This window comes from Rhinoderma darwinii, unplaced genomic scaffold, assembly GCF_050947455.1.
Source record: "Rhinoderma darwinii isolate aRhiDar2 unplaced genomic scaffold, aRhiDar2.hap1 Scaffold_1584, whole genome shotgun sequence".
Taxonomy (NCBI): domain Eukaryota; kingdom Metazoa; phylum Chordata; class Amphibia; order Anura; family Rhinodermatidae; genus Rhinoderma; species Rhinoderma darwinii.
In genome coordinates this window covers 193,697-265,785 of record NW_027461987.1, presented here as the reverse complement: position 1 = coordinate 265,785, position 72,089 = coordinate 193,697, and the positions used below count along the sequence as shown (strand labels likewise).

The 72,089-nt window shown below is 53.6% G+C and overlaps 1 protein-coding gene across 3 annotated transcripts; it reads right to left on the bottom strand.

The window, feature by feature from the left end:
* Positions 1-31,064: 31,064 nt before the first annotated feature.
* Positions 31,065-70,259, bottom strand: E2F4 (E2F transcription factor 4). 3 transcript variants are annotated; one of them, XM_075848040.1, is made up of 10 exons: positions 70,043-70,259; positions 68,908-69,017; positions 55,452-55,613; positions 54,934-54,977; positions 54,792-54,853; positions 54,481-54,706; positions 50,547-50,690; positions 31,858-31,905; positions 31,736-31,780; positions 31,065-31,462 (listed from the first exon to the last, which is right to left on the bottom strand). In XM_075848040.1, the coding sequence occupies exons 1-10, from the start codon at positions 70,163-70,165 to the stop codon at positions 31,350-31,352; spliced, it is 1,077 nt and encodes a 358-aa protein (XP_075704155.1). In that variant the 5' UTR covers positions 70,166-70,259; the 3' UTR covers positions 31,065-31,349. The 3 variants fall into 3 exon arrangements, with proteins under 3 accessions (XP_075704155.1, XP_075704154.1, XP_075704156.1); XM_075848039.1 differs by having other exon boundaries at positions 54,481-54,721; positions 70,043-70,258; XM_075848041.1 differs by lacking the exon at positions 50,547-50,690 and having other exon boundaries at positions 54,481-54,721.
* Positions 70,260-72,089: the final 1,830 nt, after the last annotated feature.

Genomic DNA, 72,089 nt, shown 5'->3' with positions numbered 1-72,089 from the left:
CATATGATGCTGTAGATTATTACCCCTAGTATAGCTCCTCTAGGACATATGATGCTGCAGATTATTACCCCCAGTGTAGCTCCTCTAGGAAATGTGATGCTGCAGATTATTACCCCCAATGTAGCTCCCCCTAGGACATATGATGCTGCAGATTATTACTCCCAGTGTAGCTCCTCTATGACATGATTCTGCAGATTATTACTCCCAGTGTAGCTCCTCTAGGACATATGATGCTGCAGATTATTACCCCCAGTGTAGCTCCTCTAGGACATATGATGCTGCAGATTATTACTCCCATTGTAGCTCCTCCTAGGATATATGATGCCTGCAGATTATTACCCCCAGTGTAGCTCCTCTAGGACATATGATGCTGCAGATTATTACTCCCAGTGTAGCGCCCTCTAGGACATATGATGCTGCTGATTAATACTCCCAGTGTAGGTCCCCCTAGGACATATGATGCCTGCAGATTATTACTCCCAGTGTAGCTCCTCTAGGACATATGATGCTTCAGATTTTTACTCCCAGTATAGCTCCCCCTAGGACATATGATGCTGCAGATTATTACTCCCAGTGTAGCTCCTCTAGGACATATGATGCTGCAGATTATTACCCCCAGTGTAGCTCCTCTAGGACATATGATGCTGCAGACTATTACTCCCAGTGTAGCTCCTCTAGGACATGTGATGCTGCAGATTATTACCCCCAGTGTAGCTCCTCTAGGACATATGATGCTGCAGATTATTATTCCCATTGTAGCTCCTCCTAGGACATATGATGCCTGCAGATTATTACCCCCAGTGTAGCTCCTCTAGGACATATGATGCTGCAGATTATTACTCCCAGTGTAGCGCCCTCTAGGACATATGATGCTTCAGATTATTACTCCCAGTGTAGCTCCCCCTAGGACATATGATGCTGTAGATTATTACCCCCAGTGTAGCTCCTCTAGGACATATGATCCTGCAAATTATTACTACCAGTGTAGCTCCCCCTAGGACATATGATGCTGCAGATTATTACCCCCAGTGTAGCTCCCCCTAGGACATATGATGCTGCAGATTATTACTCCCAGTGTAGCTCCCCCTAGGACATATGATGCTGCAGATTATTACCCCCAGTGTAGCTCCTCTAGGACATATGATGCTGCAGATTATTACTCCCAGTGTAGCTCCCCCTAGGAGATGTGATGCTGCAGATTATTACTCCGTGTAGCTCCTCCTAGGACATATGATGCTGCAGATTATTACCCCTAGTATAGCTCCTCTAGGACATATGATGCTGCAGATTATTACCCCCAGTGTAGCTCCTCTAGGACATGTGATGCTGCAGATTATTACCCCCAATGTAGCTCCCCCTAGGACATATGATGCTGCAGATTACTCCCAGTGTAGCTCCTCTATGACATGATTCTGCAGATTATTACTCCCAGTGTAGCTCCTCTAGGACATATGATGCTGCAGATTATTACCCCCAGTGTAGCTCCTCTAGGACATATGATGCTGCAGATTATTACTCCCATTGTAGCTCCTCATAGGATATATGATGCCTGCAGATTATTACCCCGTGTAGCTCCTCTAGGACATATGATGCTGCAGATTATTACTCCCAGTGTAGCGCCCTCTAGGACATATGATGCTGCAGATTATTACTCCCAGTGTAGGTCCCCCTAGGACATATGATGCCTGCAGATTATTACTCCCAGTGTAGCTCCTCTAGGACATATGATGCTGCAGATTATTACTCCCAGTGTAGCTCCCCCTAGGACATATGATGCTGCAGATGATTACCCCCAGTGTAGCTCCTCTAGGACATATGATTCTGCAGATTATTACTCCTGGTGTAGCTCCCCCTAGGACATATGATTCTGCAGATTATTACTCCCAGTGTATCTCCCCCTAGGACATATGATGCTGCAGATTATTACCCCCAGTGTAGCTCCTCTAGGACACATGATGCTGCAGATTATTACCCCCAGTGTAGCTCCCCCTAGGACATATGATGCTGCAGATTATTACCACCAGTGTATCTCCCCCTAGGACATATGATGCTGCAGATTATTACCACCAGTGTAGCTCCCCCTAGGACATATGATTCTGCAGATTATTACTCCCAGTGTATCTCCTCCTAGGACATATGATGCTGCAGATTATTACCCCCAGTGTAGCTCCTCTAGGACACATGATGCTGCAGATTATTACCCCCAGTGTAGCTCCCCCTAGGACATGTGATGCTGCAGATTAATACTCCCAGTGTAGCTCCCCCTATGATTTATGATGCTGCAGATGATTACTCCCAGTGTAGCTCCTCTAGGACATATGATGCTGCAGATTATTACCCCCAGTGTAGCTCCTCTAGGACATATGATGCTGCAGATTATTACTCCCAGTGTAGCTCCTCCTAGGACACATGATGCTGCAGACTATTACCCCCAGAGTAGCTCCTCCTAGGACATATGATGCTGCAGATTATTACTCCCAGTGTAGCTCCTCTAGGACATATGATGCTGCAGACTATTACCCCCAGAGTAGCTCCTCCTAGGACATATGATGCTGCAGAGTATTACTCCCAGTGTAGCTCCTCTTGGACATGTGATGCTGCAGATTATTACTCCCAGTGTAGCTCCCACTAGGACATATAATGCTGCAGATTATTACCCCCAGTGTAGCTCCTCTAGGACATATGATCCTGCAGATTATTACTCCCAGTGTAGCTCCTCTAGGATTTATGATGCTGCAGATTATTACTCCCAGTGTAGCTCCCCCTAGGACATATGATGCTGCAGATTATTACTCCCAGTGTAGCTCCTCCTAGGACATATGATGCTGCAGATTATTACCCCCAGTGAAGCTCCTCTATGACATATGATGCTGCAGATTATTACCCCCAGTGTAGCTCCCCCTAGGACATGTGATGCCGCAGATTATTACTCCCAGTGTAGCTCCTCCTAGGACATATGATGCTGCAGATTATTACCCCCAGTGTAGCTCCTCTATGACATATGATGCTGCAGATTATTACCCCCAGTGTAGCTCCCCCTAGGACATTATGCTGCAGATTAATACTCCAAGTGTAGCTCCTCTAGGACATATGATGCTGCAGATTATTACTCCCAGTGTAGCTCCCCCTAGGACATATGATGCCTGCAGATTATTACTCCCAGTGTAGCTCCTCTAGGACATATGATGCTGCAAATTATTACTCCTAGTGTAGCTCCTATAGGACATATGATGCTGCAGATTATTACTCCCAGTGTAGCTCCTCTAGGACATGTGATGCTGCAGATTATTATTCCCATTGTAGCTCCTCCTAGGACATATGATGCCTGCAGATTATTACCCCCAGTGTAGCTCCTCTAGGACATATGATGCTGCAGATTATTACTCCCAGTGTAGCGCCCTCTAGGACATATGATGCTTCAGATTATTACTCCCAGTGTAGCTCCCCCTAGGACATATGATGCTGCAGATTATTACCCCCAGTGTAGCTCCCCCTAGGAGATGTGATGCTGCAGATTATTACTCCGTGTAGCTCCTCCTAGGACATATGATGCTGCAGATTATTACCCCTAGTATAGCTCCTCTAGGACATATGATGCTGCAGATTATTACCCCCAGTGTAGCTCCTCTAGGACATGTGATGCTGCAGATTATTACCCCCAATGTAGCTCCCCCTAGGACATATGATGCTGCAGATTACTCCCAGTGTAGCTCCTCTATGACATGATTCTGCAGATTATTACTCCCAGTGTAGCTCCTCTAGGACATATGATGCTGCAGATTATTACCCCCAGTGTAGCTCCTCTAGGACATATGATGCTGCAGATTATTACTCCCATTGTAGCTCCTCCTAGGATATATGATGCCTGCAGATTATTACCCCGTGTAGCTCCTCTAGGACATATGATGCTGCAGATTATTACTCCCAGTGTAGCGCCCTCTAGGACATATGATGCTGCAGATTATTACTCCCAGTGTAGGTCCCCCTAGGACATATGATGCCTGCAGATTATTACTCCCAGTGTAGCTCCTCTAGGACATATGATGCTGCAGATTATTACTCCCAGTGTAGCTCCCCCTAGTACATATGATGCTGCAGATGATTACCCCCAGTGTAGCTCCTCTAGGACATATGATTCTGCAGATTATTACTCCTGGTGTAGCTCCCCCTAGGACATATGATTCTGCAGATTATTACTCCCAGTGTATCTCCCCCTAGGACATATGATGCTGCAGATTATTACCCCCAGTGTAGCTCCTCTAGGACACATGATGCTGCAGATTATTACCCCCAGTGTAGCTCCCCCTAGGACATATGATGCTGCAGATTATTACCACCAGTGTATCTCCCCCTAGGACATATGATTCTGCAGATTATTACTCCCAGTGTATCTCCTCCTAGGACATATGATGCTGCAGATTATTACCCCCAGTGTAGCTCCTCTAGGACACATGATGCTGCAGATTATTACCCCCAGTGTAGCTCCCCCTAGGACATGTGATGCTGCAGATTAATACTCCCAGTGTAGCTCCCCCTATGATTTATGATGCTGCAGATGATTACTCCCAGTGTAGCTCCCCCTAGGACACATGATGCTGCAGACTATTACCCCAAGTGTAGCTCCTCTAGGACATATGATGCTGCAGATTATTACTCACATTGTAGCTCCTCCTAGGACATATTATGCCTGCAGATTATTACCCCCAGTGTAGCTCCTCTAGGACATATGATGCTGCAGATTATTACTCCCAGTGTAGCTCCTCCTAGGACATATGATGCTGTAGATTATTACCCCCAGTGTAGCTCCTCTAGGACATATGATGCTGCAGATTATTACTCCCAGTGTAGCTCCCCCTAGGACTTATGATGCTGCAGATTATTACCCCAAGTGTAGCTCCTCTAGGACATATGATGCTGCAGATTATTACTCCCAGTGTAGCTCCTCTAGGACATATGATGCTGCAGACTATTACCCCCAGAGTAGCTCCTCCTAGGACATATGATGCTGCAGATTATTACTCCCAGTGTAGCTCCTCTAGGACATATGATGCTGCAGACTATTACCCCCAGAGTAGCTCCTCCTAGGACATATGATGCTGCAGATTATTACTCCCAGTGTAGCTCCTCTAGGACATGTGATGCTGCAGATTATTACTCCCAGTGTAGCTCCCACTAGGACATATAATGCTGCAGATTATTACCCCCAGTGTAGCTCCTCTAGGACATATGATCCTGCAGATTATTACTCCCAGTGTAGCTCCTCTAGGATTTATGATGCTGCAGATTATTACTCCCAGTGTAGCTCCCCCTAGGACATATGATGCTGCAGATTATTACTCCCAGTGTAGCTCCTCCTAGGACATATGATGCTGCAGACTATTACTCCCAGTGTAGCTCCTCTAGGACATGTGATGCTGCAGATTATTACCCCCAGTGTAGCTCCTCTAGGACATATGATGCTGCAGATTATTACCTCCAGTGTAGCTCCCCCTAGGACATATGATGCTGCAGATTATTTCTCCCAGTGTAGCTCCTCTAGGACATATGATGCTGCAGATTATTACTCCCAGTGTAGCTCCTCTAGGACATGTGATGCTGCAGATTATTATTCCCATTGTAGCTCCTCCTAGGACATATGATGCCTGCAGATTATTACCCCCAGTGTAGCTCCTCTAGGACATATGATGCTGCAGATTATTACTCCCAGTGTAGCGCCCTCTAGGACATATGATGCTGCAGATTATTACTCCCAGTGTAGCGCCCTCTAGGACATATGATGCTGCAGATTATTACCCCCAGTGTAGCTCCTCTAGGACATATGATGCTGCAGATTATTACTCCCAGTGTAGCTCCTCTAGGACATATGATGCTGCAGATTATTACCCCCAGTGTAGCTCCTCTAGGACATATGATGCTGCAGACTATTACTCCCAGTGTAGCGCCCTCTAGGACATATGATGCTGCAGATTATTACTCCCAGTGTAGGTCCCCCTAGGACATATGATGCCTGCAGATTATTACTCCCAGTGTAGCTCCTCTAGGACATATGATGCTTCAGATTATTACTCCCAGTGTAGCTCCCCCTAGGACATATGATGCTGCAGATTATCACCAATTTTAGCTCCTCTAGGACATATGATTCTGCAGATTATTACTCCCAGTGTAGCTCCCCCTAGGACATATGATTCTGCAGATTATTACTCCCAGTGTAGCTCCCCCTAGGACACATGATGCTGCAGATTATTACCCCCAGTGTAGCTCCTCTAGGACATATGATCCTGCAGATTATTACTCCCAGTCTAGCTCCCCATAGGATTTATGATGCTGCAGATTATTACTCCCAGTGTAGCTCCTCTAGGACATATGATGCTGCAGATTATTACCCCCAGTGTAGCTCCTCTAGGACATATGATGCTGCAGACTATTACTCCCAGTGTAGCTCCTCTAGGACATGTGATGCTGCAGATTATTACCCCCAGTGTAGCTCCTCTAGGACATATGATGCTGCAGATTATTACCTCCAGTGTAGCTCCCCCTAGGACATATGATGCTGCAGATTATTTCTCCCAGTGTAGCTCCTCTAGGACATATGATGCTGCAGATTATTACTCCCAGTGTAGCTCCTCTAGGACATGTGATGCTGCAGATTATTATTCCCATTGTAGCTCCTCCTAGGACATATGATGCCTGCAGATTATTACCCCCAGTGTAGCTCCTCTAGGACATATGATGCTGCAGATTATTACTCCCAGTGTAGCGCCCTCTAGGACATATTATGCTTCAGATTATTACTCCCAGTGTAGCTCCCCCTAGGACATATGATTCTGCAGATTATTACTCCCAGTGTAGCTCCCCCTAGGACATATGATGCTGCAGATTATTACTCCCAGTGTAGCTCCTCTAGGACATATGATGCTGTAGATTATTACTCCCAGTGTAGCTCCTCTAGGACATGTGATGCTGCAGATTATTACCCCCAGTGTAGCTCCTCTAGGACATATGATGCTGCAGATTATTACCACCAGTGTAGCTCCCCCTAGGACATATGATGCTGCAGATTATTACTCCCAGTGTAGCTCCTCTAGGACATATGATGCTGCAGATTATTACTCCCAGTGTAGCTCCTCTAGGACATGTGATGCTGCAGATTATTATTCCCATTGTAGCTCCTCCTAGGACATATGATGCCTGCAGATTATTACCCCCAGTGTAGCTCCTCTAGGACATATGATGCTGCAGATTATTACTCCAGGTGTAGCGCCCTCTAGGACATATGATGCTGCAGATTATTACTCCCAGTGTAGGTCCCCCTAGGACATATGATGCCTGCAGATTATTACTCCCAGTGTAGCTCCTCTAGGACATATGATGCTTCAGATTTTTACTCCCAGTATAGCTCCCCCTAGGACATATGATGCTGCAGATTATTACTCCCAGTGTAGCTCCTCTAGGACATATGATGCTGCAGATTATTACCCCCAGTGTAGCTCCTCTAGGACATATGATGCTGCAGACTATTACTCCCAGTGTAGCTCCTCTAGGACATGTGATGCTGCAGATTATTACCCCCAGTGTAGCTCCTCTAGGACATATGATGCTGCAGATTATTACCACCAGTGTAGCTCCCCCTAGGACATATGATGCTGCAGATTATTACTCCCAGTGTAGCTCCTCTAGGACATATGATGCTGCAGATTATTACTCCCAGTGTAGCTCCTCTAGGACATATGATGCTGCAGATTATTACTCCCAGTGTAGCTCCTCTAGGACATGTGATGCTGCAGATTATTATTCCCATTGTATCTCCTCCTAGGACATATGATGCCTGCAGATTATTACCCCCAGTGTAGCTCCTCTAGGACATATGATGCTGCAGATTATTACTCCCAGTGTAGCGCCCTCTAGGACATATGATGCTTCAGATTATTACTCCCAGTGTAGCTCCCCCTAGGACATATGATGCTGCAAATTATTACTACCAGTGTAGCTCCCCCTAGGACATATGATGCTGCAGATTATTACCCCCAGTGTAGCTCCCCCTAGGACATATGATGCTGCAGATTATTACTACCAGTGTAGCTCCCCCTAGGACATATGATGCTGCAGATTATTACCCCCAGTGTAGCTCCCCCTAGGACATATGATGCTGCAGATTATTACTCCCAGTGTAGCTCCCCCTAGGACATATGATGCTGCAGATTATTACCCCCAGTGTAGCTCCTCTATGACATATGATGCTGCAGATTATTACCCCCAGTGTAGCTCCCCCTAGGACATATGATGCTGCAGATTATTACTCCCAGTGTAGCTCCCCCTAGGACATATGATGCTGCAGATTATTACCCCCAGTGTAGCTCCTCTATGACATATGATGGTGCAGATTATTACCCCCAGTGTAGCTCCCCCTAGGACATGTGATGCCGCAGATTATTACTCCCAGTGTAGCTCCTCCTAGGACATATGATGCTGCAGATTATTACCCCCAGTGTAGCTCCTCTATGACATATGATGCTGCAGATTATTACCCCCAGTGTAGCTCCCCCTAGGACATGATGCTGCAGATTAATACTCCAAGTGTAGCTCCTCTAGGACATATGATGCTGCAGATTATTACCCCCAGTGTAGCTCCTCTAGGACATATGATGCTGCAGATTATTACTCCCAGTGTAGCTCCTCCTAGGACATATGATGCTGTAGATTATTACCCCCAGTGTAGCTCCTCTAGGACATATGATGCTGCAGATTATTACTCCCAGTGTAGCTCCCCCTAGGACATATGATGCTGCAGATTATTACCCCAAGTGTAGCTCCTCTAGGACATATGATGCTGCAGATTATTACTCCCAGTGTAGCTCCTCTAGGACATATGATGCTGCAGACTATTACCCACAGAGTAGCTCCTCCTAGGACATATGATGCTGCAGATTATTACTCCCAGTGTAGCTCCTCTAGGACATATGATGCTGCAGACTATTACCCCCAGAGTAGCTCCTCCTAGGACATATGATGCTGCAGATTATTACTCCCAGTGTAGCTCCTCTAGGACATGTGATGCTGCAGATTATTACTCCCAGTGTAGCTCCCACTAGGACATATAATGCTGCAGATTATTACCCCCAGTGTAGCTCCTCTAGGACATATGATCCTGCAGATTATTACTCCCAGTGTAGCTCCTCTAGGATTTATGATGCTGCAGATTATTACTCCCAGTGTAGCTCCCCTTAGGACATATGATGCTGCAGATTATTACTCCCAGTGTAGCTCCTCCTAGGACATATGATGCTGCAGACTATTACTCCCAGTGTAGCTCCTCTAGGACATGTGATGCTGCAGATTATTACCCCCAGTGTAGCTCCTCTAGGACATATGATGCTGCAGATTATTACCTCCAGTGTAGCTCCCCCTAGGACATATGATGCTGCAGATTATTTCTCCCAGTGTAGCTCCTCTAGGACATATGATGCTGCAGATTATTACTCCCAGTGTAGCTCCTCTAGGACATGTGATGCTGCAGATTATTATTCCCATTGTAGCTCCTCCTAGGACATATGATGCCTGCAGATTATTACCCCCAGTGTAGCTCCTCTAGGACATATGATGCTGCAGATTATTACTCCCAGTGTAGCGCCCTCTAGGACATATGATGCTGCAGATTATTACTCCCAGTGTAGCGCCCTCTAGGACATATGATGCTGCAGATTATTACCCCCAGTGTAGCTCCTCTAGGACATATGATGCTGCAGATTATTACTCCCAGTGTAGCTCCTCTAGGACATATGATGCTGCAGATTATTACCCCCAGTGTAGCTCCTCTAGGACATATGATGCTGCAGACTATTACTCCCAGTGTAGCGCCCTCTAGGACATATGATGCTGCAGATTATTACTCCCAGTGTAGGTCCCCCTAGGACATATGATGCCTGCAGATTATTACTCCCAGTGTAGCTCCTCTAGGACATATGATGCTTCAGATTATTACTCCCAGTGTAGCTCCCCCTAGGACATATGATGCTGCAGATTATCACCCATTTTAGCTCCTCTAGGACATATGATTCTGCAGATTATTACTCCCAGTGTAGCTCCCCCTAGGACATATGATTCTGCAGATTATTACTCCCAGTGTAGCTCCCCCTAGGACACATGATGCTGCAGATTATTACCCCCAGTGTAGCTCCTCTAGGACATATGATCCTGCAGATTATTACTCCCAGTCTAGCTCCCCATAGGATTTATGATGCTGCAGATTATTACTCCCAGTGTAGCTCCTCTAGGACATATGATGCTGCAGATTATTACCCCCAGTGTAGCTCCTCTAGGACATATGATGCTGCAGACTATTACTCCCAGTGTAGCTCCTCTAGGACATGTGATGCTGCAGATTATTACCCCCAGTGTAGCTCCTCTAGGACATATGATGCTGCAGATTATTACCTCCAGTGTAGCTCCCCCTAGGACATATGATGCTGCAGATTATTTCTCCCAGTGTAGCTCCTCTAGGACATATGATGCTGCAGATTATTACTCCCAGTGTAGCTCCTCTAGGACATGTGATGCTGCAGATTATTATTCCCATTGTAGCTCCTCCTAGGACATATGATGCCTGCAGATTATTACCCCCAGTGTAGCTCCTCTAGGACATATGATGCTGCAGATTATTACTCCCAGTGTAGCGCCCTCTAGGACATATTATGCTTCAGATTATTACTCCCAGTGTAGCTCCCCCTAGGACATATGATTCTGCAGATTATTACTCCCAGTGTAGCTCCCCCTAGGACATATGATGCTGCAGATTATTACTCCCAGTGTAGCTCCTCTAGGACATATGATGCTGTAGATTATTACTCCCAGTGTAGCTCCTCTAGGACATGTGATGCTGCAGATTATTACCCCCAGTGTAGCTCCTCTAGGACATATGATGCTGCAGATTATTACCACCAGTGTAGCTCCCCCTAGGACATATGATGCTGCAGATTATTACTCCCAGTGTAGCTCCTCTAGGACATATGATGCTGCAGATTATTACTCCCAGTGTAGCTCCTCTAGGACATGTGATGCTGCAGATTATTATTCCCATTGTAGCTCCTCCTAGGACATATGATGCCTGCAGATTATTACCCCCAGTGTAGCTCCTCTAGGACATATGATGCTGCAGATTATTACTCCCAGTGTAGCGCCCTCTAGGACATATGATGCTGCAGATTATTACTCCCAGTGTAGGTCCCCCTAGGACATATGATGCCTGCAGATTATTACTCCCAGTGTAGCTCCTCTAGGACATATGATGCTTCAGATTTTTACTCCCAGTATAGCTCCCCCTAGGACATATGATGCTGCAGATTATTACTCCCAGTGTAGCTCCTCTAGGACATATGATGCTGCAGATTATTACCCCCAGTGTAGCTCCTCTAGGACATATGATGCTGTAGATTATTACTCCCAGTGTAGCTCCTCTAGGACATGTGATGCTGCAGATTATTACTCCCAGTGTAGCTCCTCTAGGACATATGATGCTGCAGATTATTACTCCCAGTGTAGCTCCTCTAGGACATGTGATGCTGCAGATTATTATTCCCATTGTAGCTCCTCCTAGGACATATGATGCCTGCAGATTATTACCCCCAGTGTAGCTCCTCTAGGACATATGATGCTGCAGATTATTACTCCCAGTGTAGCGCCCTCTAGGACATATGATGCTGCAGATTATTACTCCCAGTGTAGGTCCCCCTAGGACATATGATGCCTGCAGATTATTACTCCCAGTGTAGCTCCTCTAGGACATATGATGCTTCAGATTTTTACTCCCAGTATAGCTCCCCCTAGGACATATGATGCTGCAGATTATTACTCCCAGTGTAGCTCCTCTAGGACATATGATGCTGCAGATTATTACCCCCAGTGTAGCTCCTCTAGGACATATGATGCTGCAGACTATTACTCCCAGTGTAGCTCCTCTAGGACATGTGATGCTGCAGATTATTACCCCCAGTGTAGCTCCTCTAGGACATATGATGCTGCAGATTATTACCACCAGTGTAGCTCCCCCTAGGACATATGATGCTGCAGATTATTACTCCCAGTGTAGCTCCTCTAGGACATATGATGCTGCAGATTATTACTCCCAGTGTAGCTCCTCTAGGACATATGATGCTGCAGATTATTACTCCCAGTGTAGCTCCTCTAGGACATGTGATGCTGCAGATTATTATTCCCATTGTATCTCCTCCTAGGACATATGATGCCTGCAGATTATTACCCCCAGTGTAGCTCCTCTAGGACATATGATGCTGCAGATTATTACTCCCAGTGTAGCGCCCTCTAGGACATATGATGCTTCAGATTATTACTCCCAGTGTAGCTCCCCCTAGGACATATGATGCTGCAGATTATTATTCCCATTGTATCTCCTCCTAGGACATATGATGCCTGCAGATTATTACCCCCAGTGTAGCTCCTCTAGGACATATGATGCTGCAGATTATTACTCCCAGTGTAGCGCCCTCTAGGACATATGATGCTTCAGATTATTACTCCCAGTGTAGCTCCTCTAGGACATGTGATGCTGCAGATTATTATTCCCATTGTATCTCCTCCTAGGACATATGATGCCTGCAGATTATTACCCCCAGTGTAGCTCCTCTAGGACATATGATGCTGCAGATTATTACTCCCAGTGTAGCGCCCTCTAGGACATATGATGCTTCAGATTATTACTCCCAGTGTAGCTCCCCCTAGGACATATGATGCTGCAAATTATTACTACCAGTGTAGCTCCCCCTAGGACATATGATGCTGCAGATTATTACCCCCAGTGTAGCTCCCCCTAGGACATATGATGCTGCAGATTATTACTACCAGTGTAGCTCCCCCTAGGACATATGATGCTGCAGATTATTACCCCCAGTGTAGCTCCCCCTAGGACATATGATGCTGCAGATTATTACTCCCAGTGTAGCTCCCCCTAGGACATATGATGCTGCAGATTATTACCCCCAGTGTAGCTCCTCTATGACATATGATGCTGCAGATTATTACCCCCAGTGTAGCTCCCCCTAGGACATATGATGCTGCAGATTATTACTCCCAGTGTAGCTCCCCCTAGGACATATGATGCTGCAGATTATTACCCCCAGTGTAGCTCCTCTATGACATATGATGCTGCAGATTATTACCCCCAGTGTAGCTCCCCCTAGGACATGTGATGCCGCAGATTATTACTCCCAGTGTAGCTCCTCCTAGGACATATGATGCTGCAGATTATTACCCCCAGTGTAGCTCCTCTATGACATATGATGCTGCAGATTATTACCCCCAGTGTAGCTCCCCCTAGGACATGATGCTGCAGATTAATACTCCAAGTGTAGCTCCTCTAGGACATATGATGCTGCAGATTATTACTCCCAGTGTAGCTCCCCCTAGGACATATGATGCCTGCAGATTATTACTCCCAGTGTAGCTCCTCTAGGACATATGATGCTGCAGATTATTACTCCCAGTGTAGCTCCTCTAGGACATATGATGCTGCAGATTATTACTCCCATTGTAGCTCCTCCTAGGACATATGATGCTGCAGATTATTACTCCCAGTGTAGCTCCTCTAGGACATATGATCTGCAGATTATTACCCCCAGTGTAGCTCCTCTAGGACATATGATGCTGCAGATTATTACCCCCAGTGTAGCTCCTCTTGGACATATGATGCTGCAGATTATTACTCCCAGTGTAGCGCCCTCTTGGACATATGATGCTGCAGATTATTACCCCCAGTGTAGCTCCTCTAGGACATATGATGCTGCAGATTATTACTCCCAGTGTAGCTCCTCTAGGACATATGATGCTGCAGATTATTACTCCCAGTGTAGCTCCTCCTAGGACATATGATGCTGCAGATTATTACTCCCAGTGTAGCGCCCTCTAGGACATATGATGCTGCAGATTATTACTCATAGTGTAGGTCCCCCTAGGACATATGATGCCTGCAGATTATTACTCCCAGTGTAGCTCCTCTAGGACATATGATGCTTCAGATTATTACTCCCAGTGTAGCTCCCCCTAGGACATATGATGATGCAGATTATCACCCATTTTAGCTCCTCTAGGACATATGATTCTGCAGATTATTACTCCCAGTGTAGCTCCCCCTAGGACATATGATTCTGCAGATTATTACTCCCAGTGTAGCTCCCCCTAGGACACATGATCCTGCAGATTATTACTCCCAGTCTAGCTCCCCATAGGATTTATGATGCTGCAGATTATTACTCCCAGTGTAGCTCCTCTAGGACATATGATGCTGCAGATTATTACCCCCAGTGTAGCTCCTCTAGGACATATGATGCTGCAGACTATTACTCCCAGTGTAGCTCCTCTAGGACATGTGATGCTTCAGATTATTACCCCCAGTGTAGCTCCTCTAGGACATATGATGCTGCAGATTATTACCTCCAGTGTAGCTCCCCCTAGGACACATGATCCTGCAGATTATTACTCCCAGTCTAGCTCCCCATAGGATTTATGATGCTGCAGATTATTACTCCCAGTGTAGCTCCTCTAGGACATATGATGCTGCAGATTATTACTCCCAGTGTAGCTCCTCTAGGACATATGATGCTGCAGATTATTACTCCCAGTGTAGCTCCTCTAGGACATGTGATGCTGCAGATTATTATTCCCATTGTAGCTCCTCCTAGGACATATGATGCCTGCAGATTATTACCCCCAGTGTAGCTCCTCTAGGACATATGATGCTGCAGATTATTACTCCCAGTGTAGCGCCCTCTAGGACATATGATGCTTCAGATTATTACTCCCAGTGTAGCTCCCCCTAGGACATATGATTCTGCAGATTATTACTCCCAGTGTAGCTCCCCCTAGGACATATGATGCTGCAGATTATTACCCCCAGTGTAGCTCCCCCTAGGACATATGATGCTGCAGATTATTACTCCCAGTGTAGCTCCCCCTAGGACATATGATGCTGCAGATTATTACCCCCAGTGTAGCTCCTCTAGGACATATGATGCTGCAGATTATTACTCCCAGTGTAGCTCCCCCTAGGACATATGATGCTGTAGATTATTACCCCTAGTATAGCTCCTCTAGGACATATGATGCTGCAGATTATTACCCCCAGTGTAGCTCCTCTAGGACATATAATGCTGAAGATTATTACTCCCAGTGTAGCTCCCCCTAGGACATATGATGCTGCAGATTATTACCCCCAGTGTAGCTCCTCTAGGACATATGATGCTGCAGATTATTACTCCCAGTGTAGCTCCCCCTAGGACATATGATGCTGTAGATTATTACCCCTAGTATAGCTCCTCTAGGACATATGATGCTGCAGATTATTACCCCCAGTGTAGCTCCTCTAGGACATATAATGCTGCAGATTATTACTCCCAGTGTAGCACCCCCTAGGACATATGATGCTGCAGATTATTACCCCCCGTGTAGCTCCTCTAGGACATGTGATGCTGCAGATTATTACCCCCAATGTAGCTCCCCCTAGGACATATGATGCTGCAGATTATTACTCCCAGTGTAGCTCCTCTATGACATGATCCTGCAAATTATTACTACCAGTGTAGCTCCCCCTAGGACATATGATGCTGCAGATTATTACCCCCAGTGTAGCTCCCCCTAGGACATATGATGCTGCAGATTATTACTCCCAGTGTAGCTCCCCCTAGGACATATGATGCTGCAGATTATTACCCCCAGTGTAGCTCCTCTAGGACATATGATGCTGCAGATTATTACTCCCAGTGTAGCTCCCCCTAGGAGATGTGATGCTGCAGATTATTACTCCGTGTAGCTCCTCCTAGGACATATGATGCTGCAGATTATTACTCCCAGTGTAGCTCCTCTAGGACATATGATCTGCAGATTATTACCCCCAGTGTAGCTCCTCTAGGACATATGATGCTGCAGATTATTACCCCCAGTGTAGCTCCTCTAGGACATATGATGCTGCAGATTATTACTCCCAGTGTAGCGCCCTCTTGGACATATGATGCTGCAGATTATTACCCCCAGTGTAGCTCCTCTAGGACATATGATGCTGCAGATTATTACTCCCAGTGTAGCTCCTCTAGGACATATGATGCTGCAGATTATTACTCCCAGTGTAGCTCCTCCTAGGACATATGATGCTGCAGATTATTACTCCCAGTGTAGCGCCCTCTAGGACATATGATGCTGCAGATTATTACTCATAGTGTAGGTCCCCCTAGGACATATGATGCCTGCAGATTATTACTCCCAGTGTAGCTCCTCTAGGACATATGATGCTTCAGATTATTACTCCCAGTGTAGCTCCCCCTAGGACATATGATGATGCAGATTATCACCCATTTTAGCTCCTCTAGGACATATGATTCTGCAGATTATTACTCCCAGTGTAGCTCCCCCTAGGACATATGATTCTGCAGATTATTACTCCCAGTGTAGCTCCCCCTAGGACACATGATCCTGCAGATTATTACTCCCAGTCTAGCTCCCCATAGGATTTATGATGCTGCAGATTATTACTCCCAGTGTAGCTCCTCTAGGACATATGATGCTGCAGATTATTACCCCCAGTGTAGCTCCTCTAGGACATATGATGCTGCAGACTATTACTCCCAGTGTAGCTCCTCTAGGACATGTGATGCTTCAGATTATTACCCCCAGTGTAGCTCCTCTAGGACATATGATGCTGCAGATTATTACCTCCAGTGTAGCTCCCCCTAGGACACATGATCCTGCAGATTATTACTCCCAGTCTAGCTCCCCATAGGATTTATGATGCTGCAGATTATTACTCCCAGTGTAGCTCCTCTAGGACATATGATGCTGCAGATTATTACTCCCAGTGTAGCTCCTCTAGGACATATGATGCTGCAGATTATTACTCCCAGTGTAGCTCCTCTAGGACATGTGATGCTGCAGATTATTATTCCCATTGTAGCTCCTCCTAGGACATATGATGCCTGCAGATTATTACCCCCAGTGTAGCTCCTCTAGGACATATGATGCTGCAGATTATTACTCCCAGTGTAGCGCCCTCTAGGACATATGATGCTTCAGATTATTACTCCCAGTGTAGCTCCCCCTAGGACATATGATTCTGCAGATTATTACTCCCAGTGTAGCTCCCCCTAGGACATATGATGCTGCAGATTATTACCCCCAGTGTAGCTCCCCCTAGGACATATGATGCTGCAGATTATTACTCCCAGTGTAGCTCCCCCTAGGACATATGATGCTGCAGATTATTACCCCCAGTGTAGCTCCTCTAGGACATATGATGCTGCAGATTATTAATCCCAGTGTAGCTCCCCCTAGGACATATGATGCTGTAGATTATTACCCCTAGTATAGCTCCTCTAGGACATATGATGCTGCAGATTATTACCCCCAGTGTAGCTCCTCTAGGACATATAATGCTGAAGATTATTACTCCCAGTGTAGCTCCCCCTAGGACATATGATGCTGCAGATTATTACCCCCAGTGTAGCTCCTCTAGGACATATGATGCTGCAGATTATTACTCCCAGTGTAGCTCCCCCTAGGACATATGATGCTGTAGATTATTACCCCTAGTATAGCTCCTCTAGGACATATGATGCTGCAGATTATTACCCCCAGTGTAGCTCCTCTAGGACATATAATGCTGCAGATTATTACTCCCAGTGTAGCACCCCCTAGGACATATGATGCTGCAGATTATTACCCCCCGTGTAGCTCCTCTAGGACATGTGATGCTGCAGATTATTACCCCCAATGTAGCTCCCCCTAGGACATATGATGCTGCAGATTATTACTCCCAGTGTAGCTCCTCTATGACATGATCCTACAAATTATTACTACCAGTGTAGCTCCCCCTAGGACATATGATGCTGCAGATTATTACCCCCAGTGTAGCTCCCCCTAGGACATATGATGCTGCAGATTATTACTCCCAGTGTAGCTCCCCCTAGGACATATGATGCTGCAGATTATTACCCCCAGTGTAGCTCCTCTAGGACATATGATGCTGCAGATTATTACTCCCAGTGTAGCTCCCCCTAGGAGATGTGATGCTGCAGATTATTACTCCGTGTAGCTCCTCCTAGGACATATGATGCTGCAGATTATTACCCCTAGTATAGCTCCTCTAGGACATATGATGCTGCAGATTATTACCCCCAGTGTAGCTCCTCTAGGACATGTGATGCTGCAGATTATTACCCCCAATGTAGCTCCCCCTAGGACATATGATGCTGCAGATTACTCCCAGTGTAGCTCCTCTATGACATGATTCTGCAGATTATTACTCCCAGTGTAGCTCCTCTAGGACATATGATGCTGCAGATTATTACCCCCAGTGTAGCTCCTCTAGGACATATGATGCTGCAGATTATTACTCCCATTGTAGCTCCTCCTAGGATATATGATGCCTGCAGATTATTACCCCGTGTAGCTCCTCTAGGACATATGATGCTGCAGATTATTACTCCCAGTGTAGCGCCCTCTAGGACATATGATGCTGCAGATTATTACTCCCAGTGTAGGTCCCCCTAGGACATATGATGCCTGCAGATTATTACTCCCAGTGTAGCTCCTCTAGGACATATGATGCTGCAGATTATTACTCCCAGTGTAGCTCCCCCTAGGACATATGATGCTGCAGATGATTACCCCCAGTGTAGCTCCTCGAGGACATATGATTCTGCAGATTATTACTCCCGGTGTAGCTCCCCCTAGGACATATGATGCTGCAGATTATTACTCCCAGTGTATCTCCCCCTAGGACATATGATGCTGCAGATTATTACCCCCAGTGTAGCTCCTCTAGGACATATGATGCTGCAGATTATTACCCCCAGTGTAGCTCCTCTAGGACACATGATGCTGCAGATTATTACCCCCAGTGTAGCTCCCCCTAGGACATATGATGCTGCAGATTATTACCACCAGTGTATCTCCCCCTAGGACATATGATGCTGCAGATTATTACCACCAGTGTAGCTCCCCCTAGGACATATGATTCTGCAGATTATTACTCCCAGTGTATCTCCCCCTAGGACATATGATGCTGCAGATTATTACTCCCATTGTAGCTCCTCCTAGGACATATGATGCTGCAGATTATTACTCCCAGTGTAGCTCCTCTAGGACACATGATGCTGCAGATTATTACCCCCAGTGTAGCTCCCCCTATGACATATGATCCTGCAGATTAATACTCCCAGTGTAGCTCCCCCTATGATTTATGATGCTGCAGATGATTACTCCCAGTGTAGCTCCTCTAGGACATATGATGCTGCAGATTATTATTCCCATTGTAGCTCCTCCTAGGACATATGATGCTGCAGATTATTACTCACATTGTAGCTCCTCCTAGGACATATGATGCCTGCAGATTATTACCCCCAGTGTAGCTCCTCTAGGACATATGATGCTGCAGATTATTACTCCCAGTGTAGCTCCTCCTAGGACATATGATGCTGTAGATTATTACCCCCAGTGTAGCTCCTCTAGGACATATGATGCTGCAGATTATTACTCCCAGTGTAGCTCCCCCTAGGACATATGATGCTGCAGATTATTACCCCAAGTGTAGCTCCTCTAGGACATATGATGCTGCAGATTATTACTCCCAGTGTAGCTCCTCTAGGACATATGATGCTGCAGACTATTACCCCCAGTGTAGCTCCTCTAGGACATATGATGCTGCAGATTATTACTCCCAGTGTAGCTCCCCCTAGGACATATGATGCTGCAGATTATTACCCCAAGTGTAGCTCCTCTAGGACATATGATGCTGCAGATTATTACTCCCAGTGTAGCTCCTCTAGGACATATGATGCTGCAGACTATTACCCCCAGTGTAGCTCCCCCTAGGACATATGATGCTGTAGATTATTACCCCCAGTGTAGCTCCCCCTAGGACATATGATGCTGCAGATTATTACTCCCATTGTAGCTCCTCCTAGGACATATGATGCTGCAGATTATTACTCCCAGTGTAGCTCCTCTAGGACATATGATGCTGCAGACTATTACCCCCAGTGTAGCTCCCCCTAGGACATATGATGCTGCAGATTATTACTCCCAGTGTAGCTCCCTCTAGGACATATGATGCTGCAGATTATTACTCCCAGTGAAGATCCTCTAGGACATATGATGCTGCAGATTATTACTCCCAGTGTAGCTCCTCTAGGACATATGATGCTGCAGATTATTACTCCCAGTGTAGCTCCTCTAGGACATATGATGCTGCAGATTATTACCACCAGTGTAGCTCCTCTAGGACATATGATGCTGCAGACTATTACCCCCAGTGTAGCTCCTCTAGGACATATGATCCTGCAGATTATTACTCCCAGTGTAGCTCCTCTAGGACATGTGATGCTGCAGATTATTACCACCAGTGTAGCTCCTCTAGGACATATGATGCTGCAGACTATTACCCCCAGTGTAGCTCCTCTAGGACATATGATGCTGCAGATTATTACCACCAGTGTAGCTCCTCTAGGACATATGATCCTGCAGATTATTACTCCCAGTGTAGCTCCTCTAGGACATGTGATGCTGCAGATTATTACCACCAGTGTAGCTCCTCTAGGACATATGATGCTGCAGACTATTACCCCCAGTGTAGCTCCTCCTAGGACATATGATGCTGCAGACTATTACCCCCAGTGTAGCTCCTCTAGGACATATGATGCTGCAGACTATTACTCCCAGATGCAGAACTTTACATTTATCTATATTAAAGTTAATTTTCCAAGTTGAGGCCTAAACATTCAGTGTCTAAATCCTCCTGTAATTTATGAACATCCTCCACAGACTGAACATTATTCCATCGCTCGGTGTCATCCGCTACTACTACCCCCATCCTCTGTATCATTAATAAGCTGAGTAATAGCGGTCCCGGGTTGGGTTGTCGCGATACTTTGTAATATTGCGATACCAAAACGAGACTTTGCCAACATTAATAATAAAAGTTCTTCCATCGTGAGGAGGCGCGAGGCTGACGCTCCGGCGCCGCACGTTATAATAATTCTTACATCTGCGGTGGATTCCGCCGCCCTCGTCAGACACAGATCTAGTAAAAGCCTCTGGGAACTTGTCGGTGGTCGTGTCGTGGCTGGAGCCGGAATGCGGCCACGTGAACGAGCCCCAGGATTAATCCCGGTGCCTCCGTGAGAACAGAACTGGGACTTGGCGCATAACGGAACGCGCCGCTATTTGTTTCTCTTTTCTTCACATATTTTTACTAAATGAATGAGAAAACCACGGAGGGCGGTCCAGGCCCAAAGCAGGCGTGTGAGGAGGACGTGGCGGGACGGAGGGTCCGCGGCAGGATCGCAGCTCCACCATGACGACGATATTCTGAACGCGTGCTGGAGCATTGGGCCCTGTTCACACTACGTTTATTTGCAGGCAGAATAATCCGCCTCAAATTAGATTTTGACCTGCCTACAATTTCTTGCCGAGTTTTTAGCCCACGGCCATTGAACGTTGCGGCCAAAATAACCGTTCTTTGCCGCCCCTTGATTTCATTGTGAGGTCAGCGGCGGGTCCACGGCAAGAAAGAGAATGACACCTTTTTTTTTTTTTTTGCTGCGAGTGCATAAAAACCCCTACGGGGGGGACGGACGGCCCCGTTCTAGAGAGGTGGGACCCGCATCTGTGACATTTATGACCGATCCCGTGGACATGTGATAAACGCCCCTGATGGGTAAAGACTTACAGGAGGCCGTCCACATGAGGCGCAAAGGGGCACGGGCGGAGCGGCTGGATCATACACAACCCGCAACTACAACCCAGGGCACCACAGACCCCCCCCCCTCCCCAGCGCGCCACAGACCCCCCCCCCCCCCGCAGCGCGCCACAGACCCCCCCCCCCCCCCCCGCAGCGCGCCACAGACCCTCCCCCCCCCCCCCGCAGCGCGCCACTGGCCAAAACAGCATTTAATAAAAAACACAACATAAAAATCAGACGCTTAAAGCGGCTGTCACCAGATTCTCAAACCCCTATCTCGTATTGCCTGTGATCGGCGCTGCAATGGAGAGAACAGTAACGTTTTGTTTTTTTCAAAAACAAGCATTTTTTACATGTGTTACATCTGGGCGTGTCTTGTGTGTGTTACATCTGGGCGTGTATTGTGTGTTACATCTGGGCGTGTCTTGTGTGTGTTACATCTGGGCGTGTATTGTGTGTTACATCTGGGCGTGTCTTGTGTGTGTTACATCTGGGCGTGTCTTGTGTGTGTTACATCTGGGCGTGTCTTGTGTGTGTTACATCTGGGCGTGTATTGTGTGTTACATCTGGGCGTGTCTTGTGTGTGTTACATCTGGGCGTGTCTTGTGTGTGTTACATCTGGGCGTGTATTGTGTGTGTTACATCTGGGCGTGTATTATGTGTGTTACATCGGGGCGTGTATTGTGTGTTACATCTGGGCGTGTATTATGTGTGTAACATCTGGGCGTGTATTGTGTGTGTTACATCTGGGCGTGTATTGTGTGTGTTACATCTGGGCGTGTATTGTGTGTGTTACATCTGGGCGTGTATTGTGTGTGTTACATCTGGGCGTGTATTGTGTGTGTTACATCTGGGCGTGTATTGTGTGTGTTACATCTGGGCGTGTATTGTGTGTGTTACATCTGGGCGTTTTTACTTGTTTTACTAGCTGGGCATTGTGAATAGAAGTGTATGATGCTGACGAATCAGTGACCAATCAGCATCATCCACTTCTCTTCGTTACCACCCAGCTTCTGGCAGTGCAGACACAGCGTGTTCTCCAGAGATCACGCTGTGTCGTCACTCACAGGTCCTGCATCGTGTCGGCCATATCAGCACCAGAGGCTACAGTTGATTCTGCAGCAGCATCGGCGTTTGCAGGTAAGTAGCTACATGGACTGCAGAATCAACTGTAGCCTCTGGTGCTGACACGATGCAGTGCTGTGTCTGCACTGCCAGAAGCTGGGTGGTAACGAAGAGAAGTGGATGATGTTGATTCGTCACTGATTGGTCAGCATCATACACTCCCATTCACAACGCCCAGCTAGTAAAAGAAGTAAACACGCCCCGATGTAACACACACAATACACGCCCAGATGTAACACACCTAATACACGCCCAGATGTAACACACATAATACACGCCCAGATGTAACACACACAATACACGCCCAGATGTAACACACCTAATACACGCCCAGATGTAACACACACAATACACGCCCAGATGTAACACACACAATACACGCCCAGATGTAACACACACAATACACGCCCCGATGTAACACACACAATACACGCCCAGATGTAACACACACAATACACGCCCAGATGTAACACACACAATACACGCCCAGATGTAACACACACAATACACGCCCAGATGTAACACACCTAATACACGCCCAGATGTAACACACACAATACACGCCCAGATGTAACACACACAATACACGCCCAGATGTAACACACACAATACACGCCCAGATGTAACACACACAATACACGCCCAGATGTAACACACCTAATACACGCCCAGATGTAACACACACAATACACGCCCAGATGTAACACACACAAGACACGCCCAGATGTAACACACACAATACACGCCCAGATGTACACACAATACACGCCCAGATGTACACACAATACACACCCCGATGTAACACACACAATACACGCCCAGATGTACACACACAATACACGCCCAGATGTAACACACAATACACACCCAGATGTAACACACACAATACACGCCCAGATGTAACACACACAAGACACGCCCAGATGTACACACAATACACGCCCAGATGTAACACACAATACACACCCAGATGTAACACACAATACACGCCCAGATGTAACACACATAATACACGCCCCGATGTAACACACACAATACACGCCCAGATGTAACACACCTAATACACGCCCAGATGTAACACACACAATACACGCCCAGATGTAACACACACAATACACGCCCAGATGTAACACACACAATACACGCCCCGATGTAACACACACAATACACGCCCAGATGTAACACACACAATACACGCCCAGATGTAACACACACAATACACGCCCAGATGTAACACACACAATACACGCCCAGATGTAACACACCTAATACACGCCCAGATGTAACACACACAATACACGCCCAGATGTAACACACACAATACACGCCCAGATGTAACACACACAATACACGCCCAGATGTAACACACACAATACACGCCCAGATGTAACACACCTAATACACGCCCAGATGTAACACACACAATACACGCCCAGATGTAACACACACAAGACACGCCCAGATGTAACACACACAATACACGCCCAGATGTACACACAATACACGCCCAGATGTACACACAATACACACCCCGATGTAACACACACAATACACGCCCAGATGTACACACACAATACACGCCCAGATGTAACACACAATACACACCCAGATGTAACACACACAAGACACGCCCAGATGTACACACAATACACGCCCAGATGTAACACACAATACACACCCAGATGTAACACACAATACACGCCCAGATGTAACACACATAATACACGCCCCGATGTAACACACACAATACACGCCCAGATGTAACACACCTAATACACGCCCAGATGTAACACACACAATACACGCCCAGATGTAACACACACAAGACACGCCCAGATGTAACACACACAATACACGCCCAGATGTACACACAATACACGCCCAGATGTAACACACACAATACACGCCCAGATGTAACACACACAATACACGCCCAGATGTAACACACCTAATACACGCCCAGATGTAACACACACAATACACGCCCAGATGTAACACACACAAGACACGCCCAGATGTAACACACACAATACACGCCCAGATGTACACACAATACACGCCCAGATGTACACACAATACACACCCCGATGTAACACACACAATACACGCCCAGATGTACACACACAATACACGCCCAGATGTAACACACAATACACACCCAGATGTAACACACACAAGACACGCCCAGATGTACACACAATACACGCCCAGATGTAACACACAATACACACCCAGATGTAACACACAATACACGCCCAGATGTAACACACATAATACACGCCCCGATGTAACACACATAATACACGCCCAGATGTAACACACATAATACACGCCCAGATGTAACACACACAATACACGCCCAGATGTACACACACAATACACGCCCAGATGTACACACACAATACACGCCCAGATGTAACACACACAATACACGCCCAGATGTAACACACACAATACACGCCCAGATGTAACACACACAATACACGCCCAGATGTAACACACACAATACACGCCCAGATGTAACACACACAATACACGCCCAGATGTAACACACCTAATACACGCCCAGATGTACACACACAATACACGCCCAGATGTAACACACACAAGACACGCCCAGATGTAACACACACAATACACGCCCAGATGTACACACAATACACGCCCAGATGTAACACACAATACACACCCCGATGTAACACACACAATACACGCCCAGATGTACACACACAATACACGCCCAGATGTAACACACAATACACACCCAGATGTAACACACACAAGACACGCCCAGATGTACACACAATACACGCCCAGATGTAACACACAATACACACCCAGATGTAACACACACAATACACGCCCAGATGTAACACACATAATACACGCCCCGATGTAACACACATAATACACGCCCAGATGTAACACACATAATACACGCCCAGATGTAACACACACAATACACGCCCAGATGTACACACACAATACACGCCCAGATGTACACACACAATACACGCCCAGATGTAACACACACAATACACGCCCAGATGTAACACACAATACACACCCAGATGTAACACACACAATACACGCCCAGATGTAACACACACAATACACGCCAAGATGTAACACACACAATACACGCCCAGATGTTACACACACAAGACACGCCCAGATGTAACACACACAAGACACGCCCAGATGTAACACACATAATACACGCCCAGATGTAACACACACAAGACACGCCCAGATGTTACACACACAAGACACGCCCAGATGTAACACACACAAGACACGCCCAGATGTAACACACACAAGACACGCCCAGATGTAACACACACAATACACGCCCAGATGTAACACACACAATACACGCCCAGATGTAACACACACAATACACGCCCAGATGTAACACACACAAGACACGCCCAGATGTAACACACACAATACACGCCCAGATGTAACACACAATACACACCCAGATGTAACACACACAATACACGCCCAGATGTAACACACACAATACACGCCCAGATGTAACACACACAATACACGCCCAGATGTAACACACACAATACACGCCCAGATGTAACACACACAATACACGCCCAGATGTAACACACACAATACACGCCCAGATGTAACACACACAATACACGCCCAGATGTAACACACACAATACACGCCCAGATGTAACACACACAAGACACGCCCAGATGTAACACACACAATACACGCCCAGATGTAACACACACAAGACACGCCCAGATGTAACACACACAAGACACGCCCAGATGTAACACACACAAGACACGCCCAGATGTAACACACACAATACACGCCCAGATGTAAACCACACATAATACACGCCCAGATGTAACACACACAATACACGGCCAGATGTAACACACACAATACACGCCCAGATGTAACACACACAATACACGCCCAGATGTAACACACATAATACACGCCCCGATGTAACACACACATAATACACGCCCAGATGTAACACACATAATACACGCCCAGATGTAACACACACAAGACACGCCCAGATGTAACACACACAATACACGCCCCGATGTACACACACAATACACGCCCAGATGTAACACACACAATACACGCCCCGATGTACACACACAATACACGCCCCGATGTACACACACAATACACGCCCAGATGTAACACACACAATACACGCCCAGATGTAACACACACATAATACACGCCCAGATGTAACACACACATAATACACGCCCAGATGTAACACACACAATACACGCCCAGATGTAACACACAATACACGCCCAGATGTAACACACACATAATACACGCCCAGATGTAACACACACAATACACGCCCCGATGTACACACACAATACACGCCCCGATGTACACACACAATACACGCCCAGATGTAACACACACAATACACGCCCAGATGTAACACACACATAATACACGCCCAGATGTAACACACACATAATACACGCCCAGATGTAACACACACAATACACGCCCAGATGTAACACACAATACACGCCCAGATGTAACACACACATAATACACGCCCAGATGTAACACACACAATACACGCCCAGATGTAACACACAATACACGCCCAGATGTAACACACAATACACGCCCAGATGTAACACACACAATACACGTCCAGATGTAACACACACAAGACACGCCCAGATGTAACACACACAATACACGCCCAGATGTAACACATAATACACGCCCAGATGTAACACACACAATACACGCCCAGATGTAACACACACAATACACACCCAGATGTAACACACACAATACACGCCCAGATGTAACACACACAATACACGCCCAGATGTAACACACACAAGACACGCCCAGATGTAACACACACAAGACACGCCCAGATGTAACACACACAATACACGCCCAGATGTAAACCACACATAATACACGCCCAGATGTAACACACACAATACACGGCCAGATGTAACACACACAATACACGCCCAGATGTAACACACACAATACACGCCCAGATGTAACACACATAATACACGCCCCGATGTAACACACACATAATACACGCCCAGATGTAACACACATAATACACGCCCAGATGTAACACACACAAGACACGCCCAGATGTAACACACACAATACACGCCCCGATGTACACACACAATACACGCCCAGATGTAACACACACAATACACGCCCCGATGTACACACACAATACACGCCCCGATGTACACACACAATACACGCCCAGATGTAACACACACAATACACGCCCAGATGTAACACACACATAATACACGCCCAGATGTAACACACACATAATACACGCCCAGATGTAACACACACAATACACGCCCAGATGTAACACACAATACACGCCCAGATGTAACACACACATAATACACGCCCAGATGTAACACACACAATACACGCCCCGATGTACACACACAATACACGCCCCGATGTACACACACAATACACGCCCAGATGTAACACACACAATACACGCCCAGATGTAACACACACATAATACACGCCCAGATGTAACACACACATAATACACGCCCAGATGTAACACACACAATACACGCCCAGATGTAACACACAATACACGCCCAGATGTAACACACACATAATACACGCCCAGATGTAACACACACAATACACGCCCAGATGTAACACACAATACACGCCCAGATGTAACACACAATACACGCCCAGATGTAACACACACAATACACGTCCAGATGTAACACACACAAGACACGCCCAGATGTAACACACACAATACACGCCCAGATGTAACACATAATACACGCCCAGATGTAACACACACAATACACGCCCAGATGTAACACACACAATACACACCCAGATGTAACACACACAATACACGCCCAGATGTAACACACACAATACACGCCCAGATGTAACACACACAATACACGCCCAGATGTAACACACACAAGACACGCCCAGATGTAACACACACAATACACGCCCAGATGTAACACACACAATACACGCCCAGATGTAACACACACAAGACACGCCCAGATGTAACACACACAATACACGCCCAGATGTAACACACAATACACACCCAGATGTAACACACACAATACACGCCCAGATGTAACACACAATACACGCCCAGATGTAACACACAATACACACCCAGATGTAACACACACAATACACGCCCAGATGTAACACACACAATACACGTCCAGATGTAACACACACAATACACGCCCAGATGTAACACACACAATACACGCCCAGATGTAACACACACAATACACGCCCAGATGTAACACACACAAGACACGCCCAGATGTAACACACACAATACACGCCCAGATGTAACACACACAAGACACGCCCAGATGTAACACACAATACACGCCCAGATTTAACACACACAATACACGCCCAGATGTAACACAAACATAATACACGCCCAGATGTAACACACACAATACACGCCCCGATGTAACACACACAAGACACGCCCAGATGTAACACACACAATACACGCCCAGATGTAACACACACAATACACGCCCAGATGTAACACACACAATACACGCCCAGATGTAACACACATAATACACGCCCAGATGTAACACACACAATACACGGCCAGATGTAACACACACAATACACGCCCAGATGTAACACACACAATACACGCCCAGATGTAACACACATAATACACGCCCAGATGTAACACACACACAAGACACGCCCAGATGTAACACACACAATACACGCCCCGATGTACACACACAATACACGCCCAGATGTAACACACACAATACACGCCCCGATGTACACACACAATACACGCCCCGATGTACACACACAATACACGCCCAGATGTAACACACACATAATACACGCCCAGATGTAACACACACATAATACACGCCCAGATGTAACACACACAATACACGCCCAGATGTAACACACAATACACGCCCAGATGTAACACACACATAATACACGCCCAGATGTAACACACACAATACACGCCCAGATGTAACACACAATACACGCCCAGATGTAACACACACATAATACACGCCCAGATGTAACACACACAATACACGCCCAGATGTAACACACAATACACGCCCAGATGTAACACACAATACACGCCCAGATGTAACACACACAATACACGCCCAGATGTAACACACACAAGACACGCCCAGATGTAACACACACAATACACGCCCAGATGTAACACATAATACACGCCCAGATGTAACACACACAATACACGCCCAGATGTAACACACATAATACACGCCCAGATGTAACACACACAATACACGCCCAGATGTAACACACACAATACACGCCCAGATGTACACACACAATACACGCCCAGATGTAACACACACAATACACGCCCAGATGTAACACACATAATACACGCCCAGATGTAACACACACAATACACGCCCAGATGTAACACACACAATACACACCCAGATGTGACACACACAATACACGCCCAGATGTAACACACACAATACACGCCCAGATGTAACACACACAAGACACGCCCAGATGTAACACACACAATACACGCCCAGATGTAACACATAATACACGCCCAGATGTAACACACACAATACACGCCCAGATGTAACACACACAATACACGCCCAGATGTAACACACACAAGACACGCCCAGATGTAACACACACAATACACGCCCAGATGTAACACATAATACACGCCCAGATGTAACACACACAATACACGCCCAGATGTAACACATAATACACGCCCAGATGTAACACACAAGACACGCCCAGATGTAACACACACAATACACGCCCAGATGTAACACACACAATACACGCCCAGATGTACACACACAATACACGCCCAGATGTAACACACACAATACACGCCCAGATGTAACACACATAATACACGCCCAGATGTAACACACACAATACACACCCAGTTGGACTTTTGCAAGCCTCATTTGCATAAATACAAAATGGTCATAACTTGGCCAAAAAAGGTCGTTTTTTAAAAATAAAACCGTTCCTGTAATCTACATTGCAGCGCCGATCACAGGCAATAGGAGACGGGTTGCAAAATCTGGTGACAGAGCCTCTTTAAAAACAGGACAGTGACCTCGACAGGAAGAACGGTAGAAAAATAATATTTTATATCCACATATTCACCGAAGACGATCAATTCTGGGCAGCGATAATCACCACAACGGAGAATCTACATAGCGACAGCCACCTGACCAACACATGAAGCAGGCGATGACGGGCAGCAGAGGAGCGGCTGCCATCATCTACCACTCAGGCCCACGGCTGCTCCGCAAACACAAATACTTTCTTCCCAAATAAATCTAAAAATAGAGTTTTCTTCATTCAGAGCAGCGATCCTCGTCCATATCCACAAAGAGGCACAAAGCCGGGGTCAGAGGTCGATGGGGACATCAAACAAGTCACAGACGCCTTCACTTTCATCCAAGTTGTAGACATAGTCGTGGTCACCGGGCGGTGGAGAAAGTCTGAGCAGAGGCGCGAACACTGGAAGGGAGAAGACCAAATGTAAGCGGCAGAAGGAGCGGAGCACAGGCCGCTCGCCGGCAGACAGCACGGGCCGCTCGCCGGCAGACAGCACGGGCCGCTCGCCGGCAGACAGCTCGGGCCGCTCGCCGGCAGACAGCTCGGGCCGCTCGCCGGCAGACAGCTCGGGCCGCTCGCCGGCAGACAGCTCGGGCCGCTCGCCGGCAGACAGCTCGGGCCCCTCGCCGGCAGACAGCACGGGCCGCTCGCCGGCAGACAGCACGGGCCGCTCACCTTCAGATGACATCAGCTCCTCCAGCAGGTCGGACGTGATGCATCCTGGAATACAAGACACGACATTTACTGGAACGTCCAGAACAAGTTCTCGCTGCCGGAGGTCACAGGAAATCACTTACCTTTTGTGGGATCAAATAATTCTGAGATATCGGAGGGCAAATCCAGCACTGAAAGGAAAAGAATCATTATTAATAATGTCGTCGTCGTCCGGGTCCAGATTTCTGTTACTCAGTTACTTCACCTGTTCCTTGGGCCACCAGCACGGCGATGGTTAATGTGGACCCCTTGTTGGCCCCTAGTACTAGAAATGGAGGCACTCCGGAAATACTCTGAACGGGGTATTCATTTAACATTATGATTGGTGGGGGTCCGACCAATGGGACAAGCGCTGATCCAGAGCACACAGGGGGCCTGCAGTGTAAGGATCAGTGGGGGTCCGGGCTGTGGGACCCCCAGCAATCACCAACAGCCTATCCTAGGGTTTGTGGACAATTTTCACACTTGACATACAGAAAGGCTGAATGATAAAATAACAGCGATATTAGACCCCCCACAGCCACGTATTGGTGGCACATCCAGACGGGGGCACTTTACACTCAGAGTAATAAAAGCTTCCACATTACTGGCGGAGCCGGACCCTGCAGGGCTTTAGGCCTCGTTCACACAGCATTTTGCATCATTATTTGAAAGCCAAAAGCAGTGGTGGGTCCAAAACACAGAAGACGGAGGTGCAAATCTTCCCATTACACGTGGTCTGTTCCACTCCTGAATATGATTTACAAACCTCGATCTAAAGCCACAAGTGTGAACGTGGCCGGAGACTCCCCTCCCGGTGCGGAGCGCACACCCGCCACTCACAAACCTCTCCGGGGGAGGGGGTGACCTGTGCAACGCGGCCGGAGACTCCCCGCCCGATGCAGCGCACACCCGCCACTCACAAACCTCTCCGGGGGAGGGGGTGACCTGTGCAACGCGGCCGGAGATTCCCCGCCCGATGCAGCGCACACCCGCCACTCACAAACCTCTCCGGGGGAGGGGGTGACCTGTGCAACGCGGCCGGAGACTCCCCACCCGGTGCGGAGCGCACACCCGCCACTCACAAACCTCTCCGGGGGGGGTGACCTGTGCAACGTGCCCCCCTCCAGTGACAGTCAGGGACCATGTCCTTTGTAATGTGTGATGGAAGTCCCGGGGGGAGGAGTGACAGGCAGTAAAGCTCTGTTCACACCTGTCACTTGTTTAGGACTCCGGATGCTCAGGAACTTATTCATAAAAAAACCTGATGGAAACAGAACGGATCCAGCCTGTAGACGCGGAGCTCAGTGTGAACGGATCCAGCCTGTAGACACGGAGCTCAGTGTGAACGGATCCAGCCTGTAGACGCGGAGCTCAGTGTGAACGGATCCAGCCTGTAGACGCGGAGCTCAGTGTGAACGGATCCACCCTGTAGACGCGGAGCTCAGTGTGAACGGATCCACCCTGTAGACACGGAGCTCAGTGTGAACGGATCCACCCTGTAGACACGGAGCTCAGTGTGAACGGATCCACCCTGTAGACACGGAGCTCAGTGTGAACGGATCCACCCTGTAGACGCGGAGCTCAGTGTGAACGGATCCAGCCTGTAGACGCGGAGCTCAGTGTGAACGGATCCAGCCTGTAGACGCGGAGCTCAGTGTGAACGGATCCACCCTGTAGACGCGGAGCTCAGTGTGAACGGATCCACCCTGTAGACGCGGAGCTCAGTGTGAACGGATCCAGCCTGTAGAGACGGAGCTCAGTGTGAACGGATCCAGCCTGTAGACGCGGAGCTCAGTGTGAACGGATCCACCCTGTAGACGCGGAGCTCAGTGTGAACGGATCCACCCTGTAGACGCGGAGCTCAGTGTGAACGGATCCACCCTGTAGACACGGAGCTCAGTGTGAACGGATCCACCCTGTAGACGCGGAGCTCAGTGTGAACGGATCCACCCTGTAGACGCGGAGCTCAGTGTGAACGGATCCACCCTGTAGACACGGAGCTCAGTGTGAACGGATCCAGCCTGTAGACGCGGAGCTCAGTGTGAACGGATCCACCCTGTAGACGCGGAGCTCAGTGTGAACGGATCCACCCTGTAGACACGGAGCTCAGTGTGAACGGATCCACCCTGTAGACACGGAGCTCAGTGTGAACGGATCCACCCTGTAGAGACGGAGCTCAGTGTGAACGGATCCACCCTGTAGACGCGGAGCTCAGTGTGAACGGATCCACCCTGTAGACGCGGAGCTCAGTGTGAACGGATCCACCCTGTAGACACGGAGCTCAGTGTGAACGGATCCAGCCTGTAGACGCGGAGCTCAGTGTGAACGGATCCACCCTGTAGACGCGGAGCTCAGTGTGAACGGATCCACCCTGTAGACGCGGAGCTCAGTGTGAACGGATCCACCCTGTAGACACGGAGCTCAGTGTGAACGGATCCAGCCTGTAGACGCGGAGCTCAGTGTGAACGGATCCACCCTGTAGACGCGGAGCTCAGTGTGAACGGATCCAGCCTGTAGACGCGGAGCTCAGTGTGAACGGATCCAGCCTGTAGACGCGGAGCTCAGTGTGAACGGATCCAGCCTGTAGACGCGGAGCTCAGTGTGAACGGATCCAGCCTGTAGACGCGGAGCTCAGTGTGAACGGATCCAGCCTGTAGACGCGGAGCTCAGTGTGAACGGATCCACCCTGTAGACACGGAGCTCAGTGTGAACGGATCCACCCTGTAGACGCGGAGCTCAGTGTGAACGGATCCACTCTGTAGACACGGAGCTCAGTGTGAACGGATCCACCCTGTAGACACGGAGCTCAGTGTGAACGGATCCAGCCTGTAGACACGGAGCTCAGTGTGAACGGATCCACCCTGTAGACACGGAGCTCAGTGTGAACGGATCCACCCTGTAGAGACGGAGCTCAGTGTGAACGGATCCACCCTGTAGACGCGGAGCTCAGTGTGAACGGATCCACCCTGTAGAGACGGAGCTCAGTGTGAACGGATCCACCCTGTAGACGCGGAGCTCAGTGTGAACGGATCCACCCTGTAGACGCGGAGCGCAGTGTGAACGGATCCAGCCTGTAGACGCGGAGCTCAGTGTGAACGGATCCACCCTGTAGACGCGGAGCTCAGTGTGAACGGATCCAGCCTGTAGACGCGGAGCTCAGTGTGAACGGATCCACCATGTAGACGCGGAGCTCAGTGTGAACGGATCCACCCTGTAGACGCGGAGCTCAGTGTGAACGGATCCACCCTGTAGACGCGGAGCTCAGTGTGAACGGATCCAGCCTGTAGACGCGGAGCTCAGTGTGAACGGATCCAGCCTGTAGACGCGGAGCTCAGTGTGAACGGAGCCACCCTGTAGACGCGGAGCTCAGTGTGAACGGATCCAGCCTGTAGACGCGGAGCTCAGTGTGAACGGATCCACCCTGTAGACGCGGAGCTCAGTGTGAACGGATCCAGCCTGTAGAGACGGAGCTCAGTGTGAACGGATCCAGCCTGTAGACGCGGAGCTCAGTGTGAACGGATCCAGCCTGTAGACGCGGAGCTCAGTGTGAACGGATCCAGCCTGTAGACGCGGAGCTCAGTGTGAACGGATCCAGCCTGTAGACGCGGAGCTCAGTGTGAACGGATCCACCCTGTAGACGCGGAGCTCAGTGTGAACGGATCCACCCTGTAGACGCGGAGCTCAGTGTGAACGGATCCACCCTGTAGACGCGGAGCTCAGTGTGAACGGATCCACCCTGTAGACGCGGAGCTCAGTGTGAACGGATCCACCCTGTAGACGCGGAGCTCAGTGTGAACGGATCCATCCTGTAGACGCGGAGCTCAGTGTGAACGGATCCACCATGTAGACGCGGAGCTCAGTGTGAACGGATCCAGCCTGTAGACACGGAGCTCAGTGTGAACGGATCCACCCTGTAGACGCGGAGCTCAGTGTGAACGGATCCAGCCTGTAGACACGGAGCTCAGTGTGAACGGATCCAGCCTGTAGACACGGAGCTCAGTGTGAACGGATCCAGCCTGTAGACGCGGAGCTCAGTGTGAACGGATCCACCCTGTAGACGCGGAGCTCAGTGTGAACGGATCCACCCTGTAGACACGGAGCTCAGTGTGAACGGATCCACCCTGTAGACACGGAGCTCAGTGTGAACGGATCCACCCTGTAGAGACGGAGCTCAGTGTGAACGGATCCACCCTGTAGACGCGGAGCTCAGTGTGAACGGATCCACCCTGTAGACGCGGAGCTCAGTGTGAACGGATCCACCCTGTAGACACGGAGCTCAGTGTGAACGGATCCAGCCTGTAGACGCGGAGCTCAGTGTGAACGGATCCACCCTGTAGACGCGGAGCTCAGTGTGAACGGATCCACCCTGTAGACGCGGAGCTCAGTGTGAACGGATCCACCCTGTAGACACGGAGCTCAGTGTGAACGGATCCAGCCTGTAGACGCGGAGCTCAGTGTGAACGGATCCACCCTGTAGACGCGGAGCTCAGTGTGAACGGATCCAGCCTGTAGACGCGGAGCTCAGTGTGAACGGATCCAGCCTGTAGACGCGGAGCTCAGTGTGAACGGATCCAGCCTGTAGACGCGGAGCTCAGTGTGAACGGATCCAGCCTGTAGACGCGGAGCTCAGTGTGAACGGATCCAGCCTGTAGACGCGGAGCTCAGTGTGAACGGATCCACCCTGTAGACACGGAGCTCAGTGTGAACGGATCCACCCTGTAGACGCGGAGCTCAGTGTGAACGGATCCACTCTGTAGACACGGAGCTCAGTGTGAACGGATCCACCCTGTAGACACGGAGCTCAGTGTGAACGGATCCAGCCTGTAGACACGGAGCTCAGTGTGAACGGATCCACCCTGTAGACACGGAGCTCAGTGTGAACGGATCCACCCTGTAGAGACGGAGCTCAGTGTGAACGGATCCACCCTGTAGACGCGGAGCTCAGTGTGAACGGATCCACCCTGTAGAGACGGAGCTCAGTGTGAACGGATCCACCCTGTAGACGCGGAGCTCAGTGTGAACGGATCCACCCTGTAGACGCGGAGCGCAGTGTGAACGGATCCAGCCTGTAGACGCGGAGCTCAGTGTGAACGGATCCACCCTGTAGACGCGGAGCTCAGTGTGAACGGATCCAGCCTGTAGACGCGGAGCTCAGTGTGAACGGATCCACCATGTAGACGCGGAGCTCAGTGTGAACGGATCCACCCTGTAGACGCGGAGCTCAGTGTGAACGGATCCACCCTGTAGACGCGGAGCTCAGTGTGAACGGATCCAGCCTGTAGACGCGGAGCTCAGTGTGAACGGATCCAGCCTGTAGACGCGGAGCTCAGTGTGAACGGAGCCACCCTGTAGACGCGGAGCTCAGTGTGAACGGATCCAGCCTGTAGACGCGGAGCTCAGTGTGAACGGATCCACCCTGTAGACGCGGAGCTCAGTGTGAACGGATCCAGCCTGTAGAGACGGAGCTCAGTGTGAACGGATCCAGCCTGTAGACGCGGAGCTCAGTGTGAACGGATCCAGCCTGTAGACGCGGAGCTCAGTGTGAACGGATCCAGCCTGTAGACGCGGAGCTCAGTGTGAACGGATCCAGCCTGTAGACGCGGAGCTCAGTGTGAACGGATCCACCCTGTAGACGCGGAGCTCAGTGTGAACGGATCCACCCTGTAGACGCGGAGCTCAGTGTGAACGGATCCACCCTGTAGACGCGGAGCTCAGTGTGAACGGATCCACCCTGTAGACGCGGAGCTCAGTGTGAACGGATCCACCCTGTAGACGCGGAGCTCAGTGTGAACGGATCCATCCTGTAGACGCGGAGCTCAGTGTGAACGGATCCACCATGTAGACGCGGAGCTCAGTGTGAACGGATCCAGCCTGTAGACACGGAGCTCAGTGTGAACGGATCCACCCTGTAGACGCGGAGCTCAGTGTGAACGGATCCAGCCTGTAGACACGGAGCTCAGTGTGAACGGATCCAGCCTGTAGACGCGGAGCTCAGTGTGAACGGATCCACCATGTAGACGCGGAGCTCAGTGTGAACGGATCCACCCTGTAGACGCGGAGCTCAGTGTGAACGGATCCACCCTGTAGACGCGGAGCTCAGTGTGAACGGATCCAGCCTGTAGACGCGGAGCTCAGTGTGAACGGATCCAGCCTGTAGACGCGGAGCTCAGTGTGAACGGAGCCACCCTGTAGACGCGGAGCTCAGTGTGAACGGATCCAGCCTGTAGACGCGGAGCTCAGTGTGAACGGATCCACCCTGTAGACGCGGAGCTCAGTGTGAACGGATCCAGCCTGTAGACGCGGAGCTCAGTGTGAACGGATCCAGCCTGTAGACGCGGAGCTCAGTGTGAACGGATCCAGCCTGTAGACGCGGAGCTCAGTGTGAACGGATCCAGCCTGTAGACGCGGAGCTCAGTGTGAACGGATCCAGCCTGTAGACGCGGAGCTCAGTGTGAACGGATCCACCCTGTAGACGCGGAGCTCAGTGTGAACGGATCCACCCTGTAGACGCGGAGCTCAGTGTGAACGGATCCACCCTGTAGACGCGGAGCTCAGTGTGAACGGATCCACCCTGTAGACGCGGAGCTCAGTGTGAACGGATCCACCCTGTAGACGCGGAGCTCAGTGTGAACGGATCCATCCTGTAGACGCGGAGCTCAGTGTGAACGGTTCCACCCTGTAGACGCGGAGCTCAGTGTGAACGGATCCAGCCTGTAGACGCGGAGCGCAGTGTGAACGGATCCAGCCTGTAGACGCGGAGCTCAGTGTGAACGGATCCAGCCTGTAGACGCGGAGCGCAGTGTGAACGGATCCAGCCTGTAGGCACGGAGCTCAGTGTGAACGGATCCACCCTGTAGACGCGGAGCTCAGTGTGAACGGATCCACCCTGTAGAGACGGAGCTCAGTGTGAACAGATCCACCCTGTAGACGCGGAGCTCAGTGTGAACGGATCCACCCTGTAGACGCGGAGCGCAGTGTGAACGGATCCAGCCTGTAGACGCGGAGCTCAGTGTGAACGGATCCAGCCTGTAGACGCGGAGCTCAGTGTGAACGGATCCAGCCTGTAGAGACGGAGCTCAGTGTGAACGGATCCACCCTGTAGACGCGGAGCTCAGTGTGAACGGATCCAGCCTGTAGACGCGGAGCTCAGTGTGAACGGATCCACCCTGTAGACGCGGAGCTCAGTGTGAACGGATCCACCCTGTAGACGCGGAGCTCAGTGTGAACGGATCCACCCTGTAGACGCGGAGCTCAGTGTGAACGGATCCAGCCTGTAGACGCGGAGCTCAGTGTGAACGGATCCACCCTGTAGAGGCGGAGCTCAGTGTGAACGGATCCAGCCTGTAGACGCGGAGCTCAGTGTGAACGGATCCACCCTGTAGACGCGGAGCTCAGTGTGAACGGATCCAGCCTGTAGAGACGGAGCACAGTGTGAACGGATCCACCCTGTAGAGACGGCGCTCAGTGTGAACGGATCCACCCTGTAGACGCGGAGCTCAGTGTGAACGGATCCAGCCTGTAGACGCGGAGCTCAGTGTGAACGGATCCAGCCTGTAGACGCGGAGCTCAGTGTGAACGGATCCACCCTGTAGACGCGGAGCTCAGTGTGAACGGATCCACCCTGTAGACACGGAGCTCAGTGTGAACGGAACCAGCCTGTAGACGCGGAGCTCAGTGTGAACGGATCCACCCTGTAGACGCGAAGCTCAGTGTGAACGGATCCACCCTGTAGACGCGGAGCTCAGTGTGAACGGATCCAGCCTGTAGACGCGGAGCTCAGTGTGAACGGATCCACCCTGTAGACACGGAGCTCAGTGTGAACGGATCCAGCTTATAGAGACGGAGCTCAGTGTGAACGGAGCCACCCTGTAGACGCGGAGCTCAGTGTGAACGGATCCAGCCTGTAGACGCGGAGCTCAGTGTGAACGGATCCAGCCTGTAGACGCGGAGCTCAGTGTGAACGGATCCAGCCTGTAGACGCGGAGCTCAGTGTGAACGGATCCAGCCTGTAGACGCGGAGCTCAGTGTGAACGGATCCAGCCTGTAGACGCGGAGCTCAGTGTGAACGGATCCACCCTGTAGACGCGGAGCTCAGTGTGAACGGATCCACCCTGTAGACGCGGAGCTGTGTGAACGGATCCACCCTGTAGACGCGGAGCTCAGTGTGAACGGATCCACCCTGTAGACGCGGAGCTCAGTGTGAACGGATCCACCCTGTAGACGCGGAGCTCAGTGTGAACGGATCCACCCTGTAGACGCGGAGCTCAGTGTGAACGGATCCACCCTGTAGACGCGGAGCTCAGTGTGAACGGATCCACCCTGTAGACGCGGAGCTCAGTGTGAACGGATCCACCCTGTAGACGCGGAGCTCAGTGTGAACGGATCCACCCTGTAGACGCGGAGCTCAGTGAACGGATCCACCCTGTAGACGCGGAGCTCAGTGTGAACGGATCCACCCTGTAGACACGGAGCTCAGTGTGAACGGATCCAGCCTGTAGACACGGAGCTCAGTGTGAACGGATCCACCCTGTAGACGCGGAGCGCAGTGTGAACGGATCCAGCCTGTAGAGACGGAGCTCAGTGTGAACGGATCCACCCTGTAGACGCGGAGCTCAGTGTGAACGGATCCACCCTGTAGACGCGGAGCTCAGTGTGAACGGATCCAGTCTGTAGACGCGGAGCTCAGTGTGAACGGATCCAGCCTGTAGACGCGGAGCTCAGTGTGAACGGATCCACCCTGTAGACGCGGAGCTCAGTGTGAACGGATCCAGCCTGTAGAGACGGAGCTCAGTGTGAACGGATCCACCCTGTAGAGACGGCGCTCAGTGTGAACGGATCCACCCTGTAGACGCGGAGCTCAGTGTGAACGGATCCAGCCTGTAGACGCGGAGCTCAGTGTGAACGGATCCAGCCTGTAGACGCGGAGCTCAGTGTGAACGGATCCACCCTGTAGACGCGGAGCTCAGTGTGAACGGATCCACCCTGTAGACACGGAGCTCAGTGTGAACAGAACCAGCCTGTAGACGCGGAGCTCAGTGTGAACGGATCCACCCTGTAGACGCGGAGCTCAGTGTGAACGGATCCACCCTGTAGACGCGGAGCTCAGTGTGAACGGATCCACCCTGTAGACACGGAGCTCAGTGTGAACGGATCCAGCTTATAGAGACGGAGCTCAGTGTGAACGGATCCACCCTGTAGACGCGGAGCTCAGTGTGAACGGAGCCACCCTGTAGACGCGGAGCTCAGTGTGAACGGATCCAGCCTGTAGACGCGGAGCTCAGTGTGAACGGATCCAGCCTGTAGAGACGGAGCTCAGTGTGAACGGATCCACCCTGTAGAGACGGCGCTCAGTGTGAACGGATCCACCCTGTAGACGCGGAGCTCAGTGTGAACGGATCCACCCTGTAGACACGGAGCTCAGTGTGAACGGAACCAGCCTGTAGACGCGGAGCTCAGTGTGAACGGATCCACCCTGTAGACGCGGAGCTCAGTGTGAACGGATCCACCCTGTAGACGCGGAGCTCAGTGTGAACGGATCCAGCCTGTAGACGCGGAGCTCAGTGTGAACGGACCCACCCTGTAGACACGGAGCTCAGTGTGAACGGATCCAGCTTATAGAGACGGAGCTCAGTGTGAACGGAGCCACCCTGTAGACGCGGAGCTCAGTGTGAACGGATCCAGCCTGTAGACGCGGAGCTCAGTGTGAACGGATCCAGCCTGTAGACGCGGAGCTCAGTGTGAACGGATCCAGCCTGTAGACGCGGAGCTCAGTGTGAACGGATCCAGCCTGTAGACGCGGAGCTCAGTGTGAACGGATCCAGCCTGTAGACGCGGAGCTCAGTGTGAACGGATCCAGCCTGTAGACGCGGAGCTCAGTGTGAACGGATCCACCCTGTAGACGCGGAGCTCAGTGTGAACGGATCCACCCTGTAGACGCGGAGCTCAGTGTGAACGGATCCACCCTGTAGACGCGGAGCTCAGTGTGAACGGATCCACCCTGTAGACGCGGAGCTCAGTGTGAACGGATCCACCCTGTAGACGCGGAGCTCAGTGTGAACGGATCCACCCTGTAGACGCGGAGCTCAGTGTGAACGGATCCACCCTGTAGACGCGGAGCTCAGTGTGAACGGATCCACCCTGTAGACGCGGAGCTCAGTGTGAACGGATCCACCCTGTAGACGCGGAGCTCAGTGTGAACGGATCCACCCTGTAGACGCGGAGCTCAGTGTGAACGGATCCACCCTGTAGACACGGAGCTCAGTGTGAACGGATCCAGCCTGTAGACACGGAGCTCAGTGTGAACGGATCCACCCTGTAGACGCGGAACGCAGTGTGAACGGATCCAGCCTGTAGAGACGGAGCTCAGTGTGAACGGATCCACCCTGTAGACGCGGAGCTCAGTGTGAACGGATCCACCCTGTAGACGCGGAGCTCAGTGTGAACGGATCCAGCCTGTAGACGCGGAGCTCAGTGTGAACGGATCCAGCCTGTAGACGCGGAGCTCAGTGTGAACGGAGCCACCCTGTAGACGCGGAGCTCAGTGTGAACGGATCCAGCCTGTAGACGCGGAGCTCAGTGTGAACGGATCCACCCTGTAGACGCGGAGCTCAGTGTGAACGGATCCAGCCTGTAGAGACGGAGCTCAGTGTGAACGGATCCAGCCTGTAGACGCGGAGCTCAGTGTGAACGGATCCAGCCTGTAGACGCGGAGCTCAGTGTGAACGGATCCAGCCTGTAGACGCGGAGCTCAGTGTGAACGGATCCAGCCTGTAGACGCGGAGCTCAGTGTGAACGGATCCAGCCTGTAGACGCGGAGCTCAGTGTGAACGGATCCACCCTGTAGACGCGGAGCTCAGTGTGAACGGATCCACCCTGTAGACGCGGAGCTCAGTGTGAACGGATCCACCCTGTAGACGCGGAGCTCAGTGTGAACGGATCCACCCTGTAGACGCGGAGCTCAGTGTGAACGGATCCATCCTGTAGACGCGGAGCTCAGTGTGAACGGATCCACCATGTAGACGCGGAGCTCAGTGTGAACGGATCCAGCCTGTAAACACGGAGCTCAGTGTGAACGGATCAACCCTGTAGACGCGGAGCTCAGTGTGAACGGATCCAGCCTGTAGACACGGAGCTCAGTGTGAACGGATCCAGCCTGTAGACGCGGAGCTCAGTGTGAACGGATCCAGCCTGTAGACGCGGAGCTCAGTGTGAACGGATCCACCCTGTAGACGCGGAGCTCAGTGTGAACGGATCCACCCTGTAGACACGGAGCTCAGTGTGAACGGATCCACCCTGTAGACACGGAGCTCAGTGTGAACGGATCCACCCTGTAGAGACGGAGCTCAGTGTGAACGGATCCACCCTGTAGACGCGGAGCTCAGTGTGAACGGATCCACCCTGTAGACGCGGAGCTCAGTGTGAACGGATCCACCCTGTAGACACGGAGCTCAGTGTGAACGGATCCAGCCTGTAGACGCGGAGCTCAGTGTGAACGGATCCACCCTGTAGACGCGGAGCTCAGTGTGAACGGATCCACCCTGTAGACGCGGAGCTCAGTGTGAACGGATCCACCCTGTAGACACGGAGCTCAGTGTGAACGGATCCAGCCTGTAGACGCGGAGCTCAGTGTGAACGGATCCACCCTGTAGACGCGGAGCTCAGTGTGAACGGATCCAGCCTGTAGACGCGGAGCTCAGTGTGAACGGATCCAGCCTGTAGACGCGGAGCTCAGTGTGAACGGATCCAGCCTGTAGACGCGGAGCTCAGTGTGAACGGATCCAGCCTGTAGACGCGGAGCTCAGTGTGAACGGATCCAGCCTGTAGACGCGGAGCTCAGTGTGAACGGATCCACCCTGTAGACACGGAGCTCAGTGTGAACGGATCCACCCTGTAGACGCGGAGCTCAGTGTGAACGGATCCACTCTGTAGACACGGAGCTCAGTGTGAACGGATCCACCCTGTAGACACGGAGCTCAGTGTGAACGGATCCAGCCTGTAGACACGGAGCTCAGTGTGAACGGATCCACCCTGTAGACACGGAGCTCAGTGTGAACGGATCCACCCTGTAGAGACGGAGCTCAGTGTGAACGGATCCACCCTGTAGACGCGGAGCTCAGTGTGAACGGATCCACCCTGTAGAGACGGAGCTCAGTGTGAACGGATCCACCCTGTAGACGCGGAGCTCAGTGTGAACGGATCCACCCTGTAGACGCGGAGCGCAGTGTGAACGGATCCAGCCTGTAGACGCGGAGCTCAGTGTGAACGGATCCACCCTGTAGACGCGGAGCTCAGTGTGAACGGATCCAGCCTGTAGACGCGGAGCTCAGTGTGAACGGATCCACCATGTAGACGCGGAGCTCAGTGTGAACGGATCCACCCTGTAGACGCGGAGCTCAGTGTGAACGGATCCACCCTGTAGACGCGGAGCTCAGTGTGAACGGATCCAGCCTGTAGACGCGGAGCTCAGTGTGAACGGATCCAGCCTGTAGACGCGGAGCTCAGTGTGAACGGAGCCACCCTGTAGACGCGGAGCTCAGTGTGAACGGATCCAGCCTGTAGACGCGGAGCTCAGTGTGAACGGATCCACCCTGTAGACGCGGAGCTCAGTGTGAACGGATCCAGCCTGTAGAGACGGAGCTCAGTGTGAACGGATCCAGCCTGTAGACGCGGAGCTCAGTGTGAACGGATCCAGCCTGTAGACGCGGAGCTCAGTGTGAACGGATCCAGCCTGTAGACGCGGAGCTCAGTGTGAACGGATCCAGCCTGTAGACGCGGAGCTCAGTGTGAACGGATCCACCCTGTAGACGCGGAGCTCAGTGTGAACGGATCCACCCTGTAGACGCGGAGCTCAGTGTGAACGGATCCACCCTGTAGACGCGGAGCTCAGTGTGAACGGATCCACCCTGTAGACGCGGAGCTCAGTGTGAACGGATCCATCCTGTAGACGCGGAGCTCAGTGTGAACGGATCCACCATGTAGACGCGGAGCTCAGTGTGAACGGATCCAGCCTGTAGACACGGAGCTCAGTGTGAACGGATCCACCCTGTAGACGCGGAGCTCAGTGTGAACGGATCCAGCCTGTAGACGCGGAGCTCAGTGTGAACGGATCCAGCCTGTAGACGCGGAGCTCAGTGTGAACGGATCCAGCCTGTAGACGCGGAGCTCAGTGTGAACGGATCCACCATGTAGACGCGGAGCTCAGTGTGAACGGATCCACCCTGTAGACGCGGAGCTCAGTGTGAACGGATCCACCCTGTAGACGCGGAGCTCAGTGTGAACGGATCCAGCCTGTAGACGCGGAGCTCAGTGTGAACGGATCCAGCCTGTAGACGCGGAGCTCAGTGTGAACGGAGCCACCCTGTAGACGCGGAGCTCAGTGTGAACGGATCCAGCCTGTAGACGCGGAGCTCAGTGTGAACGGATCCACCCTGTAGACGCGGAGCTCAGTGTGAACGGATCCAGCCTGTAGACGCGGAGCTCAGTGTGAACGGATCCAGCCTGTAGACGCGGAGCTCAGTGTGAACGGATCCAGCCTGTAGACGCGGAGCTCAGTGTGAACGGATCCAGCCTGTAGACGCGGAGCTCAGTGTGAACGGATCCAGCCTGTAGACGCGGAGCTCAGTGTGAACGGATCCACCCTGTAGACGCGGAGCTCAGTGTGAACGGATCCACCCTGTAGACGCGGAGCTCAGTGTGAACGGATCCACCCTGTAGACGCGGAGCTCAGTGTGAACGGATCCACCCTGTAGACGCGGAGCTCAGTGTGAACGGATCCACCCTGTAGACGCGGAGCTCAGTGTGAACGGATCCATCCTGTAGACGCGGAGCTCAGTGTGAACGGTTCCACCCTGTAGACGCGGAGCTCAGTGTGAACGGATCCAGCCTGTAGACGCGGAGCGCAGTGTGAACGGATCCAGCCTGTAGACGCGGAGCTCAGTGTGAACGGATCCAGCCTGTAGACGCGGAGCGCAGTGTGAACGGATCCAGCCTGTAGGCACGGAGCTCAGTGTGAACGGATCCACCCTGTAGACGCGGAGCTCAGTGTGAACGGATCCACCCTGTAGAGACGGAGCTCAGTGTGAACAGATCCACCCTGTAGACGCGGAGCTCAGTGTGAACGGATCCACCCTGTAGACGCGGAGCGCAGTGTGAACGGATCCAGCCTGTAGACGCGGAGCTCAGTGTGAACGGATCCAGCCTGTAGACGCGGAGCTCAGTGTGAACGGATCCAGCCTGTAGAGACGGAGCTCAGTGTGAACGGATCCACCCTGTAGACGCGGAGCTCAGTGTGAACGGATCCAGCCTGTAGACGCGGAGCTCAGTGTGAACGGATCCACCCTGTAGACGCGGAGCTCAGTGTGAACGGATCCACCCTGTAGACGCGGAGCTCAGTGTGAACGGATCCACCCTGTAGACGCGGAGCTCAGTGTGAACGGATCCAGCCTGTAGACGCGGAGCTCAGTGTGAACGGATCCACCCTGTAGAGGCGGAGCTCAGTGTGAACGGATCCAGCCTGTAGACGCGGAGCTCAGTGTGAACGGATCCACCCTGTAGACGCGGAGCTCAGTGTGAACGGATCCAGCCTGTAGAGACGGAGCACAGTGTGAACGGATCCACCCTGTAGAGACGGCGCTCAGTGTGAACGGATCCACCCTGTAGACGCGGAGCTCAGTGTGAACGGATCCAGCCTGTAGACGCGGAGCTCAGTGTGAACGGATCCAGCCTGTAGACGCGGAGCTCAGTGTGAACGGATCCACCCTGTAGACGCGGAGCTCAGTGTGAACGGATCCACCCTGTAGACACGGAGCTCAGTGTGAACGGAACCAGCCTGTAGACGCGGAGCTCAGTGTGAACGGATCCACCCTGTAGACGCGAAGCTCAGTGTGAACGGATCCACCCTGTAGACGCGGAGCTCAGTGTGAACGGATCCAGCCTGTAGACGCGGAGCTCAGTGTGAACGGATCCACCCTGTAGACACGGAGCTCAGTGTGAACGGATCCAGCTTATAGAGACGGAGCTCAGTGTGAACGGAGCCACCCTGTAGACGCGGAGCTCAGTGTGAACGGATCCAGCCTGTAGACGCGGAGCTCAGTGTGAACGGATCCAGCCTGTAGACGCGGAGCTCAGTGTGAACGGATCCAGCCTGTAGACGCGGAGCTCAGTGTGAACGGATCCAGCCTGTAGACGCGGAGCTCAGTGTGAACGGATCCAGCCTGTAGACGCGGAGCTCAGTGTGAACGGATCCACCCTGTAGACGCGGAGCTCAGTGTGAACGGATCCACCCTGTAGACGCGGAGCTCAGTGTGAACGGATCCACCCTGTAGACGCGGAGCTCAGTGTGAACGGATCCACCCTGTAGACGCGGAGCTCAGTGTGAACGGATCCACCCTGTAGACGCGGAGCTCAGTGTGAACGGATCCACCCTGTAGACGCGGAGCTCAGTGTGAACGGATCCACCCTGTAGACGCGGAGCTCAGTGTGAACGGATCCACCCTGTAGACGCGGAGCTCAGTGTGAACGGATCCACCCTGTAGACGCGGAGCTCAGTGTGAACGGATCCACCCTGTAGACGCGGAGCTCAGTGTGAACGGATCCACCCTGTAGACGCGGAGCTCAGTGTGAACGGATCCACCCTGTAGACACGGAGCTCAGTGTGAACGGATCCAGCCTGTAGACACGGAGCTCAGTGTGAACGGATCCACCCTGTAGACGCGGAGCGCAGTGTGAACGGATCCAGCCTGTAGAGACGGAGCTCAGTGTGAACGGATCCACCCTGTAGACGCGGAGCTCAGTGTGAACGGATCCACCCTGTAGACGCGGAGCTCAGTGTGAACGGATCCAGTCTGTAGACGCGGAGCTCAGTGTGAACGGATCCAGCCTGTAGACGCGGAGCTCAGTGTGAACGGATCCACCCTGTAGACGCGGAGCTCAGTGTGAACGGATCCAGCCTGTAGAGACGGAGCTCAGTGTGAACGGATCCACCCTGTAGAGACGGCGCTCAGTGTGAACGGATCCACCCTGTAGACGCGGAGCTCAGTGTGAACGGATCCAGCCTGTAGACGCGGAGCTCAGTGTGAACGGATCCAGCCTGTAGACGCGGAGCTCAGTGTGAACGGATCCACCCTGTAGACGCGGAGCTCAGTGTGAACGGATCCACCCTGTAGACACGGAGCTCAGTGTGAACAGAACCAGCCTGTAGACGCGGAGCTCAGTGTGAACGGATCCACCCTGTAGACGCGGAGCTCAGTGTGAACGGATCCACCCTGTAGACGCGGAGCTCAGTGTGAACGGATCCACCCTGTAGACACGGAGCTCAGTGTGAACGGATCCAGCTTATAGAGACGGAGCTCAGTGTGAACGGATCCACCCTGTAGACGCGGAGCTCAGTGTGAACGGATCCACCCTGTAGACGCGGAGCTCAGTGTGAACGGATCCAGCCTGTAGACGCGGAGCTCAGTGTGAACGGATCCACCCTGTAGACACGGAGCTCAGTGTGAACGGATCCAGCTTATAGACACGGAGCTCAGTGTGAACGGATCCACCCTGTAGACGCGGAGCTCAGTGTGAACGGAGCCACCCTGTAGACGCGGAGCTCAGTGTGAACGGATCCAGCCTGTAGACGCGGAGCTCAGTGTGAACGGATCCAGCCTGTAGACGCGGAGCTCAGTGTGAACGGATCCAGCCTGTAGACGCGGAACTCAGTGTGAACGGATCCACCCTGTAGACGCGGAGCTCAGTGTGAACGGATCCACCCTGTAGACGCGGAGCTCAGTGTGAACGGATCCACCCTGTAGACGCGGAGCTCAGTGTGAACGGATCCACCCTGTAGACGCGGAGCTCAGTGTGAACGGATCCAGCCTGTAGACGCGGAGCTCAGTGTGAACGGATCCAGCCTGTAGACGCGGAGCTCAGTGTGAACGGATCCACCCTGTAGACGCGGAGCTCAGTGTGAACGGATCCACCCTGTAGACACGGAGCTCAGTGTGAACAGAACCAGCCTGTAGACGCGGAGCTCAGTGTGAACGGATCCACCCTGTAGACGCGGAGCTCAGTGTGAACGGATCCACCCTGTAGACGCGGAGCTCAGTGTGAACGGATCCACCCTGTAGACACGGAGCTCAGTGTGAACGGATCCAGCTTATAGAGACGGAGCTCAGTGTGAACGGATCCACCCTGTAGACGCGGAGCTCAGTGTGAACGGAGCCACCCTGTAGACGCGGAGCTCAGTGTGAACGGATCCAGCCTGTAGACGCGGAGCTCAGTGTGAACGGATCCAGCCTGTAGAGACGGAGCTCAGTGTGAACGGATCCACCCTGTAGACGCGGAGCTCAGTGTGAACGGATCCACCCTGTAGACACGGAGCTCAGTGTGAACGGAACCAGCCTGTAGACGCGGAGCTCAGTGTGAACGGATCCACCCTGTAGACGCGGAGCTCAGTGTGAACGGATCCACCCTGTAGACGCGGAGCTCAGTGTGAACGGATCCAGCCTGTAGACGCGGAGCTCAGTGTGAACGGATCCACCCTGTAGACACGGAGCTCAGTGTGAACGGATCCAGCTTATAGAGACGGAGCTCAGTGTGAACGGATCCACCCTGTAGACGCGGAGCTCAGTGTGAACGGAGCCACCCTGTAGACGCGGAGCTCAGTGTGAACGGATCCAGCCTGTAGACGCGGAGCTCAGTGTGAACGGATCCAGCCTGTAGACGCGGAGCTCAGTGTGAACGGATCCAGCCTGTAGACGCGGAACTCAGTGTGAACGGATCCACCCTGTAGACGCGGAGCTCAGTGTGAACGGATCCACCCTGTAGACGCGGAGCTCAGTGTGAACGGATCCACCCTGTAGACGCGGAGCTCAGTGTGAACGGATCCACCCTGTAGACGCGGAGCTCAGTGTGAACGGATCCACCCTGTAGACGCGGAGCTCAGTGTGAACGGATCCACCCTGTAGACGCGGAGCTCAGTGTGAACGGATCCACCCTGTAGACGCGGAGCTCAGTGTGAACGGATCCACCCTGTAGACGCGGAGCTCAGTGTGAACGGATCCACCCTGTAGACGCGGAGCTCAGTGTGAACGGATCCACCCTGTAGACGCGGAGCGCAGTGTGAACGGATCCAGCCTGTAGACGCGGAGCTCAGTGTGAACGGATCCACCCTGTAGACACGGAGCTCAGTGTGAACGGATCCAGCCTGTAGACGCGGAGCTCAGTGTGAACGGATCCACCCTATAGACGCGGAGCGCAGTGTGAACGGATCCAGCCTGTAGAGACGGAGCTCAGTGTGAACGGATCCACCCTGTAGACGCGGAGCTCAGTGTGAACGGATCCACCCTGTAGACGCGGAGCTCAGTGTGAACGGATCCACCCTGTAGACGCGGAGCTCAGTGTGAACGGATCCACCCTGTAGACGCGGAGCTCAGTGTGAACGGATCCAGCCTGTAGACACGGAGCTCAGTGTGAACGGATCCACCCTGTAGAGACGGAGCTCAGTGTGAACGGATCCAGCCTGTAGAGACGGAGCTCAGTGTGAACGGATCCAGCCTGTAGAGACGGAGCTCAGTGTGAACGGATCCAGCCTGTAGACACGGAGCGCAGTGTGAACGGATCCAGCCTGTAGACGCGGAGCTCAGTGTGAACGGATCCACCCTGTAGACGCGGAGCTCAGTGTGAACAGAGACCGATCTTCCTACGTTAAACTTTTGAAAGTTATTGCTGACCATAGATTCACCCTCCGCGCTGCGGTCTACGGGGAGGGGCCGGGAACGGGCCCCCTTTACTCCTCCCGGTAACTTACTATCTGATTGGTCCGGTTTGATGGGCTGGAATGAGGTAGAAGGACTTGGCCGGTCAGGACTGTGGTCTAAGGACGCGGAGGACTGGAGGGGGCGCGTGTCCACGCGGGGAAGGAGACGCGACTCTTTATCTTCTACTTCTGGGTCTGTGTGAAAAATAAGCAGTCCGTGCAGATCACATCCTAATCCCAGCAGCAGGGGGAAGGGAGAAGTCCCCGGAGGACCCCGCTCACTACAACCCATACTGCTTCATTACATACAGGACCCCATATCTCAGCTACCCGGACCCCTGACCGTACAGCCCGCCACTCACGCGCAGGGGGAAGGGAGAAGTCCCCGGAGGTCCCCGCTCACTACAACCCATACTGCTTCATTACATACAGGACCCCATATCTCAGCTACCCGGACCCCTGACCGTACAGCCCGCCACTCACGCGCAGGGGGAAGGGAGAAGTCCCCGGAGGTCCCCGCTCACTACAACCCATACTGCTTCATTACATACAGGACCCCATCTCTCAGCTACCCGGACCCCTGACCGTACATCCCTCCACTCACGCGCAGGGGGAAGGGAGAAGTCCCCGGAGGTCCCCGCTCACTACAACCCATACTGCTTCGTTACATACAGGACCCCATATCTCAGCTACTCGGACCCCTGACTTTACATCCCGCCACTCACGTGCAGGGGGAAGGGAGAAGTCCCGGAGGTCCCCGCTCACTACAACCCATACTGCTTCATTACATACAGGACCCCATATCTCAGCTACCCGGACCCCTGACCGTACATCCCGCCACTCACGCGCAGGGGGAAGGGAGAAGTCCCTGGAGGTCCCCGCTCACTACAACCCATACTGCTTCGTTACATACAGGACCCCATATCTCAGCTACTCGGACCCCTGACCGTACATCCCGCCACTCACGCGCAGGGGGAAGGGAGAAGTCCCCGGAGGTCCCCGCTCACTACAACCCATACTGCTTCATTACATACAGGACCCCATATCTCAGCTACCCGGACCCCTGACGGTACATCCCGCCACTCACGCGCAGGGGGAAGGGAGAAGTCCCGGAGGTCCCCGCTCACTACAACCCATACTGCTTCATTACATACAGGACCCCATATCTCAGCTACCCGGACCCCTGACCGTACATCCCTCCACTCACGCGCAGGGGGAAGGGAGAAGTCCCCCGAGGTCCCCGCTCACTACAACCCATACTGCTTCGTTACATAGAGGACCCCATATCTCAGCTACCCGGACCCCTGACCGTACATCCCGCCACTCACGTGCAGGGGGAAGGGAGAAGTTCCCGGAGGTCCCCGCTCACTACAACCCATACTGCTTCATTACATACAGGACCCCATATCTCAGCTACCCGGACCCCTGACCGTACATTCCGCCACTCACGCGCAGGGGGAAGGGATTCCCCGAGGTCCCCGCTCACTACAACCCATTCTGCTTCATTACATACAGGACCCCATATCTCAGCTACCCGGACCCCTGACCGTACATCCCGCCACTCACGCGCAGGGGGAAGGGAGATGTCCCCGGAGGTCCCCGCTCACTACAACCCATACTGCTTCGTTAGATACAGGACCCCATATCTCAGCTACCCGGACCCCTAACCGTACATCCCGTCACTCACGCGCAGGGGGAAGGGAGAAGTCCCCGGAGGTCCCCGCTCACTACAACCCATACTGCTTCATTACATACAGGACCCCATATCTCAGCTACCCGGACCCCTGACCGTACATCCCGCCACTCACGCGCAGGGGGAAGGGAGAAGTCCCCGGAGGTCCCCGCTCACTACAACCCATTCTGCTTCATTACATACAGGACCCCATATCTCAGCTACCCGGACCCCTGACCGTACATCTTGCCACTCACGCGCAGGGGGAAGGGAGAAGTCTCCGGAGGTCCCCGCTCACTACAACCCATACTGCTTCATTACATACAGGACCCCATATCTCAGCTACCCGGACCCCTGACCGTACATCCCGCCACTCACGCGCAGGGGGAAGGGAGAAGTCCCCGGAGGTCCCCGCTCACTACAACCCATACTGCTTCATTACATACAGGACCCCATATCTCAGCTACCCGGACCCCTGACCGTACATCCTGCCACTCACGCGCAGGGGGAAGGGAGAAGTCTCCGGAGGTCCCCGCTCACTACAACCCATAAATGCTTCATTACATACAGGACCCCATATCTCAGCTACCTGGACCCCTGACCGTACATCCCGCCACTCACGCGCAGGGGGAAGGGAGAAGTCCCCGGAGGTCCCAGCTCACTACAACCCATTCTGCTTCATTACATACAGGACCCCATATCTCGCTACTCGGACCCCTGACCGTACATCCCGCCACTCACGCGCAGGGGGAAGGGAGAAGTCCCCGGAGGTCCCCGCTGACTACAACCCATACTGCTTCGTTACATACAGGACCCCATATCTCAGCTACCCGGACCCCTAACCGTACATCCCGCCACTCACGCACAGGGGGAAGGGAGAAGTCCCCGGAGGTCCCCGCTCACTACAACCCATACTGCTTCATTACATACAGGACCCCATATCTCAGATACCCGGACCCCTGACCGTACAGCCCGCCACTCACGCGCAGGGGGAAGGGAGAAGTCCCCGGAGGTCCCCGCTCACTACAACCCATACTGCTTCATTACATACAGGACCCCATATCTCAGCTACCCGGACCCCTGACCGTACATCCCTCCACTCACGCGCAGGGGGAAGGGAGAAGTCCCCAGAGGTCCCCGCTCACTACAACCCATACTGCTTCGTTACATACAGGACCCCATATCTCAGCTACCCGGACCCCTGACCGTACATCCCGCCACTCACGCGCTGGGGGAAGGGAGAAATCCCCGGAGATCCCCGCTCACTACAACCCATACTGCTTCATTACATACAGGACCCCATATCTCAGCTACCTGGACCCCTGACCGTACATCCCGCCACTCACGCGCAGGGGGAAGGGAGAAGTCCCCAGAGGTCCCCGCTCACTACAACCCATACTGCTTCATTACATACAGGACCCCATATCTCAGCTACTCGGACCCCTGACCGTACATCCCGCCACTCACGCGCAGGGGGAAGGGAGAAATCCCCAGAGGTCCCCGCTCACTACAACCCATACTGCTTCATTACATACAGGACCCCATATCTCAGCTACTCGGACCCCTGACCGTACATCCCGCCACTCACGCGCAGGGGGAAGGGAGAAGTCCCCGGAGGTCCCCGCTCACTACAACCCATTCTGCTTCATTACATACAGGACCCCATATCTCAGCTACCCGGACTCCTGACCGTACATCCCGCCACTCACGCGCAGGGGGAAGGGAGAAGTCCCCGGAGGTCCCCGCTCACTACAACCCATACTGCTTCATTACATACAGGACCCCATATCTCGCTACTCGGACCCCTGACCGTACATCCCGCCACTCACGCGCAGGGGGAAGGGAGAAGTCCCCGGAGGTACCCGCTCACTACAACCCATACTGCTTCATTACATACAGGACCCCATATCTCAGCTACCCGGACCCCTGACCGTACATCCCGCCACTCACGCGCAGGGGGAAGGGAGAAGTCCCCGGAGGTCCCCGCTCAATACAACCCATACTGCTTCATTACATACAGGACCCCATATCTCAGCTACCCGGACCCCTGACCGTACATCCCGCCACTCACGTGCAGGGGGAAGGGAGAAGTCCCCGGAGGTCCCCGCTCACTACAACCCATACTGCTTCATTACATACAGGACCCCATATCTCAGCTACCCGGACCCCTGACCGTACATCCCGCCACTCACGCGCAGGGGGAAGGGAGAAGTCCCCGGAGGTCCCCGCTCACTACAACCCATACTGCTTCATTACATACAGGACCCCATATCTCAGCTACTCGGACCCCTGACTGTACATCCCGCCACTCACGCGCAGGGGGACTTGCTCCAGCAGGTGCCCGGCTTCTGCTTTCTGTCTCCTCCTGTGGAGAAGGTGGTGAAGGGCCGGGAGCGCCAGTCACTGCAGGAGGCGCCTGGACAAGATCGTCTGGTGGAGGGACAGGAACAACTACAGGAGGGGCGCTGGACGTGTCTTTATTCACCAGAAGAACCTCTATTGGTCCAGTGGAACTCTTCAAATGAATCTGAAACTTCTTCTGCCCGTTGACCCCCTGCCGATGAGAAAGCCGATAACAGACCAGGACCAGGCGGAAAGCGAGGACCGCAGAGAAACGGACTTACCTCTGGAACCGGGACCTCTAAGCAGGTGCCTGACGGAGCCTTGATGGCCAGCAGAGTGTCGCCTGCAATATAGAGCGGTACATGAGCGTCCGGGGGATGGGATGTAATGCTTATATTTAGGATGTGCCCCTCCTCCACTAACCTCGGAAGCAGCGGCAGATGTCCTCATGTGTCAGATATGAGAGCGTGCTCTTGTTAAGGAGGAACCTCGTAGTCACTGACCGCAGCTTCATCAATACCCCCCCAGATAAAGAGGGACCCCCCCCCCCCCGAGATGATTGAGGAACGTTGTGGAAGGCGTCTCAGGAGACAGTGGAGACCCCAGACGCAGCTTCCAGGGGTCTCCACGCGGCCCCTCCCCATTGTCAGAGCCGTTACCAGGGTTTTAACACAAAAGACATTTATCACCAGCAGGATCACTGGGACCCCCACCCATCCCTAGAACAGGGGTCCTCCGCCCAGTATGAGGCAGGATCGTGGTCACACCTGCTGGGCTGTCAAACACCGGATGGAGCGGCAGCGAGGAGGAACGGGGATGGAGACCCTCCCTCTAGAGATGGCTGGGGGTCCCAGAGATCCCACATCAATCACCGCTCCTGTGGAGAGCCCTCCTCATTAACCCCTGTGCTGCGGGCGTGGAGCGGCACATGAGAAGGATATCCCGTGTTCTGCACGTCGTCCGTCACGTTCCTGATGCTCTGCTGCACCCAGACCCGCTGCTGGTCCAACTCCCGCTCCCGCTGCTCCAACTCCGTCAGCTCCGCCTTCAGATCAATCAGCTTGTCCGCAATCTCCCGAGTGTTACAGCCGGGACCGACCCCCCTGAAAGCAAACAGACCAAAAATAACGCTCCACCCAACACCGAGACACAGAGGAACGCTCCACCCCAACACTGAGACACAGAGGAACGCTCCACCCCCAACCCTGAGACGCCGAGGAACGCTAGAGGAACGCTCCACCCAACACCGAGACAGAGGAACGCTCCAACCCCAACATCGAGACACAGAGGAACACTCCACCCCCAACCCTGAGACACCGAGGAACGCTCCACCCAACACCGAGACAGAGGAACGCTCCAACCCCAACATCGAAACACAGAGAAACGCTCCACCCCAACACCGAGACACAGAGGACCGCTAGAGGAACGCTCCACACCCAACCCTGAGACACCCAGGAACGCTCCACCCAACACCGAGACAGAGGAACGCTCCAACCCCAACATCGAGACACAGAGAAACGCTCCACCCCAACACCGAGGAACGCTCCACCCCCAACCCTGAGACACCGAGGAACGCTCCACCCAACACTGAGACACAGAGGAACGCTCCACCCAACACCGAGACACAGAGGAACGCTCCACCACAACACCGAGACACAGAGGAACGCTCCACCCCAACACCGAGACACAGAGGAACACTCCACCCCCAACCCTGAGACACCGAGGAACGCTAGAAGAACGCTCCACACAACACCAAGACACAGAGGAACGCTCCACCCAACACCGAGACACAGAGGAACGCTCCACCCAACACCGAGGAACGCTCCACCCCCAACCCGGAGACACAGAGGAACGCTCCACCCCAACACCGAGGAACGCTCCACCCCCAACCCTGAGACACCGAGGAACGCTCCACCCAACACCGAGATACCGAGGAACGCTCCACCCAACACCGAGACACAGAGGAACGCTCCACCCAACACCGAGACATAGAGGAACGCTCCACCCCCAACACCGAGGAACGCTCCACCCCCAACCCGGAGACACAGAGGAACGCTCCACCCAACACCGAGACACAGAGGAACGCTCCACCCAACACCGAGGAACGCTCCACCCCCAACCCGGAGACACAGAAGAACGCTCCACCCAACACCGAGACACAGAGGAAAGCTCCACCCCAACACCGAGACACCGAGGAACGCTCCACCCAACACCGAGACATAGAGGAACGCTCCACCCCCAACACCGAGGAACGCTCCACCCAACACCGAGACATAGAGGAACGCTCCACCCCCAACACTGAGGAACGCTCCACCCCCAACCCGGAGACACCGAGGAACGCTCCACCCAACACCGAGACATAGAGGAACGCTCCACCCCCAACACCGAGGAACGCTCCACCCAACACCGAGACATAGAGGAACGCTCCACCCCCAACACTGAGGAACGCTCCACACCCAACACCGAGACACAGAGGAACGCTCCACCCCCAACCCGGAGACACAGAGGAACGCTCCACCCAACACCGAGACACAGAGGAACGCTCCACCCCAACACCGAGACACAGAGGAACGCTCCACCCCAACACCGAGACACAGAGGAACGCTCCACCCCAACACCGAGACACAGAGGAACGCTCCACCCCCAACCCTGAGACACCGAGGAACGCTCCACCCAACACCGAGACAGAGGAACGCTCCAACCCCAACATCGAAACACAGAGAAACGCTCCACCCCAACACCGAGACACAGAGGACCGCTAGAGGAACGCTCCACCCCCAACCCTGAGACACCCAGGAACGCTCCACCCAACACCGAGACACAGAGAAACGCTCCACCCCAACACCGAGGAACGCTCCACCCCCAACCCTGAGACACCGAGGAACGCTCCACCCAACACCGAGACACAGAGGAACGCTCCACCCAACACCGAGACACAGAGGAACGCTCCACCACAACACCGAGACACAGAGGAACGCTCCACCCCAACACCGAGACACAGAGGAACACTCCACCCCCAACCCTGAGACACCGAGGAACGCTAGAAGAACTCTCCACACAACACCAAGACACAGAGGAACGCTCCACCCAACACCGAGACAGAGAGGAACGCTCCACCCAACACCGAGGAACGCTCCACCCCCAACCCGGAGACACAGAGGAATGCTCCACCCCAACACCGAGACACCGAGGAACGCTCCACCCCAACACCGAGACACCGAGGAACGCTCCACCCCCAACCCTGAGACACCGAGGAACGCTCCACCCAACACCGAGATACCGAGGAACGCTCCACCCAACACCGAGACATAGAGGAACGCTCCACCCCCAACACCGAGGAACGCTCCACCCCCAACCCGGAGACACAGAGGAACGCTCCACCCAACACCGAGACACAGAGGAACGCTCCACCCCCAACCCTGAGACACCGAGGAACGCTCCACCCAACACCGAGACAGAGGAACGCTCCAACCCCAACATCGAAACACAGAGAAACGCTCCACCCCAACACCGAGACACAGAGGACCGCTAGAGGAACGCTCCACCCCCAACCCTGAGACACCCAGGAACGCTCCACCCAACACCGAGACAGAGGAACGCTCCAACCCCAACATCGAGACACAGAGAAACGCTCCACCCCAACACCGAGGAACGCTCCACCCCCAACCCTGAGACACCGAGGAACGCTCCACCCAACACCGAGACACAGAGGAACGCTCCACCCAACACCGAGACACAGAGGAACGCTCCACCACAACACCGAGACACAGAGGAACGCTCCACCCCAACACCGAGACACAGAGGAACACTCCACCCCCAACCATGAGACACCAAGGAACGCTAGAAGAACGCTCCACACAACACCAAGACACAGAGGAACGCTCCACCCAACACCGAGACACAGAGGAACGCTCCACCCAACACCGAGGAACGCTCCACCCCCAACCCGGAGACACAGAGGAACGCTCCACCCCAACACCGAGACACCGAGGAACGCTCCACCCCCAACCCTGAGACACCGAGGAACGCTCCACCCAACACCGAGATACCGAGGAACGCTCCACCCAACACCGAGATACCGAGGAACGCTCCACCCAACACCGAGACATAGAGGAACGCTCCACCCCCAACACCGAGGAACGCTCCACCCCCAACCCGGAGACACAGAGGAACGCTCCACCCAACACCGAGACACAGAGGAACGCTCCACCCAACACTGAGGAACGCTCCACCCCCAACCCGGACACAGAAGAACGCTCCACCCAACACCGAGACACAGAGGAACGCTCCACCCCAACACCGAGACACAGAGGAACGCTCCACCCCAACACCGAGACACAGAGGAACGCTCCACCCCAACACAGAGACACCGAGGAACGCTAGAGGAACGCTCCACCCAACACCGAGACATAGAGGAACGCTCCACCCCCAACACCGAGGAACGCTAGAGAAACGCTCCACCCAACACCGAGACACAGAGGAACGCTCCACCCAACACCGAGACACAGAGGAACGCTCCACCCAACACCGAAACAGAGGAACGCTCCACCCCAACACCGAGACACAGAGGAACGCTCCACCCCAACACCGAGACACAGAGGAACGCTCCACCCCAACACCGAGACACAGAGGAACGCTCCACCCAACACCGAAACATAGAGGAACGCTCCACCCCAACACCGAGACACCGAGGAACGCTCCACCCCCAACCCTGAGACACCGAGGAACGCTCCACCCCCAACCCTGAGACACAGAGGAACGCTCCACCCCCAACCCTGAGACACCGAGGAACGCTCCACCCCAACACCGAGACACAGAGGAACGCTCCACCCCCAACCCTGAGACACAGAGGAACGCTCCACCCCCAACCCTGAGACACAGAGGAACATTCCACCCCAACACCGAGGAACGCTCCACCCCAACACAGAGGAACGCTCCACCCCAACACAGAGGAACACTCCACCCCCAACCCTGAGACACCGAGGAACGCTAGAAGAACGCTCCACACAACACCAAGACACAGAGGAACGCTCCACCCAACACCGAGACACAGAGGAACGCTCCACCCAACACCGAGGAACGCTCCACCCCCAACCCGGAGACACAGAGGAACGCTCCACCCCAACACCGAGACACCGAGGAACGCTCCACCCCCAACCCTGAGACACCGAGGAACGCTCCACCCAACACCGAGATACCGAGGAACGCTCCACCCAACACCGAGACACAGAGGAACGCTCCACCCAACACCGAGACATAGAGGAACGCTCCACCCCCAACACCGAGGAACGCTCCACCCCCAACCCGGAGACACAGAGGAACGCTAGAGGAACGCTCCACCCAACACCGAGACACAGAGGAACGCTCCACCCAACACCGAGGAACGCTCCACCCCCAACCCGGAGACACAGAAGAACGCTCCACCCAACACCGAGACACAGAGGAACGCTCCACCCCAACACCGAGACACAGAGGAACGCTCCACCCCAACACAGAGACACCGAGGAACGCTAGAGGAACGCTCCACCCAACACCGAGACATAGAGGAACGCTCCACCCCCAACACTGAGGAACGCTAGAGAAACGCTCCACCCAACACCGAGACACAGAGGAACGCTCCACCCAACACCGAGACACAGAGGAACGCTCCACCCAACACCGAAACAGAGGAACGCTCCACCCCAACACCGAGACACAGAGGAACGCTCCACCCCAACACCGAGACACAGAGGAACGCTCCACCCCAACACCGAGACACAGAGGAACGCTCCACCCAACACCGAAACATAGAGGAACGCTCCACCCCAACACCAAGACACCGAGGAACGCTCCACCCCCAACCCTGAGACACCGAGGAACGCTCCACCCCCAACCCTGAGACACAGAGGAATGCTCCACCCCCAACCCTGAGACACCGAGGAACGCTCCACCCCAACACCGAGACACAGAGGAACGCTCCACCCCCAACCCTGAGACACAGAGGAACATTCCACCCCAACACCGAGGAACGCTCCACCCCAACACCGAGGAACGCTCCACCCCAACACAGAGGAACGCTCCACCCCAACACCAAGACACAGAGGAACGCTCCACCTCAACACAGAGGAACGCTCCACCCCCAACCCTGAGACAGAGGGACGCTCCACCCCAACACCGAACCCAGAGACACAGAGGAACGCTCCACCCCCAACCCTGACACACAAAGGAACGCTCCACCCCAACACCGAACCCAGAGGAACGCTCCACCCCCAACCCTGAGACACAGAGGAACGCTCCACCTCAACACAGAACCCAGAGGTACGCTCCACCTCAACACAGAGGAACGCTCCACCTCAACACAGAGGAACGCTCCACCTCAACACAGAGGAACGCTCCACCTCAACACAGAGGAACGCTCCACCTCAACACAGAGGAACGCTCCACCTCAACACAGAGGAACGCTCCACCTCAACACAGAGGAACGCTCCACCTCAACACAGAGGAACGCTCCACCTCAACACAGAGGAACGCTCCACCTCAACACAGAGGAACGCTCCACCTCAACACAGAGGAAAGCTCCACCTCAACACAGAGGAAAGCTCCACCTCAACAGAGGAACGCTCCACCTCAACAGAGGAACGCTCCACCTCAACACAGAGGAACGCTCCACCCCCAACCCTGAGACACAGAGGAACGCTCCACCCCCAACCCTGAGACACAGAGGAACGCTTCACCCCCAACCCTGAGACACAGAGGAACGCTCCACCTCAACACAGAGGAACGCTCCACCCCCAACCATGAGACACAGAGGAACCCTCCACCCCCAAGCCTAAGACAGAGGAACGCTCCATCCCCTACCCTGAGACACAGAGGAACGCTCCACCCCTTACCCTGAGACACAGAGGAACGCTCCACCCCCAACCCTGACACACAGAGGAACGCTCCACCCCCAACCCTGAGACACAGAGGAACGCTCCACCCCCAACCCTGAGACACAGAGGAACGCTCCCCCTCAACACAGAGGAACGCTCCACCCCCAACCCTGAGACACAGAGGAACGCTCCACCTCAACACAGAGGAACGCTCCACCCCCAACCCTGAGACACAGAGGAACCCTCCACCCCCAAGCCTAAGACAGAGGAACGCTCCACCCCCAACCCTGAGACACAGAGGAACGCTCCACCCCCAACCCTGAGACACAGAGGAACCCTCCACCCCCAAGCCTAAGACAGAGGAACGCTCCACCCCCAACCCTGACACAGAGGAACGCTCCACCCCCAACCCTGACACAGAGGAACGCTCCACCCCCAAGCCTAAGACAGAGGAACACTCAAACCCCAACCCTGACACACAGAGGAACGCTCCACCCCCAACCCACAGAGGAACGCTCCACCCCCAACCCTGGCACACAGAGGAAGGCTCCACCCCCAACCCTGAGACACAGAGGAACCCTCCACCCCCAAGCCTAAGACAGAGGAACGCTCCACCCCCAACCCTGACACACAGAGGAACGCTCCACCCCCAACCCTGACACACAGAGGAACGCTCCACCCCCAACCCTGAGACACAGAGGAACGCTCCACCCCCAACCCTGACACAGAGGAACGCTCCACCCCCAACCCTGAGACACAGAGGAACGCTCCACCCCCAACCCTGAAACACCGAGGAACGCTCCACCCCCAACCCTGACACACAGAGGAACGCTCCACCCCCAACCCTGACACACAGAGGAACGCTCCACCCCCAACCCTGACACACAGAGGAACGCTCCACCCCCAACCCTGACACACAGAGGAACGCTCCACCCCCAACCCTGACACACAGAGGAACGCTCCACCCCCAACCCTGAGACACAGAGGAACGCTCCACCCCCAACCCTGAGACACAGAGGAACGCTCCACCCCCAACCCTGAGACACCGAGGAACGCTCCACCCCCAACCCTGAGACACCGAGGAACGCTCCACCCCCAACCCTGACACACAGAGGAACGCTCCACCCCCAACACACAGAGGAACGCTCCACCCCCAACCCTGACACACAGAGGAACGCTCCACCCCCAACCCTGACACAGAGGAACGCTCCACTCCTAATCCTGAGACACAGAGGAACGCTCCACCCCCATCCTGAGACACAGAGGAACGCTCCACCCCCAACCCTGAGACACAGAGGAACGCTCCACCCCCAACCCTGAGACACAGAGGAACGCTCCACCCCCAACCCTGAGACACAGAGGAACCCTCCACCCCCAAGCCTAAGACAGAGGAACGCTCCACCCCCAACCCTGACACACAGAGGAACGCTCCACCCCCAACCCTGACACACAGAGGAACGCTCCACCCCCAACCCTGACCCTGACACACAGAGGAACGCTCCACCCCCAACCCTGACACACAGAGGAACGCTCCACCCCCAACCGAGACACAGAGGAACCCTCCACCCCCAACCCTGAGAAACAGAGGAACGCTCCATCCCCAACCATGAGACACAGAGGAACGCTCCACCCCCAACCCTGAGACACAGAGGAACGCTCCACCCCCAACCCTGAGACACAGTGGAACCCTCCACCCCCAAGCCTAAGACAGAGGAACGCTCCACCCCCAACCCTGACACACAGAGGAACGCTCCACCTCCAACCCTGACACACAGAGGAACGCTCCACCCCCAACCCTGACACACAGAGGAACGCTCCACCCCCAACCCTGACACACAGAGGGACGCTCCACCCCCAACCCTGACACAGAGGAACGCTCCACCCCCAACCCTGAGACACAGAGGAACGCTCCACCCCCAACCCTGAGACACAGAGGAACGCTTCACCCCCAACCCTGAGACACAGAGGAACGCTCCACCTCAACACAGAGGAACGCTCCACCCCCAACCCTGAGACACAGAGGAACCCTCCACCCCCAAGCCTAAGACAGAGGAACGCTCCATCCCCTACCCTGAGACACAGAGGAACGCTCCACCCCTTACCCTGAGACACAGAGGAACCCTCCACCCCCAACCCTGACACACAGAGGAACGCTCCACCCCCAACCCTGAGACACAGAGGAACGCTCCACCCCCAACCCTGAGACACAGAGGAACGCTCCACCCCCAACCCTGAGACATAGAGGAACGCTCCCCCTCAACACAGAGGAACGCTCCACCCCCAACCCTGAGACACAGAGGAACGCTCCACCTCAACACAGAGGAACGCTCCACCCCCAACCCTGAGACACAGAGGAACCCTCCACCCCCAAGCCTAAGACAGAGGAACGCTCCACCCCCAACCCTGACACACAGAGGAACGCTCCACCCCCAACCCTGAGACACAGAGGAACGCTCCACCCCCAACCCTGAGACACAGAGGAACCCTCCACCCCCAAGCCTAAGACAGAGGAACGCTCCACCCCCAACCCTGACACACAGAGGAACGCTCCACCCCCAACCCTGACACAGAGGAACGCTCCACCTCCAAGCCTAAGACAGAGGAACACTCCACCCCCAACCCTGACACACAGAGGAACGCTCCACCCCCAACCCACAGAGGAACGCTCCACCCCCAACCCTGGCACACAGAGGAACGCTCCACCCCCAACCCTGAGACACAGAGGAACGCTCCACCTCCAACCCTGAGACACAGAGGAACCCTCCACCCCCAACCCTGAGACACAGAGGAACCCTCCACCCCCAAGCCTAAGACAGAGGAACGCTCCACCCCCAACCCTGACACACAGAGGAACGCTCCACCCCCAAGCCTAAGACAGAGGAACACTCCACCCCCAAGCCTGACACACAGAGGAACGCTCCACCCCCAACCCACAGAGGAACGCTCCACCCCCAACCCTGGCACACAGAGGAACGCTCCACCCCCAACCCTGAGACACAGAGGAACGCTCCACCTCCAACCCTGAGACACAGAGGAACCCTCCACCCCCAAGCCTAAGACAGAGGAACGCTCCACCCCCAACCCTGACACACAGAGGAACGCTCCACCCCCAACCCTGACACACAGAGGAACGCTCCACCCCCAACCCTGAGACACAGAGGAACGCTCCACCCCCAACCCTGAGACACAGAGGAACGCTCCACCCCCAACCCTGAGACACAGAGGAACCCTCCACCCCCAACCCTGACACAGAGGAACGCTCCACCCCCAACCCTGAGACACAGAGGAACGCTCCACCCCCAACCCTGAAACACCGAGGAACGCTCCACCCCCAACCCTGACACACAGAGGAACGCTCCACCCCCAACCCTGACACACAGAGGAACGCTCCACCCCCAACACACAGAGGAACGCTCCACCCCCAACCCTGACACACAGGGGAACGCTCCACCCCCAACCCTGACACACAGAGGAACGCTCCACCCCCAACCCTGAGACACAGAGGAACGCTCCACCCCCAACCCTGAGACACAGAGGAACGCTCCACCCCCAACCCTGAGACACAGAGGAACGCTCCACCCCCAACCCTGAGACACAGAGGAACGCTCCACCCCCAACCCTGAGACACAGAGGAACGCTCCACCCCCAACCCTGAGACACAGAGGAACGCTCCACCCCCAACCCTGAGACACCGAGGAACGCTCCACCCCCAACCCTGAGACACCGAGGAACGCTCCACCCCCAACCCTGACACAGAGGAACGCTCCACCCCCAACCGAGACACAGAGGAACGCTCCACCCCCAACCCTGAAACACAGAGGAACCCTCCACCCCCAACCCTGAGACACAGAGGAACGCTCCACCCCCAACCCTGAGACACAGAGGAACGCTCCACCCCCAACCCTGAGACACAGAGGAACGCTCCACCCCCAACCCTGAGACACAGAGGAACGCTCCACCCCCAACCCTGAGACACAGAGGAACGCTCCACCCCCAACCCTGAGACACAGAGGAACGCTCCACCCCCAACCCTGAGACACAGAGGAACGCTCCACCCCCAACCCTGAGACACCGAGGAACGCTCCACCCCCAACCCTGAGACACCGAGGAACGCTCCACCCCCAACCCTGAGACACCGAGGAACGCTCCACCCCCAACCCTGAGACACCGAGGAACGCTCCACCCCCAACGCTGACACACAGAGGAACGCTCCACCCCCAACCCTGAGACACAGAGGAACGCTCCACCCCCAACCCTGAGACACAGAGGAACGCTCCACCCCCAACCCTGAGACACAGAGGAACGCTCCACCCCCAACCCTGAGACACAGAGGAACCCTCCACCCCCAAGCCTAAGACAGAGGAACGCTCCACCCCCAACCCTGACACACAGAGGAACGCTCCACCCCCAACCCGGACACACAGAGGAACGCTCCACCCCCAACCCTGACACACAGATGAACGCTCCACCCCCAACCGAGACAGAGGAACCCTCCACCCCCAACCCTGAGAAACAGAGGAACGCTCCATCCCCAACCCTGAGACACAGAGGAACGCTCCATCCCCAACCCTCAGACACAGAGGAACGCTCCACCCCCAACCCTGAGACACAGAGGAACCCTCCACCCCCAAGCCTAAGACAGAGGAACGCTCCACCCCCAACCCTGAGACACAGAGGAACGCTCCACCCCCAACCCTGACACACAGAGGAACGCTCCACCCCTAAAGCTGACACACAGAGGAACGCTCCACCCCCAACCCTGACACAGAGGAACGCTCCACCCCCAACCCAGAGGAACGCTCCACCCCCAACCCTGACACACAGAGGAACGCTCCACCCCCAACCCTGACACACAGAGGAACGCTCCACCCCCAACCCTGACACAGAGGAACGCTCCACCCCCAACCCTGAAACACAGAGGAACGCTCCACCCCCAACCGAGACACAGAGGAACGCTCCACCCCCAACCCTGAGAAACAGAGGAACGCTCCATCCCCAACCGAGACACAGAGGAACCCTCCACCCCCAACCCTGAGAAACAGAGGAACGCTCCACCCCCAACCCTGACACAGAGGAACGCTCCACCCCCAACCGAGACACAGAGGAACGCTCCACCCCCAACCCTGAAACACAGAGGAACCCTCCACCCCCAACCCTGAGACACCGAGGAACGCTCCACCCCCAACCCTGAGACACCGAGGAACGCTCCACCCCCAACGCTGACACACAGAGGAACGCTCCACCCCCAACCCTGAGACACAGAGGAACGCTCCACCCCCAACCCTGAGACACAGAGGAACGCTCCACCCCCAACCCTGAGACACAGAGGAACGCTCCACCCCCAACCCTGAGACACAGAGGAACCCTCCACCCCCAAGCCTAAGACAGAGGAACGCTCCACCCCCAACCCTGACACACAGAGGAACGCTCCACCCCCAACCCGGACACACAGAGGAACGCTCCACCCCCAACCCTGACACACAGATGAACGCTCCACCCCCAACCGAGACAGAGGAACCCTCCACCCCCAACCCTGAGAAACAGAGGAACGCTCCATCCCCAACCCTGAGACACAGAGGAACGCTCCATCCCCAACCCTGAGACACAGAGGAACGCTCCACCCCCAACCCTGAGACACAGAGGAACCCTCCACCCCCAAGCCTAAGACAGAGGAACGCTCCACCCCCAACCCTGAGACACAGAGGAACGCTCCACCCCCAACCCTGACACACAGAGGAACGCTCCACCCCTAAAGCTGACACACAGAGGAACGCTCCACCCCCAACCCTGACACACAGAGGAACGCTCCACCCCCAACCCTGACACAGAGGAACGCTCCACCCCCAACCCTGAAACACAGAGGAACGCTCCACCCCCAACCCTGACACACAGAGGAACGCTCCACCCCCAACCCTGACACAGAGGAACGCTCCACCCCCAACCCTGACACACAGAGGAACGCTCCACCCCCAACCCTGACACACAGAGGAACGCTCCACCCCCAACCCTGACACAGAGGAACGCTCCACCCCCAACCCTGAAACACAGAGGAACGCTCCACCCCCAACCGAGACACAGAGGAACGCTCCACCCCCAACCCTGAGAAACAGAGGAACGCTCCACCCCCAACCCTGAGAAACAGAGGAACGCTCCATCCCCAACCGAGACACAGAGGAACCCTCCACCCCCAACCCTGAGAAACAGAGGAACGCTCCACCCCCAACCCTGACACAGAGGAACGCTCCACCCCCAACCGAGACACAGAGGAACGCTCCACCCCCAACCCTGAAACACAGAGGAACCCTCCACCCCCAACCCTGAGACACAGAGGAAAGCTCCACCCCCAACCCTGACACACAGAGGAACGCTCCACCCCCAACCCTGAGAAACAGAGGAACGCTCCACCCCCAACCCTGAGACACAGAGGAACGCTCCACCCCCAATCCTGAAACACAGAGAAAAGGACGGGAAAAAAAAATATGCAAAAAACCTGTGAAAAAAAATTTTTCAGCCACAATTTGTGCACAGGGTTCAGCTCTCACTTATGTAACTGCAGGATTGTAAGTGGAATATAAAGACATTATGTGACAGCAAAATAATGAAAGCAGCTCTGGTTTTGAGTGGAGCATAAGACATGAGGTGACAGCTGCTCTGGTTGTGAGTGGAGTATAAGACATGGTGACAGCCGCTCTGGATGTGAGTGGAGTATAAGACATGGTGACAGCCGCTCTGGATGTGAGTGGAGCATAAGACATGGTGACAGCAGCTCTGGATGTGAGTGGAGCATAAGACATGGTGACAGCCGCTCTGGATGTGAGTGGAGTATAAAACATGGTGACAGCCGCTCTGGATGTGAGTGGAGTATAAGACATGAGGTGACAGCTGCTCTGGTTGTGAGTGGAGTATAAGACATGGTGACAGCTGCTCTGGATGTGAGTGGAGTATAAGACATGGTGACAGCTGCTCTGGTTGTGAGTGGAGTATAAGAATTGGTGACAGCTGCTCTGGATGTGAGTGGAGTATAAGACATGGTGACAGCTGCTCTGGATGTGAGTGGAGTATAAGACATGGTGACAGCAGCTCTGGATGTGAGTGGAGTATAAGACATGGTGACAGCCGCTCTGGATGTGAGTGGAGTATAAGACATGGTGACAGCCGCTCTGGATGTGAGTGGAGTATAAGACATGAGGTGACAGCTGCTCTGGTTGTGAGTGGAGTATAAGACATGGTGACAGCTGCTCTGGATGTGAGTGGAGTATAAGACATGGTGACAGCCGCTCTGGTTGTGAGTGAAGTATAAGACATGGTGACAGCTGCTCTGGTTGTGAGTGGAGTATAAGACATGGTGACAGCCGCTCTGGATGTGAGTGGAGTATAAGACATGGTGACAGCTGCTCTGGTTGTGAGTGGAGTATAAGACATGGTGACAGCCGCTCTGGATGTGAGTGGAGTATAAGACATGGTGACAGCTGCTCTGGTTGTGAGTGGAGTATTACTCAGCACTACATGGGGCTCCCCTCCCCGCTCTGGCTGGAGACCCTCTTACTTCCACTGAATACTGTTCTTGGACTTCTTTTCAATCAGCCCGATTCCCTCCAGGACGTTGGTGATGTCATAAATGCGGCGCTTCTGTCTGACGGCGAGCGTGTCTGCAGCCTGGAAAAAGCAGCACAGAGGAGAGGAGCATCAGAACACGGCACCTCCCGGAACAGCACAACTGCTGCCGATCGCAACCAATCAGGACGCAGGTTATGGGGGGGGGGGAAGGGGGCAGGTTATGGGGGGGGGGAAGGGGGCAGGTTATGGGGGGGGGGAAGGGGGCAGGTTATGGGGGGGGGGGAAGGGGGCAGGTTATGGGGGGGGGAAGGGGGCAGGTTATGGGGGGGGGGAGGGGGCAGGTTATGGGGGGGGGGGCAGGTTATGGGGGGGGGGGCAGGTTATGGGGGGGGGGGCAGGTTATGGGGGGGGGAAGGGGGCAGGTTATGGGGGGGGGAAGGGGGCAGGTTATGGGGGGGGGGAAGGGGCCAGGTCATGGGGGGAGGAGGGGGGCAGGGTATGGGAGGGGGGGGGGCAGGGTATGGGAGGGGGGGGGGAAGGGTATGGGAGGGGGGGGGGAAGGGTATGGGGGAGGGGGGGGGGAAGGGTATGGGGGGGGGAAGGGGGCAGGGTATGGGGGGGGGAAGGGGGCAGGGTATGGGGGGAAGGGGGCAGGGTATGGGGGGGGGGAAGGGGGCAGGGTATGGGGGGGAAGGGGGCAGGGTATGGGGGGGGGAAGGGGGCAGGGTATGGGGGGGGGAGGGGGCAGGGTATGGGGGGGGGAAGGGGTCAGGGTATGGGGGGGGGAAGGGGGCAGGGTATGGGGGGGGGAAGGGGGCAGGGTATGGGGGGGGAAGGGGGCAGGGTATGGGGGGGCGTCACACCGGGAGGGGGCAGGGTATGGGGGGGCGTCACACCGGGAGGGGGCAGGGTATGGGGGGGGAGTCACACCGGGAGGGGGCAGGGTATGGGGGGGGAGTCACACCGGGAGGGGGCAGGGTATGGGGGGTCGTCACACCGGGAGGGGGCACGGTATAGGGGGGGGCGTCACACCGGGAGGGGGCAGGGTATAGGGGGGGGCGTCACACCGGGAGGGGACAGGGTATAGGGGGGGGCGTCACACCGGGAGGGGGCAGTATAGTCACCGCTTTCAGGTCCAGCACGCCATCCTCCGCCTCCTGCAGCAGCGACACGAACTTGCTGGTCAGGAGCCCCAGGCTTTTCTCATGGCGGCTGGGAGTTACCGGCAACTGAGCTGGATCCGCCATGAAAGCACCGCGAGGCGGGGGCGGGGCCTCGGGTCACCTGCTCCAACCGCTAGCAGCAGCCGTTACTTCCGCAAAGCACGCCGGGAATTACTGGGCGTCACCGAGCACTAGGGACTGTCTTCAAACCACGAGCGGAGAAAAATGTCAGTGATGTCTGAGGGAGTGGGGACAAACTGCGCACCCGGGAGAAAGCGAAGGCCGATCCGACGGGGTAAGGGTATGTGCACACACACTAATTACGTCCCTAATTGACGGACGTATTTCGGCCGCAGGTACCGGACCGAACACAGTGCAGGGAGCCGGGCTCCTAGCATCATAGTTATATACGATGCTAGGAGTCCCTGCCTCTCTGTAATCATGTTTTCAGTACGGGACAGTAGTTCCACGGAGAGGCAGGGACTCCTAGCGTCGTACATAAGTATGTCATAGAGCCGTATTCACATTTATTACTGTGATGCAGCTAACGCGACATTTTATGACATCGCGATCTATGGCCTTTCCACTTTTGTCGAGGGCAAACTGGTTGTATTCCCCCTAGTAGCCTGTAGTCCTGGGTATAGAGGGAACAGTCGCACCAGGGCCCTGGAGAAGGAGGGGCCACAGAGGTCCTAGACACATAAGAAGTCATCCACATGGCACCGATGTATACCCCCGTCCTGCGACCCCCCCCCCGTCCTGCGACCCCCCGTCGTCCGACCCCCGCCCCCTGTTCTCTGTCCCTCGTCCTCCGTTCCCCGTCCCTTGTCCTCCGTTCCCCGTCCTCTGTCCCTTGTCCTCTGTCCCCCGTCCCTCGTCCTCCGACCCCCGTCCCTCGTCCCTCGTCCTCCGACCCCCGTCCCTCGTCCTCTGTCCCTTGTCCTCCTACCACCTGGGTATCTTCTGTATATAATTATATATGTACAGCTGGTATAAGTTATACATCTTCTTGTTTATAGTGATATGGAGCATGCTGGTATAACCTGAGTATCTTCTGTATATAATTATATATGTACAGCTGGTATAAGTTATACATCTTCTTGTATATAGTGATATGGAGCATGCTGGTATAACCTGGGTATCTTCTGTATATAATTATATATGTACAGCTGGTATAAGTTATACATCTTCTTGTATATAGTGATATGGAGCATGCTGGTATAACCTGGGTATCTCCTGTATATAATTATATATGTATAGCTGGTATAAGTTATACATCTTCTTGTATATAGTGATCTGGAGCATGCTGGTATAACCTGGGTATCTTCTGTATATAATTATATATGTACAGCTGGTATAAGTTATACATCTTCTTGTATATAGTGATATGGAGCATGCTGGTATAACCTGGGTATCTTCTGTATATAATTATATATGTACAGCTGGTATAAGTTATACATCTTCTTGTATATAGTGATATGGAGCGTGCTGGTATAACCTGGGTATCTTCTGTATATAATTATATATGTACAGCTGGTATAAGTTATATATCTTCTTGTATATAGTGATATGGAGCATGCTGGTATAACCTGGGTATCTTCTGTATATAATTATATATGTACAGCTGGTATGCTATACATCTTCTTGTATATAGTGATATGGAGCATGCCGGTATAACCTGGGTATCTCCTGTATATAGTTATATATGTATAGCTGGTATAAGTTATACATCTTCCTGTATATAGTGATATGGAGCATGCCGGTATAACCTGGGTATCTCCTGTATATAATTATATATGTATAGCTGGTATAAGTTATACATCTTCTTGTATATAGTGATATGGAGCATGCTGGTATAACCTGGGTATCTTCTGTATATAATTATATATGTACAGCTGGTATAAGTTATACATCTTCTTGTATATAGTGATATGGAGCATGCTGGTATATCCTGGGTATCTTCTGTATATAATTATATATGTACAGCTGGTATAAGTTATACATCTTC

What these genes read in the sequence shown, in the direction of transcription:
- E2F4 (XM_075848039.1), bottom strand. Translation starts at nt 70,165, where the DNA reads ATGGCGGATCCAGCTCAGTTGCCGGTAACTCCCAGCCGCCATGAGAAA. An exon ending in CATCTGCCGCTGCTTCCGAG is followed by an intron (nt 54,854 to 54,933) that starts GTTAGTGGAGGA and finishes TCTATATTGCAG; the next exon opens with GCGACACTCTGCTGGCCATC. An exon ending in TGGAGCAAGTCCCCCTGCGC is followed by an intron (nt 50,691 to 54,480) that starts GTGAGTGGCGGG and finishes TTTTTCACACAG; the next exon opens with ACCCAGAAGTAGAAGATAAA.